We start from the raw sequence: 72,089 nt of genomic DNA, 5'->3' as shown, positions 1-72,089 counted from the left end.
AGGGAGGGCTGAGAGTATAGGGAGGGCTGAGGGTATAGGGAGGGCTGAGAGTATAGGGATGGCTGAGAGTATAGGGATGGCTGAGGGTATAGGGAGGGCTGAGGGTATAGGGATGGCTGAGGGTATAGGGAGGGCTGAGAGTATAGGGAGGGCTGAGGGTATAGGGAGGGCTGAGAGTATAAGGATGGCTGAGGGTATAGGGAGGCTGAGAGTATAGGGAGGGCTGAGAGTATAGGGAGGGCTGAGGGTATAGGGAGAGCTGAGGGTATAGGGATGGCTGAGGGTATAGGGATGGCTGAGGGTATAGGGATGGCTGAGGGTATAGGGATGGCTGAGGGTATAGGGAGGCTGAGAGTATAGGGAGGGCTGAGAGTATAGGGAGGGCTGAGGGTATAGGGAGGCTGAGAGTATAGGGATGGCTGAGGGTATAGGGAGGGGGCTGATTGAGAGGGGAGGACTGAGAGGGGGGCTTAGAAAGAGGGGAGGGGGCTTGAGACACCTCTGTCCCAGTCTCTGTCTGCAGGTGTGTTTGACGACAGACAGTACCTTCCATGCAATGATGTCAGTCTCCTGCACGATCCGTCCAATTCCAGTGGCTCCAGCAGGCTCAGCAGCCTGAGTCCTGCCCGTCCTCTGTGCCCCCAGTGAGCGGCGAGCCTGTCAGCTCCAGTCCTCACATCAGAGCATGTAGAGGAACTTGGAGCAGTCCATGCTCTGGAAGGCAGCATGGGGTACGCTGTGCCCGCTTGTCTCCTGGGGAGGCGGGGTCAGGGGACGAGGTCAAGGAGGAGGCGGTGCCACGGTGGCGCTCTTCTCCCGAATCCCGGGCTTATCTGCGCTCGAGTCGGCTGGCCCCTCGCTGTTCACTGCCATTATAGCGATGGATGCCCAGCCGCCCACGCCTCCCCAAGGGTGCTGCTGATTGCCGCGCAGCCACACACATAGTGCTTGACAGCCGGGTAGAGGATGAGGCACATTGACATGCTCCAGGCAACCTCTCCTCCCAGTAGAGTGTAGTTAAGCCAGCGGCCGTGGCTGCGCTCTAGGCGGCAGTGCGCTCTAGGCGACTGCCTAATCTGCCTAGTGGTAGCGCCGGCCCTGCTTGCCTCTAAAGTTGTGCCGGCGGATCGTAAATCCCCCGGCGGAATTCAAATTCCGTGGCTAGGGGGAGTTTACCATTTAAATCAGGCGCGTCCCCGTGCCGATTGAACTGCGCATGCGAATTCAAAATTTGACCCGGGAACGACGGCCATACTTAACATAGGATACGCCGCATATAGCAGGGGTAACTATCCGCCGTAAAAAAGCCGAACGCAAACGATGTAAAAAAAAAGCGCCGGGCGGGTGTTCGTTTCTGAATTGGCGGAACTCCTCATTTGCATATTCCTCGCGTACAAAAAACGAAACACCACCTAGCGGCCGGCCTGGAATTGCAGCCTAAGATCCGACGGTGTAAGTCACTTACACCTGTCAGATCTTATGGAGATCTATGCGTAACCTGATTCTATGAATCAGGCGCATAGATACGACGGACGGAACTCAGAGATACGACGGCGTATCAGGAGATACACCGTCGTATCTCTATCTGAATCTGGGCCATTGTTGAAGTGGATATACATGAATTGTTTCACCTGCCAAGAGATTAGTAAATGTTATTCCAGTTTTGTGATACAGATATGTATGCACTTTTCTCATCTGCAGTTAAGCAGCACAGCTTGGTCACCAGCTTGCCCCCAAGCTGTGATTGGACAATTAACCTCTTGCCGACCAGACCCCGCAGTTTTACGGCGGCAGGTCGGCTCCCCTGCTCGAGAGCACGTAATATAACGTCGGCTCTCGCGCAGGCCACTAGGGGCACGTGTGCGCCGCCGGAGGCGCGCCCCCAACTCCCATGCGCGTGCCCGGGTGGCGCGATCGCCGCCGGCACACGCGATCGCTCGTTACAGAGCGGGGACCGGGAGCTGTCACACTCCCGGTCCTGTCAGGGAGAGAAATGCTGATCTTCTGTTCATACAATGTATGAACAGAAGATCAGTCATTTCCCTAGTGAGGCCACCCCCCTACAGTTAGAACACACCCAGGGAACATACTTAACCCCTTCCCCGCCCCTTAGTGTTAACCCCTTCACTGCCAGTGGCATTTTTATAGTAATCCAATGCATGTTTATACCACTGATCGCTATAAAAATGCCAATGGCCCCAAAAATGTGTCAAAAGTGTCCGAAGTGTCCGCCATAATGTCGCAGTACCGAAAAAAAAAACGCTGATCGCCGCCATTACTAGTAAAAAAAAAAATATTAATAAAAATGCTATAAAAAAAAACCCTATTTTGTAAACGCTATAACTTTTGCGCAAACCAATCAATAAACGCTTATTGCGATATTTTTTTACGAAAAATATGTAGAAGAATACATATTGGCCTAAACTGAGGAAAAAAAATGTGTTTAATATATTTTTGGGGGATATTTATTATAGCAAAAAGTAAAATATATTCATTTTTTTTCAAAATTGTCGCTGTATTTTTGTTTATAGCGCAAAAACTAAAAACCGCAGAGGTGATCAAATACCACCAAAAGAAAGCTCTATTTGTGGGACAAAAAGTACGCCAATTTTGTTTGGGAGCCACGTCGCACGACCGCGCAATTGTCAGTTAAAGCGACGCAGTCCCGAATCGCAAAAAGTGCTCTGGTCTTTGACCAGCAATATGGTCCGGGGGTTAAGTGGTTAAAGTGATACTAAAGTCTCTGTTAAAAATCTGTAAGAATGTTTCCAACGCCTTGTTGAATCTATGCTACGAACAACGAAACCGTTCTGAGGGCGAAAAGGGGTCCAATCCGGTACTAGTAAGGTGTACCTAATAAAGTGGCTGGTGAATGTATATTTTGCACTCAGGGAGCTTACAATCTAATTCACATTCATACATATACTAGGGCCAGTTTACCTACCAACATGACTTTGGGAGGAAACCCATGCAAGCACAGGGAGAAAACTCTAGGCGGGTAGTGCTGTGGTTGGGATTTGAGCTGACAACCCCAATGCTGCTAGGTAGAAGTGCTAACCATTTAGCCACTGTGCTGCTCACTATTCAATAAGACCCCTTTCACACTGAAGCATTTTTACAACGTTTTAGCGTTAAAAATATCGCTATTAAAATGCTCATAAAACGCTCTCCATGCATCTCAATGGACCCTTTCACATTGAGTCCTGCAAGCAGCATCTTTGGAGCAGCTTTTGGGCACTGAAAAAAAAAACGCTCCAAAAACGCCCCTCTCCATTGAAATGAATTGAAAACGCTGTAAAAACGCCTTGCAGTTTCACATTGAGGCACTGCAAAAACGCCCTAAAACGTTAGGGTCTTAGCGGTGCTTTACCAGTGTTTTTCAGGCGCTGGCAGTTTGAAAGGGCTCTGAAAGCACTCTGGCTTTCACATTGGGATTTCAGATAAGGCTTCTTTCAGGTACTTCACCCCCTGGATCTCCTATTCATTCAACGCGATTCAGCTCATAACAGGAGAAAAAGAAAAACAGACATGGTGCAATAACGTTTTAACAGATGAAAAGAAAAACTTGGCAATACAGCGATTGCACTCACGATACACCCGATCAAAGTAAAGCTCAGCTGTAGAGTCAAATGCCGCTCAGTGTTTGCGATCTCCTCAGTCAGACGGATCTCCCGTCGATCACGTCATTAGGCTCCTCCACCACGCGTTGCGTCACTCGACACGTGACTTATTCATGGGTTTTTTCTTTTTCTCCTGTTATGAGCTGAATCGCCTTGAATGAATAGGAGATCCAGGGGGTGAAGTACCTATGCATTGAACACAACACAGGACTAGTTTCCTTGTCCACAGATCTTTGTGATTGTGAGGTTCTTCTGTTTCTCTGAAGGTTTCATGCTGACACAAGCGGGACTTTATTGCTTTCACCTATAAGCACTAGACTGTGTCCTCATTTATATTTATATCGTTTTTTTCATTAATGGTGTATTCACTTTATTTGCACGCTATGATGCCTTAAAACAGGGTGTGTATTGGGTATCACATTTGCACTATTGTACCTATAGGAACAAGTTAATATAAGCGCAACACCTTCATTTATTTATTGACTACAGAAGATCGACACTCCTGAATGAGTCACTTTCCTAGAGCTTAGAGGGGACCATTTCTCAGGCCCTGTACACACGGGCAAAAATCTCGTCAGGGAAAAAACATTGTTTTCCCTGACGAGATTCTTGGCAATAATCTCTTGCCGCCCGAGTGTACACACTGACCTTTTCAGAAGAACCGCGGTTCTCTTGAAAGGCAAGAACGCGGTGACGTCATCGCGTACGACGAGCATGCGCTCGTCACCGCCATCTTGCTACCATGCATGCGTCAAAGTCATTTCGAGCATGTGTGGGTTTCCACGGCGACAGGTAAGTATACACACTCTCGGGTTTCTCGTCGGGAAACAGGCCGACAAGAATCTCGACAAGAAAAAAGAGCGCAGGTTCTCTTTTTTTCATGAAGAGATTCTGGCCAGATTTCCTGACGAGAAACCTAAAAGCCTTGTACACACGAACGGTAATATCGACAAGAAGCAGTGTTCTTGCTGGTTTTTGCCGAGAAAACCGGTCGTGTGTACGAGGCCTTAGGTTAGGAGCGATGTTCCCCGACAGAAGCAGTGGGAAAGATGAGCATTTACAGGTATGCCTCGACTAAGGCCTAGATTCAGGTACGGCCGATCTACGTTGCGCGGGCGTAGCGTACCCTACGCCGCCGCAACTTAGAGAGGCAAGTGCTGTATTCACAAAGCACTTGCCTCCTAAGTTACGGCGGCGTAGCGTAAATGGGCCGGCGTAAGCGCGCGTAATTCAAAGTAGGCTGTAGGGGGCGTGTTGTATGAGGCTTGACCCCATGTAGATGCATGGCCGAACGAACGGCGCATGCGCGCGCATGCTCAGTATCACGTCGTTTTTACGCCCAAAGATACGTCGGCTCAATGCCTGTGACGTGAACGTAATTTACCCACAGCCCTATTCGCGCACGACTTACGCAAACGACGTAAAAAGATACGCTTGTTCCGACGTCCATACTTTGCATGGGATGCGCCACCTAGAGACCAGCTTTATCTTTACTCCGGCGTATCTCTAACGTAAACGGCGTAACTAATTGCGACGGGCGCACGTATGTTCGTGAATCGGCGTATCTAGTCATTTGCATATTCTATGCCGAACTCAACGGAAGCGCCACCTAGCGGCCAGCGTAAATATGCACCCTAAGATACGACAGCGTAGGAGACTTACTTCGCTCGTATCTGAGCCTAATTTAAGCGTATCTGGTTTCCAGAATACTCTTAAATTTAAGACGGCACAGATTCGGACTTACGACGTCGTATCTACTGATACACCGACGTAAGTCTCTGAGAATCTGGCCCGAAGTGTTTAATACTCGCTCCCCTGTGCAAAGGAGCGTTGAATTCCAGGAGCTGTGATGTCTGCATTCCTGGCTGACCCAGCCATTGTCTGCACAGCTTCCTCTCCCCTGCAGCAGCTGCTCACCAGCAGAGGGGAGCCGAAGCTGTGGAATCATGTGGCTGCTCCGGAGTGGATAAAAAATAGGTAAGTACACAGATCTTTTTTATACAGGTTAAGCAGGATAGGTAGGAGGAGGTGGGGATGGAACATTTTTAAGAATAGTTAGACTGATGCCGCGTACACACGACCGTATTTCGCGATGAAAAAAATGACATTGTTTTTTAATGTCATTAAAAACAATGTGTGGGCTCCAGAGCATTTTTCGCGACGTTAAAAATGGCCATTAAAAATGTAGAACATGCTCTAAATTTTCGCGTCGTTTTTAACGCCGTAAAAAATGGTCGTGTGTAGGCTTTAACAACGTAAAAAAAACGCTCATGCTCAGAAGCAAGTTATGAGATGGGAGCGCTTGTTCTGATAAAACTACCGTTCGTAATGGAGATGGTAACAGTAACAGACTGAAAAGCGCGAATCGTCTCTCACCAAAGTTTTACTAACACATAATCAGCAAAAGAACCCCCAAGAGTGGCGCCATCCGAATGGAACTTCCCCTTTATAGTGCCGTCGTACGTGTTGTACGTCACCGCGCTTTGCTAGAGCATTTTTTTTCCCGAGTGTGTGTAGGCAAGGACGGCTTAACAATAATCGGGTTGAAAAAAACGTAATTTTTTCTAGACCATTAAAACCGGTCGTGTGTACGCGGCATTAGACTTTTCTTCCACTTTAACATCTTAAATAGAAAAAAAATACAAGGCCTTCTGTGAATGACGCTTGTGCAAAGCAACCGACCCCCCGTGTTCTCTAAACAAACTGGAAGCCGCTTGGTACAGGACCCAGAAGACCACGGTAATCACTGTAATCGCAAAGAGTAATACAGTGATTCTCTGCTTCTACAGCTTGGCTTTGGGTGCCGACATCACGGGCGCCCTGGACAGGTAAGTGGCCTTATTTTCAAAGTCAGCAGCTGCAGGATTTGTAGCTGCTGACTTAAAAAAAAAAAAAAACCACGGCGGAATTCCGCTTTAAGCTTTTTTCCCTTCTGTTTTCACCTGGTGATCTGGCCAGTAACACACCTCTTGTTAGGGTTTATTACTGCTTTAACCTCCCTGGCGGTATCCCCGAGCGTGACTCTGGGTTGGTTTTCAATGCTAAGATCGGTATCCCCGAGTCACGCTCGGGGTGGACGTGCAGAGTGTGCAGCGGCGCGGCTTACCTTTCGCTGGATCCACAGGCAAGTTACTCACCTTGTCCCTGGATCCAGCGATGCCACCCCGCTGTGAGAGCGAGCGGGACCTCCTCGCTCGATTGACAGTCTCCCCGTGTGCCGCCGATCTCCGTTCCCTGCGACGTTACGACGCACAGGAGCGGAGAACGGCGCCAAATTCAAAAAAGTAAACGAACACTTTACATACAGTATACTGTAATCTTATAGATTACAGTACTGTATGTAAAAAATACACACACCCCCTTGTCCCTAGTGGTCTGCCCAGTGCCCTACATGTACTTTTATAAAATAAAAATGTTTCTTTCTGCCTAAAAACTGTAGATTGTCCAAAAGTGTCCCTTTATGTCAAAAATGGTTTTAGATCAGCTAGAAAACAGCGATAATAAATTATAATCACTTGCAGAATTGTGCGATAGCGATTTGCGGGGAAATTCGTCATAAAAAAAAAAAATAATGACAGCGACAATTCTGCAACTGAGCAAATTTCAGTGATTTTGAGTTGATTACATTATTGAATAATTTTTATTATAATTATATTATTATTTGTTATAATTATTTATAATTATTTATTATATTATAATTTATAATTTTGTTTTAAAAAAAAATCATACCCGGGATGCCTACAAGACTCTTGCTTGGTCAGATTTAAATTAGTTATTCCTAAGAATTACAGGCCTACAGTATAAAACGCCAAATTTCCTTGCAAAATAATTGTACCGCTTTTGGTACGTAATTCCAGACAGAATCATACCGCCAGGGAGGTTAAGGCCCCTTTCTCACTGGGGCGGGATGTGCGGTGGCGATATAGCGCCGCGTAATTGCAGCGGTATTCGGCCGCTAGCGGTGCGGTATTAACCCCCGCTAACGGCCGAAAAAGAGTTAATACCGCCGGCAATGCGACCCTGCAGAGGCGCATTGCCGGCGGTATTACCGCGGTGCCCATTGCTTTCCATGGGAAGGAGCGGTGAAGAAGCTGTAAACACACCGCTCCAAAGATGCTGCTGGCAGGACTTTTGGAGTGGTCCCGCTAGCTCATCGCCTCAGTGTGAAAGCCCTCGGGCTTTCACATTGAGACTGCAGGGAAGTAGGTAGATTCAGGTAGCAGAGCCTATAGTTACGGCGGCGTAGCTTAGCGTGTTTAGGCTACACAGCCGTAAGTAAGCTAGGCAAGTACATGATTCTCAATGTACTTGCCTGCTAAGTTACGACGGCGTAGCCTAAATCGACGGGCGTAAGGGCGCCTAATTCAAATGTGTTGGGGGGGGGGGGGCGTGTTTAATGTAAATGAGGCTTGACCTCACGTTTTTCACGTTCTTTTTAAACTGCGCATGCGCCGGGCGCCTACATTTCCCAGTGTGCATTGCGGCTAAGTACGCCGCACGGGCCTATTGATTTCAACGTGGACGTAAACGACGTAAATCCCGATTCGCGGATGACTTACGCAAACAACGTAAAAATTTCGAATTTCGCGACGGGAACGGCGGCCATACTTAACATTACTATTCCACTAGGGCCTAGCTCTAACTTTACGCGGCCTATCTCTTACAAAAACGGCGTAAAAGTACTGCGTTGGCCGGGCGTACGTTCGTGAATCGGCGTATCTCCTCATTTACATATTCTACGCCGACCGCAATGGAAGCGCCACCTAGCGGCCATCCAAAATATTGCAATCTAAGATAGGACGGCGCAAGCCGTCGTATCTTAGATATGTTTAAGCGTATCTCTGTTTGAGCATGCGCTTAAACATAAGTCGGCGTAGATTCTGAGTTAGGTCGACTTATCTACTGATAAGTCGGCCTAACTCTACCTGAATCTACCTAAAGGAGTTTTTCAGGCGGTATTTAGGCGCTACTTTTAGCGCTAAACCGCCTGAAAAACTCCTCAGTGTGAAAGGGGCCTTAGGCCCTGTACACACGAGAGGATCGATCCGCTGGAATTGATCCGCGGACCGGCTCCAGCGGATAGATCCCCTGGTGTGTACGATCCAGCGGATCTTTTTCCGCGGATTTTTGTCCCCTGGGATGGATTTCCAGCGGATCAAAATTTCTTGACATGCTAAGAAATCGATCCGCTGGAATCCAGTCCAACGGATTGATCCGCTGGTCTGTACAGACTCACCGGATCAATCCGTCCGAATCCATCCCCCGCATGCGTCGTAATGATTCGACGCATGCGTGGAATTCCTTATATGACAGCGTCGCGCACGTCGCCGCGTCATCATCGCGGCGACGGCGCGACACGTCACCGCGGACGGAATTCCGCGGGGATTTTGATCTCATGGTTAGTACAACCATGAGATCAAAATACGCCAGAGGATTTATCCGCGGAAACGGTCCCCCGGAACCGTTTCCGCGGATAAATCCTCTCGTGTGTACCCGGCCCTAGTCATCAGTGTATCTCTATTACGTTCCAGCATGAAAGGTAGAAATGAGTTTCAGCGCTCATCACCACACAATGCTGGGTATCTCGTGTGCACAATAACTACACTAGCAAGGACAGTTTTTAATTAAAACTGATATGAAGATCTGGTAAAACAACCTTTTATAGCAAATTAATTTGAAATATATATATTTTTTTACAGCAATATGCCTTTAAGACACAATCTTAATGAAATGCTGCTGCAATGTCTTTAATTATTCTGCAATCCATTAGGTTTGACAGGTTCTTCAATGGCAACATCCTGTTTGATTTAATGAAATTTATGAGTTCTAGAAAGAAAAATGTGCACATTGCTGCTTGCTTTTGTTTTCAAGAGCACGCTGCTCCATTAAAAAGAGATTAACGTTCGACTCTTTAATTGCTGGAGATAGGGGAGGACGTTGTTGCTCTTGTGGCGGGTACTCACCTCCGCAAAAATAATTGCCCTTCTAAATGAATGTTCCAACCCGTCAGACATTTGTGTGCTCAGAAAGGTGATTGTAAACATGATAATTGCTCCCACTTTACACATTTACCATTTTATGTAATTACATTTTCAAAACCAGAAGGAATTCAGAATCTCTTCAATGTTCTATATCCAAAAGTCAGGAAGGTTTGAACCTTGCAGAATGTACTGTTCAGGCCCGGATTTCCCACAAGGCCACTGAGGCCAGGCCTTGGGGCGGCAGGGCGCCAAGGGGCGGCAGTGGCATGGATTCTCCCGACGCCCGTAACATACAGTTAAGGGCGGTAAGTTATGGGGGAATCCGCTCGCTCGTTAACAAGTGATTGCGGCGATGTCGCCGAAATCACTTGTAAAATATGTGCTCCCGTCCGGTCTCCGCTCCCCCCCCCCCACCCCACATACCTCTCTCTGCTGGCTCTGTCTTCGAGACTCCGTCCTCCCCCCCCCCGGCCACCGATTCTGTCTCCTGTTCCTGCTGCCGATGTACACAGTGAGAGGGGAGAGCTGTGCTCTGGAAGGAGTTCTAGCACAGTGCTAGGACTCCTGTTTTGGAGGTGACAGGGTCAATAAAGAGAACCTGTCACCTCCAATTGCTATCACACAGGGAATTGTTTTCTTCTGTATGATAGCAAAAAAAGTTAAGTGAAAAATTTTTTTATAAAATAAATAAATAAATAATAATAAATAATAATTAAATTAATAAAATAAAAAAGTTATTAAAAAGTAAAGAATAAGAAAAATAATAATAAAAATTATAAGAAAATTATACAAAAATAAAAAAAAGTAAGCGACAAGCTACAAATAAATAAAAATAAAAAAGTGATAAAAAAGTAAAAAAAAAAGAAAAAAATATTTGAACTAGCCGTGCCGCCCCTGCCATTCGGTTGCCATTCTCTGTTGATTTGGGGGGGGGGGGGTAGTTCGGTTGGAGGGGAGGGGGTGCATTGCGGAACCTGGCCTTGGGGCGGCAGGGAGAGCAAATCCGGCCCTGGTACTGTTACTTCTAAAAAAAAAATTACTGATTGAACATATATGTATGTACACAGGGGTTGATTTACTAAAGGCAAATAGACTGTGCACTTTGCAAGTGCAATCTCTCTAATTTTCCCCAGAGCTTAGTGAATTTAGTGAAACTCTGCTGATTTCCATAATCCAATCGGATGCTAGCAAAAACATTTTTTTTTTCCTTGGACCTGATTGGGTGTTCTTTACAAAGCTAAGCTTCACTACATTCACTAAGCTCTGGGGAAAATGAGCGCACTGCACTTGCAAAGTGCACAGTCTAAAAGACAAATAGCCAGATTCAGGTACGGCGGCGCATCTTTCAGGCGGCGTAGCGTACCGTATTTACGCTACGCCACCGTAAGTCAGAGAGGCAAGTGCTGTATTCACAAAGCACTTGCCTCCTAAGTTACGGCGGCGTATCGTAAATGGGGCCGGTGTAAGCGTGCCTAATTCAAATGAGGATGAGGGGGCGTGTTTTATGTAAATTGTTGGTGACCCGACGTGATTGACGTTTTTTACGAACGGCGCATGCGCCATCCGTGTACATATCCCAGTGTGCATTGCTCCAAAGTACGCCGCAAGGACGTATTGGTTTCGACGTGAACGTAAATTACGTCCAGCCCCATTCACTGACGACTTACGCAAACAACGTAAACATTTCAAATTTTGACGTGTGAACGACGGCCATACTTAACATTACTATTCCACTAGAGCCTAGCACTAACTTTACGTGGCTTATCTCTTACGTAAACGGCGTAAAAGTACTGCGTCGGCCTGGCGTTCATTTGTGAATCGGCGTATCCCCTCATTTACATAATCTACGCCGACCGCAATGGAAGCGCCATCTAGCGGCCATCAGAAACATTGCAATCTAAGATAGGACGGCTCAAGCCGTCCTATCTTAGATATGTTTAAGTGTATCTCTGTTAGAGAATACACTTAAACATAGGTCGGTGCAGATTCAGAGTTAGGTTGGCTTATCTGTAGATAAGCCGGCCTAACTCTTTCTGAATCTACCTAAAATAGCTGGATTCAGAGACGTTTACGCCGGCGTAACTCTGAATCTACGCCGTCGTAAATTTAAGCGTATTCTGGAAAACAGATATGCTTAAATTAGGCTAAGATACGAGCGGCGTAAGTCTCCTACGCCGTCGTATCTTAGGGTGCATATTTATGCTGGCCGCTAGGTGGTGCTTCCGTTGAGTTCGGCGTAGAATATGCAAATGAGCTAGATACGCCGATTCAGAAACGTACGTGCGCCCGGCGCATTTTTTTACGTCGTTTACGTAAGGCTTTTTCCGGCGTAAAGTTAGTCGAACAAATAGCTGGCCTAGCCAATGTTAAGTATGGCCGTCGTTCCCGCGTCGAAATTTGAAAATGTTACGTCGTTTGCGTAAGTCGTCCGGGAATGGGGCTGGACGTAATTTACGTTCACGTCGAAACCAATACGTCCTTGCTGCGTACTTTGGAGCAATGCACACTGGGATATGTCCACGGACGGAGCATGCGCCGTTCGTTAAAAACGTCAATCACGTCGGGTCACGAGTCATTTACATAAAACACGCCCCCCTGTTACTCATTTGAATTAGGCGTGCTTAGGCCGGCCCATTTATGCTACGCCGCCGTAACTTAGGAGGCAAGTGCTTTGTGAATATAGCACTTGCCTCTCTGACTTACGGCGGCGTAGCGTATATGTGATACGCTACGCCGCCTCAAAATTAAGCCAGTGTATCTGAATCTAGCTAAAAGAGAGCAAAGTGCGCAGACTAAAGCCTCGTACACACAATTAGTCCATCCGATGAGAACAGTCTGAAGGACCGTTGTCATAGGTTAATCGATGAAGCTGACTGACGATCCGTCGCGCCCACACACCATCGGTTAAATAACTGATCGTGTCAGAACGCGGTGACATAAAACACAACGACGTGCTGAAAAAAATGAAGCATGCGTCGACTTGATCCTGAGCATGCGTGGATTTTTTAAATTTTAAATTTAAAGCAAGTTGACTTTTTTTTAACCAATGGTTAAATAACCTATGGGGCCCACACACAATCGGTTTTGACCGATGAAAACGGTCCATCAGACCGTTGTCCTCTGGTTAACCTATCGTGTGTACGAGGCTTAAGTGTAGTACGGGTATACACGTTTAGTGAAGGAAGACAATTAGCAACTTGCATAAAGTAAGATGAATTATGCTTATCATGGTTCTCAAAGGGATTCCCAGCTGGGGAAGACACAGCGTAAACTGTCACAATGGATACACGGGATATGGTCTGGATGGCACCTGCAATAGCTAATAGAGAGCAATGGGGCACCAATTTAAGTGCAGCGAGGTGGAGAGGTGGATGCAGCATATAATAATTGGCAACTCACAGTGTGTGGATGATCTCATGCATTACAGTCATTAGTGTGTAGTGGGTGTCACTCAGCCTGTCCATGCCCCCCTTATCTACCACCAGCAGCTGAGGGACACAGAGCCTGTCAGCAGCTGCGGGAGGAATTCTCTCACCCCCTCCTCTTCACTACACAGTATGCAAGCAGCGCTCGCACAGGCAGCCTGCCGGCCCTGATTCCTCCCCTGCTTCTTCATAGGCAGGAGGATGTAAGCCAATCACCTGTCAGAGCTTCAGCAGCAAAGCATCTTGGGACATGTACTCCCAAACACTGGGAGCAATCCCTGATAGCAAGACTACACACCCCAGCATGCCCACACAGAGGGGGAGGTGATGCAAGAGAAGAGGAGAGCACAAGGAGCCCGGGGGAGATGAGAAAGAGACCACAAGGCTGTTGGGTGGTGACACAAGGAGACCAAAGGTGGCGGAAGGAATCCTTCCTTTTTTCCCTGATGGTAGGACATTGAGACATGGTGGTGACCTTTTCTGTAGACAGTGACTCAGTCAGTCGCAGACCCCTGATTTGTGTGTGGGGCACCCGACACAACAGACATCGCTGGGCCTTCCTGAAGAGTCTGTTCCAGAACATCTTTTCCTTTGGGTCTTGTGTTGCCTGGATTGGGGAGCGGGCAACAGCCCATCTTGCACTTACATTTAAAGAGAGAGACACTGCATGCAGACACCTTTACCTCCCCTTTGCATCAGAGCCTTTACCAGAGCTAGCTGAAGATACCGGACATCTCCAAGGACTCCCACATATCTTCTTCTGCCACGCCAAACGTCAAACACTGATACTTATTGAATGAATGAATGAATGAAAAACTTATAAAGCGCGGCGCATGCGAACTGAATCGCTTCTGGGCGCTAGTTGTTCGTGTCTCATGACATCAAAAGAGCAGAGTTTTGATCTGTCTTCTGAAAGTCAGGTGGTTTTCCTCCAACCGAATGCTGGTTGGTAAAGCGTTCCATAGTCTAGGACCCTGAAAAGCAAACCTTCTTTCTCCTTTGGACTTGTATTTGGTTTTTGGTACCCTGACCAGATTTTGGTCGGTGGATCGCAGAACGCGATTCGAATTGTGAGGTTCTATCTTGTCGCAAAGATATTGCGGAGCCTTCCCATGGATGCACTTATGTGTCAGGCAGAGTGCTTTAAATGCAATTCTGTCTTTTACTGGCAGCCAGTGAAGGGTTCTCAACGAAGGTGAGATTGATTCCCATTTTTTTTTCCCAGTCACCAGTCTGGCAGCCGTATTCTGAACGACTTGCAGACGGGAGATTTGGTACTTTGGGAGTCCGAGGTACAGGGCGTTAGCATAGTCCAGTCTGGAATTCACGATTGTTCCCACCACGACTGCTACGTCTTCTTTAGGGATAAATGGAATAAGTCTGCGTAGTAGGCGCAACAGATGGTGCGCTCCGCTGACTACTGACCCTATTTGTGCGTCCATTGTCATGTAGGTGTCGAAGATGACCCCGAGACTTTTGACTTTGGAGCTAGGGGTGATGATTTGGCCCAGAATGGGCGGGGGTGTCCAGGTTGTTGCCAGTTGACTCTTTCGGCTGGCGTGAAACATAAGGAGTTCTGTTTTTGAACTGTTGAGTTTAAGATAACTCTTTGTCATCCAGTTTTCTATCAAAGAGAGACATTTCTCTAAACTGGGATGATGATCCTTTTTGTTGCAGATGCGAAAATACAGTTGCGTATCGTCTTCATAAGAGTGATAGAGTAGTTCTTGGCTACTGATAATATCAAAGAGAGGGCAAAGATAGATGTTGAAAAGCACCGGTGACAGGGGGGATCCTTGGGGGACTCCACATGACACCGTGCGCTTTTCCGACGTGAAAGAACCCAATTTAACTGTTTGTGATCGGTTTTCAAGAAAGGAAGAAAACCATGGTAAATCACCTTCTGCGACTTCTGCTACCTTGGCTAGTCGCATCAGTAACAGTTTGTGGTCTACCGTGTCAAAGGCTGCGCTTAGGTCCAGCAGAACCAGGAGACAAGATTCTCCTTCGTCTGCGGCCTCGAGGGCATCGTCCCATATTTTGAGTAAGGCCGTTTCTGTCCCGTGTCCGGGACGGAAGCCTGATTGTAATGGATCCAGTAGATTGTGGGTATCTAGATGCTGTTGCAGCTGTTGTACCACTACTTTCTCCATTATCTTGGAGAGAACATTTAGGCCTGTTATGGGACGGCGGTGAGTTGGGTCCTTGGGATCCAGGTTAGGTTTTTTCAAGATGGGCTGGATTGTGCCCTCTTTCAACAGGGATGGCACTGTGCCTTCCTTAAATGACTGGTTTATAAGCTGTGTGATGGGTGGTGCCAGGATGTCGGCACATTCCTTCAGCAGTTTGGTGGGGATGATATCATTGGGCGATGTGCTGTTCCGCAAAGCACCAATGATATTTTTTGTGGTATCGATGGAGATCGGTTCCAGAGTGAACTTATTAAAGAGGAACTCTATTTTTAAAGCATAAAGTTGATGTTGCATGTGGATGCATATTGCAGCACTCATTTGTGTTTGGGCCTGTGACCTTAGGATTATAGGGAAATAGATTGACTGGCTACTAGTCATTTTTATTCCCCTTCATGCCTGAGTACATAGGTCTTATTTAGACCTCTTGAGTTGGTTAAAACCATGCTCTAGATACATTTAGCCGGATTCTCGTAGTGCGACGCATCTTTTGGCCGGCGTAGCGCATCTCATATATGCTACGCCGCCGTAAAACAGAGAGGCAAGAACAGTATTCACAAAGCACTCGCTCCGTACGTTGCGCCGGCGTAATGTAAATTCGTCGGCGTAAGCCCGGCTAATTCAAAGTAGGTTGAAGGTGGGCGTGATACATGTAAATGAAGCGTGACCCCATGCAAATGAAGGGCCGAACGAACAGCGCATGCGCGCACATGCTCAGAATCACGTCGCATATACTCCCTAAGATACGACGGCTCAATGCCTACGCCGTGAACTTAACCTACGCCCAGCCCCATTCATGTACGACTTACGTAAACGACGTAAAATACGACGGCTGTTCCCTGGTCCATACCCTAACATGACTTACACCTACTTTATGTGGAATAACTTTACGCCGGACGTACGCCTTACGTAAACGGCGTAGATTACTGCGACGGGCGTAAGTACGTTAGTGAATCGGCGTATCTCGCTCATTTACATATTTGACGCGTAAATTAATGGAAGCGCCCCTTGCGGCCAGCGTAAATATGCGCCCAAGATACGACGGCGTAGGAGACTTACGTCGGTCGGATGGAGCCAAAATTCAGGCGTATCTTGTTTGCAGAATCAGGCGCAGAGATACGACGGCGCATTCGTGCACTTACGCGGCGTATCAGAAGATACGTTGGCGTAAGTGCTTTAAGAATCCGGCTATTTGTGCCTTTGTGTTATACTACAGAATATCAGAGTTTGCCATATTTAACTCCCTAGTTAAAGTTGTAGCACCCTCCTAGGTAGTAGTTAAAGTTGCAGCACCCTCCTAGGTAGGTGCTAGAGAGTGCATTGTTTTTGGGCTTACCTGCATAACAGTTGGATTGTCATGGAAATTTAGGTGCTCTCAGCCTAACAGAGAGCAGTGATCCATTGATAGGGTCTGCTCAGTGTGATCAGATACTGCTCATGTTGTCTGCCTGTTTCACACTGGTCTAATAGGAAGGGGCATATTGAACAGTGGGAGCAAAACTGACAAATGGGAGCATGGGTATAGATACAGCCCTGGCCATTGGCCAGCTGGGTGACTGTATTTATACCAAGAGAGAACATGTGCACAGGGTCGTCGGCTGGAGAGGTCCTGGAGGAAGGGGGGTCGCTACCCCTCCTCGGTACGGACGTGAGGGCCAGAGTCACAGAATAAAAAAAAAGGAAGTCGCGCTAGTTCAAAAATAAAAAATAAAAATAGGTGAAAGACCGGTGACTAATTGAACCAAATAATTAAATATATGGTGATAAGCACCATTAATGAAGAAGTGCAATTTATATATAGCCACTAATTGACACAAATGTATCTAAATTAATAAAACACATTAACAGTCCAAGTGAGCCAAAAGGTTAAAGTAGTCCACAGGTGTGTGATGAAAAGGAATCTTCCGACTAACAGTGATATCAACCACGCTGTGTTTAGACCAACAGGAGACCTCCACCACAGATAGTACTGACTCTTACCAGAATTCAGTAAAAATTAGGCATGAAATCAAATCCAGCAGCAACATACAGGGTAATCTTCAACCAGCGGTATCCATAAATTGATATTCACCAATAAAATCCAGGCTCCATAGATGCAAAAGAGACACCAAGAGAGGAATATAGTGTAATACTGCGCTGGTTTATTGTAGCATAAAAAGGCTAAATGCTTACTTACATTTCCAAAGAAAGAATAGGCATCAAGCGGACATAAAATTGGGTACAAGATAAAAAAACAACACAGCCGGCCGGACTGTGTATAGGCGTGCGTCCGGATATCCGGATCCTTACACCTGGTAAACGCGGCAACGTCAGAGCGTCTCCTCCCGACGTTTCGTCACAATGGGGACGTGTTCACGGGGTAAGGAGACGCCCCAACCTGCCGCACATATATCGGATACAGGGGCGGAGCCAACCAGGGAGCAGGTCTGATCACGATCGCTAATCCTCCATTTTGACTCCTGGAAACCCGCAGCTCCTGCTAATGCAGACCGCTGCCAAAGTAAGGGAAAAAATACACAATAATACCTCCCTCCCAAAGGCAAAAAGAAAAAGGAATTACTTTTAAAACCTTCCATTAGGACTCACAGTCTTAGAAACCGGAGGACCAAGGGAAGTGAACCAATGTAAAAAGGGAAATATATAGTCCTCATATGACTGTAGCCAACGGACAATGCTGCTAGCATATTGATCCCTGTCATACCGGACTTCTATAACCAAATCAAAATTATGGAGATACGATCACCAGAGTCCGCCCCTGGTCGTCTATATCCCCTATACACATAAAACAACATATAAAATTACTGCAGTAAGTAATCCAGCTAGATAAAATCGGCAAAATGTGTAAAAGGAACAGAATTAGCTGTCTATGTTTACACTAAATAAATACCTTAAAAGATTATAAATGACATAAAAATGTATCACATAAGTTAATGGAACATACATAATTTACAATACCACATTGACACGGATATTTAAGAGTCTCTCGTTTAAAGAAAAAAGAGGATTCATCATGCTATATCAACATTAAAGGACTAGTAAATGTATCCGTAGAAAAAACACGACTTTCATATTTAGAATAGCTCTCCATAACGGAAATATACATAGACAAATCTCAATCTCATAAATCTTGAAGACTATGAGTTATCCAAAAAACAATTCAAGTCTACCTCGATATTTAAGCCGTGAGGCGAATAACATTTGATCTTATGTATCCAGGACATCTCGGTCCTAGATATAGATCTAACCAAGTCACTCCCCCTCCAATGGGCGGTGAACTTGTCGATCCCAAGGAATATAGTGTCCTTGGGATTACATGCATGGGCAGTGAGGTAATGCTTGGATACGGAATGCTCCGTGAACCCACTCCTAATGTTCGCAATGTGCTCATTAAGTCGCACATATAGCGGGCGTTTAGTCCTTCCCACATATTGTAAACCGCACGGACATATTATTAAGTAAATAACTCCAAATGTAGAGCACGTGATGAAGGGCTTAATCAAAAACCTTCTACCATTGCAACTGGAGCTAAATTCCACTGTCCTTTTCTTAGTGCGGTTATTTAAACTACAGCTCTGACAGCGGCCACATTTATAGAAACCTGTCAGACCTGCCAAGAACATCGAGGGTATTTTTGGGGGATTCATTATGTTGCCAGCCACCTTGTCTCTTAAGGAAGGGAGACCCCTAAAGACCATCTGCGGCCTATCTGGTAGTAGACCTCCTAAAATGTTATCACTTTTGAGGATGTGCCAATGTTTAGACATTATATGCTTAATCCCCCCGTGTTGACAGGAAAAATCTGTGATAAAAGGGCATTTAAATTTATCAGACTTGTTACAAGGCTTATCCTCAAGTAAAGGGCCCCTGTCTAATTGTGTCACATGTTCCAGAGCACTGGACAAATCGTCCGACTTGTACCCCTTTGCTAAAAAGCGATGTGTTAACACATCTGCCTGTTGGACAAACGATGTCTGTTTGGTGCAGTTCCTCTTAATGCGTAAATATTGGCTCTTTGGAATGGAGTCAAGCCAGGGAGCATAATGGCAGCTATCCCTAGAAATATACGCATTTCTGTCTGTTGACTTGAAATGGGTTATTGTCTGAAAGTTCTCCCCCTCCACCGAGATCACCAAATCCAAAAAATTGACTTGCACCTGGCTAGCCTCATAGCTCAGCGAGATGCCCCGATCATTTGCATTTAGAGCAGTCATGAAATGGGTCAAGTCATCTTCAGTGCCATTCCACAGGAGGAGGATGTCGTCAATATACCTGGCCCACAATAATATTTGTGGCCTGGATGGGACACAGACGACATCCTCCTCCCATAGTGCCATGAAGAGATTGGCAAGGCTCGGAGCGTATTTAGCCCCCATCGCTACACCGCGATTTTGTTTGTAGAATTTGCCATCATGCCAGAAAAAATTATGCGTTGCCGCGAATTCCAGGAGTTCCATGATAAATGATATCTGTGTTTTCTCCAACTTACTGTCCCTATTTAAATAGTGTGAAACTGCGTGTAAACCTAGGTCGTGTGGTATTATCGTATACAATGAAGCAACATCACATGTTACTAGCCACACACCTGGAGGTGGTTTGATCCCAGATACAATATTAATCACCTCTTTGGTGTCTTTGATGAATGATGGTATCATTTTCACCAAAGGTTGAAGGAAGAAGTCTATGTATTTACCCACCCGGGACGTGACCGAATCTATCCCACTTATAATGGGACGTCCCGGGGGGCAAGTAAGACTCTTATGTACCTTCGGCAAATAATATATGATCGGCGTTCTCGGAGCTTTGGGGACCAAAAAGTCTCTTTCTTTTTCATTAAGAATCTTGCTCCGGAAGCCTCTATTCACTAATCTTGTCAGAATTTTCTTATATTTACTGCCCGGATCGAGGAGAAGTGGAACGTAAGTTTCCTCATCTCCTAGAATCCGCTGCATTTCCTGCATGTAGTCGGTTTTGTTAAGGACCACAATCCCACCACCCTTATCCGCCGGGCGAATAACCACATTTTTATTGTGGCACAGGGATTCTATCCCCTTTTGGATGTCCTGTTTGCATCGAACCTGCTTCACTTTCATATCATCAAGGTCTCTCAAGGTAAGATCTCTAAATACCTTGAGAGCAGCTGGAAGATGACCCGGAGGGTTCCAAACGGAAGCATTAGACAATCCTGAATGTATTATATTCGAGGTGGACAATGCGGATTGGTTAAAAGGATTAGAAGCACAATATCTTTGGATATTGAGCTTTCTAATGTACAGGGAGTGCAGAATTATTAGGCAAGTTGTATTTTTGAGGATTAATTTTATTATTGAACAACAACCATGTTCTCAATGAACCCAAAAAACTCATTAATATCAAAGCTGAATATTTTTGGAAGTAGTTTTTAGTTTGTTTTTAGTTTTAGCTATTTTAGGGGGATATCTGTGTGTGCAGGTGACTATTACTGTGCATAATTATTAGGCAACTTAACAAAAAAAAAATATATACCCATTTCAATTATTTATTTTTACCAGTGAAACCAATATAACATCTCAACATTCACAAATATACATTTCTGACATTCAAAAACAAAACAAAAACAAATCAGTGACCAATATAGCCACCTTTCTTTGCAAGGACACTCAAAAGCCTGCCATCCATGGATTCTGTCAGTGTTTTGATCTGTTCACCATCAACATTGCGTGCAGCAGCAACCACAGCCTCCCAGACACTGTTCAGAAAGGTGTACTGTTTTCCCTCCTTGTAAATCTCACATTTGATGATGGACCACAGGTTCTCAATGGGGTTCAGATCAGGTGAACAAGGAGGCCATGTCATTAGTTTTTCTTCTTTTATACCCTTTCTTGCCAGCCACGCTGTGGAGTACTTGGACGCGTGTGATGGAGCATTGTCCTGCATGAAAATCATGTTTTTCTTGAAGGATGCAGACTTCTTCCTGTACCACTGCTTGAAGAAGGTGTCTTCCAGAAACTGGCAGTAGGACTGGGAGTTGAGCTTGACTCCATCCTCAACCCGAAAAGGCCCCACAAGCTCATCTTTGATGATACCAGCCCAAACCAGTACTCCACCTCCACCTTGCTGGCGTCTGAGTCGGACTGGAGCTCTCTGCCCTTTACCAATCCAGCCACGGGCCCATCCATCTGGCCTATCAAGACTCACTCTCATTTCATCAGTCCATAAAACCTTAGAAAAATCAGTCTTGAGATATTTCTTGGTCCAGTCTTGACGTTTCAGCTTGTATGTCTTGTTCAGTGGTGGTCTCTTTCAGCCTTTCTTACCTTAGCCATGTCTCTGAGTATTGCACACCTTGTGCTTTTGGGCACTCCAGTGATGTTGCAGCTCTGAAATATGGCCAAACTGGTGGCAAGTGGCATCTTGGCAGCTGCATGCTTGACTTTTCTCAGTTCATGGGCAGTTATTTTGCGCCTTGGTTTTTCCACACGCTTCTTGCGACCCTGTTGACTATTTTTAATGAAACGCTTGATAGTTCGATGATCACGCTTCAGAAGCTTTGCAATTTTAAGAGTGCTGCATCCCTCTGCAAGATATCTCACTATTTTTTACTTTTCTGAGCCTGTCAAGTCCTTCTTTTGACCCATTTTGCCAAAGGAAAGGAAGTTGACTAATAATTATGCACACCTGATATAGGGTGTTGATGTCATTAGACCACACACCTTCTCATTACAGAGATGCACATCACCTAATATGCTTAATTGGTAGTAGGCTTCCGAGCCTATACAGCTTGGAGTAAGACAACATGCATAAAGAGGATGATGTGGTCAAAATACTCATTTGCCTAATAATTCTGCACTCCCTGTATTTGTGTATATCCATATATACCTTAAATTTGTTAATATTGGCGGGAGGGACATATTTAAGTCCTTTATCCAGAACTGTTATCTCTGAGGGGCTTAGGGTATGAGAGCTCAGATTAAAGATGCCTTCCCCTTTCACAGTCTCGACCTCTTTGGGCTTCCTGTTCCTCCCCCCTCTGGTTCCTCTTTTCTTTCTGCAGTTCTTTTGGTACCTTGGTTTGCCCGGGGAAAACCCCATTGTGGGCGGTTAAGGCCATTGTTCACATTAGGAACATTAGACCCTCCATATCCGAGTTCATAAGTCCCAGATTGGGTGGATCCATTCTGTCCCTGGGGAGGGCCATACGCACCTTCCCCCAAGTCCAGTGTATCTTCCAGGGGAAGAAAAGGGTTATGGGTTAGTATGTTAAACTCTGGTTGTAAACTTTCAGCATAGTGAACTACCTCCTGAATTCCTGAAGTTGGAGGAGGGCCAAAATATTGCCCTCCATAAGCTTGACTACCTCTATGGCCTCCAAATTGATGCTGGTAGCCAGTATTATACTGGGGGGCAAAAGAGGGTGGTGGTCCCTGAGTGCCTCTTCCCCTTAATGTAGGGGTACCAGATGGATAGACAGAGCCCCACTGGTAAGTGGGTGGGCAAATCGTGGGAATCGGGCGTGCTCTTTGAGTAAAAGCGCCTCTACCTCTATTAGCAGCTAATGCAGCAGAGAACTTTTTAGGTTTCTTATAGCCCTTTGGGGTGCCTCCCTTTATGGAATAATTTTGAGGTCCCTTGAGGACATGGGATGGTGGAGGAAGAGAGTACATAACCTCAGTTTGACTTGAGGTAGGTTGTGACGATACCTCCATCTGGGGATTATTCAGGGCATTGGCTTCCGCTAGCAGTTTTTTTTGCCAGTCGAAAACCACATTGCCCTGGTAGTCAACCAGATCTCTATTGAATTTTTTCTTTTTTTTAATTTTTTGTTCCCTCTCTTCTTTTTCCAGAATTTTTAGAAGGGTTTGAGACCTTTCACCATACTCTGGACTGGCCATAAAGGGAACCAATTTATCCTTTATAAGAATAATTTCTGCATCTAATCTCTTCAGTTTAGTAGCTTTACGTTCGCCTAAAAACTGCAAAAGACTAAGACCTGCTTCATTAAAATATTTGAACCACCCCACAAGGTCTGTATCACCTTTCTGGGGCTGTATCTCCCATCTGAGGCTCCTGGGAACCATCTGTTGTTTAATGTAAGTCTCCAAAAAGGCGATATCCCATTGGGTATGCAGTTCTGACACTGTGAGATTTTTGAGCCTCATAAAGAGGCCACCTAAATCCCCATCCCCCTCTTTGAAGACTTCAAATACACCATCAGTATTGACTACTCTCTTGGCACGAAAATCAAAAAAATCCATGACAAAAACTATTTAAAGTGTGAACACCAAAAAAGAAAAGAAAAATTCTAAAATAATTAGTGCTCACAGAATACCAAATATTCTAGGGTCGCTGCAACAAATGTATAAACAGCAATAGAAAAAAGAGAAGATTGTTGCGCAGACCCAGCATATAGTGCAAAAAATAAATAAATACCAGCCGCGTCTTAAGTGTGCCATACAGCACAAACAAGCATAATAAAAAAAAAGGAAGTCGCGCTAGTTCAAAAATAAAAAATAAAAATAGGTGAAAGACCGGTGACTAATTGAACCAAATAATTAAATATATGGTGATAAGCACCATTAATGAAGAAGTGCAATTTATATATAGCCACTAATTGACACAAATGTATCTAAATTAATAAAACACATTAACAGTCCAAGTGAGCCAAAAGGTTAAAGTAGTCCACAGGTGTGTGATGAAAAGGAATCTTCCGACTAACAGTGATATCAACCACGCTGTGTTTAGACCAACAGGAGACCTCCACCACAGATAGTACTGACTCTTACCAGAATTCAGTAAAAATTAGGCATGAAATCAAATCCAGCAGCAACATACAGGGTAATCTTCAACCAGCGGTATCCATAAATTGATATTCACCAATAAAATCCAGGCTCCATAGATGCAAAAGAGACACCAAGAGAGGAATATAGTGTAATACTGCGCTGGTTTATTGTAGCATAAAAAGGCTAAATGCTTACTTACATTTCCAAAGAAAGAATAGGCATCAAGCGGACATAAAATTGGGTACAAGATAAAAAAACAACACAGCCGGCCGGACTGTGTATAGGCGTGCGTCCGGATATCCGGATCCTTACACCTGGTAAACGCGGCAACGTCAGAGCGTCTCCTCCCGACGTTTCGTCACAATGGGGACGTGTTCACGGGGTAAGGAGACGCCCCAACCTGCCGCACATATATCGGATACAGGGGCGGAGCCAACCAGGGAGCAGGTCTGATCACGATCGCTAATCCTCCATTTTGACTCCTGGAAACCCGCAGCTCCTGCTAATGCAGACCGCTGCCAAAGTAAGGGAAAAAATACACAATAATACCTCCCTCCCAAAGGCAAAAAGAAAAAGGAATTACTTTTAAAACCTTCCATTAGGACTCACAGTCTTAGAAACCGGAGGACCAAGGGAAGTGAACCAATGTAAAAAGGGAAATATATAGTCCTCATATGACTGTAGCCAACGGACAATGCTGCTAGCATATTGATCCCTGTCATACCGGACTTCTATAACCAAATCAAAATTATGGAGATACGATCACCAGAGTCCGCCCCTGGTCGTCTATATCCCCTATACACATAAAACAACATATAAAATTACTGCAGTAAGTAATCCAGCTAGATAAAATCGGCAAAATGTGTAAAAGGAACAGAATTAGCTGTCTATGTTTACACTAAATAAATACCTTAAAAGATTATAAATGACATAAAAATGTATCACATAAGTTAATGGAACATACATAATTTACAATACCACATTGACACGGATATTTAAGAGTCTCTCGTTTAAAGAAAAAAGAGGATTCATCATGCTATATCAACATTAAAGGACTAGTAAATGTATCCGTAGAAAAAACACGACTTTCATATTTAGAATAGCTCTCCATAACGGAAATATACATAGACAAATCTCAATCTCATAAATCTTGAAGACTATGAGTTATCCAAAAAACAATTCAAGTCTACCTCGATATTTAAGCCGTGAGGCGAATAACATTTGATCTTATGTATCCAGGACATCTCGGTCCTAGATATAGATCTAACCAAGTCACTCCCCCTCCAATGGGCGGTGAACTTGTCGATCCCAAGGAATATAGTGTCCTTGGGATTACATGCATGGGCAGTGAGGTAATGCTTGGATACGGAATGCTCCGTGAACCCACTCCTAATGTTCGCAATGTGCTCATTAAGTCGCACATATAGCGGGCGTTTAGTCCTTCCCACATATTGTAAACCGCACGGACATATTATTAAGTAAATAACTCCAAATGTAGAGCACGTGATGAAGGGCTTAATCAAAAACCTTCTACCATTGCAACTGGAGCTAAATTCCACTGTCCTTTTCTTAGTGCGGTTATTTAAACTACAGCTCTGACAGCGGCCACATTTATAGAAACCTGTCAGACCTGCCAAGAACATCGAGGGTATTTTCGGGGGATTCATTATGTTGCCAGCCACCTTGTCTCTTAAGGAAGGGAGACCCCTAAAGACCATCTGCGGCCTATCTGGTAGTAGACCTCCTAAAATGTTATCACTTTTGAGGATAAATGCAAATGATCGGGGCATCTCGCTGAGCTATGAGGCTAGCCAGGTGCAAGTCAATTTTTTGGATTTGGTGATCTCGGTGGAGGGGGAGAACTTTCAGACAATAACCCATTTCAAGTCAACAGACAGAAATGCGTATATTTCTAGGGATAGCTGCCATTATGCTCCCTGGCTTGACTCCATTCCAAAGAGCCAATATTTATGCATTAAGAGGAACTGCACCAAACAGACATCGTTTGTCCAACAGGCAGATGTGTTAACACATCGCTTTTTAGCAAAGGGGTACAAGTTGGACGATTTGTCCAGTGCTCTGGAACATGTGACACAATTAGACAGGGGCCCTTTACTTGAGGATAAGCCTTGTAACAAGTCTGATAAATTTAAATGCCCTTTTATCACAGATTTTTCCTGTCAACACGGGGGGATTAAGCATATAATGTCTAAACATTGGCACATCCTCAAAAGTGATAACATTTTAGGAGGTCTACTACCAGATAGGCCGCAGATGGTCTTTAGGGGTCTCCCTTCCTTAAGAGACAAGGTGGCTGGCAACATAATGAATCCCCCGAAAATACCCTCGATGTTCTTGGCAGGTCTGACAGGTTTCTATAAATGTGGCCGCTGTCAGAGCTGTAGTTTAAATAACCGCACTAAGAAAAGGATAGTGGAATTTAGCTCCAGTTGCAATGGTAGAAGGTTTTTGATTAAGCCCTTCATCACGTGCTCTACATTTGGAGTTATTTACTTAATAATATGTCCGTGCGGTTTACAATATGTGGGAAGGACTAAACGCCCGCTATATGTGCGACTTAATGAGCACATTGCGAACATTAGGAGTGGGTTCACGGAGCATTCCGTATCCAAGCATTACCTCACTGCCCATGCATGTAATCCCAAGGACACTATATTCCTTGGGATCGACAAGTTCACCGCCCATTGGAGGGGGAGTGACTTGGTTAGATCTATATCTAGGACCGAGATGTCCTGGATACATAAGATCAAATGTTATTCGCCTCACGGCTTAAATATCGAGGTAGACTTGAATTGTTTTTTGGATAACTCATAGTCTTCAAGATTTATGAGATTGAGATTTGTCTATGTATATTTCCGTTATGGAGAGCTATTCTAAATATGAAAGTCGTGTTTTTTCTACGGATACATTTACTAGTCCTTTAATGTTGATATAGCATGATGAATCCTCTTTTTTCTTTAAACGAGAGACTCTTAAATATCCGTGTCAATGTGGTATTGTAAATTATGTATGTTCCATTAACTTATGTGATACATTTTTATGTCATTTATAATCTTTTAAGGTATTTATTTAGTGTAAACATAGACAGCTAATTCTGTTCCTTTTACACATTTTGCCGATTTTATCTAGCAGGATTACTTACTGCAGTAATTTTTTATGTTGTTTTATGTGTATAGGGGATATAGACGACCAGGGGCGGACTCTGGTGATCGTATCTCCATAATTTTGATTTGGTTATAAAAGTCCGGTATGACAGGGATCAATATGCTAGCAGCATTGTCCGTTGGCTACAGTCATATGAGGACTATATATTTCCCTTTTTACATTGGTTCACTTCCCTTGGTCCTCCGGTTTCTAAGACTGTGAGTCCTAATGGAAGGTTTTAAAAGTAATTCCTTTTTCTTTTTGCCTTTGGGAGGGAGGTATTATTGTGTATTTTTTCCCTTACTTTGGCAGCGGTCTGCATTAGCAGGAGCTGCGGGTTTCCAGGAGTCAAAATGGAGGATTAGCGATCGTGATCAGACCTGCTCCCTGGTTGGCTCCGCCCCTGTATCCGATATATGTGCGGCAGGTTGGGGCGTCTCCTTACCCCGTGAACACGTCCCCATTGTGACGAAACGTCGGGAGGAGACGCTCTGACGTTGCCGCGTTTACCAGGTGTAAGGATCCGGATATCCGGACGCACGCCTATACACAGTCCGGCCGGCTGTGTTGTTTTTTTATCTTGTACCCAATTTTATGTCCGCTTGATGCCTATTCTTTCTTTGGAAATGTAAGTAAGCATTTAGCCTTTTTATGCTACAATAAACCAGCGCAGTATTACACTATATTCCTCTCTTGGTGTCTCTTTTGCATCTATGGAGCCTGGATTTTATTGGTGAATATCAATTTATGGATACCGCTGGTTGAAGATTACCCTGTATGTTGCTGCTGGATTTGATTTCATGCCTAATTTTTACTGAATTCTGGTAAGAGTCAGTACTATCTGTGGTGGAGGTCTCCTGTTGGTCTAAACACAGCGTGGTTGATATCACTGTTAGTCGGAAGATTCCTTTTCATCACACACCTGTGGACTACTTTAACCTTTTGGCTCACTTGGACTGTTAATGTGTTTTATTAATTTAGATACATTTGTGTCAATTAGTGGCTATATATAAATTGCACTTCTTCATTAATGGTGCTTATCACCATATATTTAATTATTTGGTTCAATTAGTCACCGGTCTTTCACCTATTTTTATTTTTTATTTTTGAACTAGCGCGACTTCCTTTTTTTTTTATTATGCTTGTTTGTGCTGTATGGCACACTTAAGACGCGGCTGGTATTTATTTATTTTTTGCACTATATGCTGGGTCTGCGCAACAATCTTCTCTTTTTTCTATTGCTGTTTATACATTTGTTGCAGCGACCCTAGAATATTTGGTATTCTGTGAGCACTAATTATTTTAGAATTTTTCTTTTCTTTTTTGGTGTTCACACTTTAAATAGTTTTTGTCATGGATTTTTTTGATTTTCGTGCCAAGAGAGTAGTCAATACTGATGGTGTATTTGAAGTCTTCAAAGAGGGGGATGGGGATTTAGGTGGCCTCTTTATGAGGCTCAAAAATCTCACAGTGTCAGAACTGCATACCCAATGGGATATCGCCTTTTTGGAGACTTACATTAAACAACAGATGGTTCCCAGGAGCCTCAGATGGGAGATACAGCCCCAGAAAGGTGATACAGACCTTGTGGGGTGGTTCAAATATTTTAATGAAGCAGGTCTTAGTCTTTTGCAGTTTTTAGGCGAACGTAAAGCTACTAAACTGAAGAGATTAGATGCAGAAATTATTCTTATAAAGGATAAATTGGTTCCCTTTATGGCCAGTCCAGAGTATGGTGAAAGGTCTCAAACCCTTCTAAAAATTCTGGAAAAAGAAGAGAGGGAACAAAAAATTAAAAAAAAGAAAAAATTCAATAGAGATCTGGTTGACTACCAGGGCAATGTGGTTTTCGACTGGCAAAAAAAACTGCTAGCGGAAGCCAATGCCCTGAATAATCCCCAGATGGAGGTATCGTCACAACCTACCTCAAGTCAAACTGAGGTTATGTACTCTCTTCCTCCACCATCCCATGTCCTCAAGGGACCTCAAAATTATTCCGTAAAGGGAGGCACCCCAAAGGGCTATAAGAAACCTAAAAAGTTCTCTGCTGCATTAGCTGCTAATAGAGGTAGAGGCGCTTTTACTCAAAGAGCACGCCCGATTCCCACGATTTGCCCACCCACTTACCAGTGGGGCTCTGTCTATCCATCTGGTACCCCTACATTAAGGGGAAGAGGCACTCAGGGACCACCACCCTCTTTTGCCCCCCAGTATAATACTGGCTACCAGCATCAATTTGGAGGCCATAGAGGTAGTCAAGCTTATGGAGGGCAATATTTTGGCCCTCCTCCAACTTCAGGAATTCAGGAGGTAGTTCACTATGCTGAAAGTTTACAACCAGAGTTTAACATACTAACCCATAACCCTTTTCTTCCCCTGGAAGATACACTGGACTTGGGGGAAGGTGCGTATGGCCCTCCCCAGGGACAGAATGGATCCACCCAATCTGGGACTTATGAACTCGGATATGGAGGGTCTAATGTTCCTAATGTGAACAATGGCCTTAACCGCCCACAATGGGGTTTTCCCCGGGCAAACCAAGGTACCAAAAGAACTGCAGAAAGAAAAGAGGAACCAGAGGGGGGAGGAACAGGAAGCCCAAAGAGGTCGAGACTGTGAAAGGGGAAGGCATCTTTAATCTGAGCTCTCATAACCTAAGCCCCTCAGAGATAACAGTTCTGGATAAAGGACTTAAATATGTCCCTCCCGCCAATATTAACAAATTTAAGGTATATATGGATATACACAAATACATTAGAAAGCTCAATATCCAAAGATATTGTGCTTCTAATCCTTTTAACCAATCCGCATTGTCCACCTCGAATATAATACATTCAGGATTGTCTAATGCTTCCGTTTGGAACCCTCCGGGTCATCTTCCAGCTGCTCTCAAGGTATTTAGAGATCTTACCTTGAGAGACCTTGATGATATGAAAGTGAAGCAGGTTCGATGCAAACAGGACATCCAAAAGGGGATAGAATCCCTGTGCCACAATAAAAATGTGGTTATTCGCCCGGCGGATAAGGGTGGTGGGATTGTGGTCCTTAACAAAACCGACTACATGCAGGAAATGCAGCGGATTCTAGGAGATGAGGAAACTTACGTTCCACTTCTCCTCGATCCGGGCAGTAAATATAAGAAAATTCTGACAAGATTAGTGAATAGAGGCTTCCGGAGCAAGATTCTTAATGAAAAAGAAAGAGACTTTTTGGTCCCCAAAGCTCCGAGAACGCCGATCATATATTATTTGCCGAAGGTACATAAGAGTCTTACTTGCCCCCCGGGACGTCCCATTATAAGTGGGATAGATTCGGTCACGTCCCGGGTGGGTAAATACATAGACTTCTTCCTTCAACCTTTGGTGAAAATGATACCATCATTCATCAAAGACACCAAAGAGGTGATTAATATTGTATCTGGGATCAAACCACCTCCAGGTGTGTGGCTAGTAACATGTGATGTTGCTTCATTGTATACGATAATACCACACGACCTAGGTTTACACGCAGTTTCACACTATTTAAATAGGGACAGTAAGTTGGAGAAAACACAGATATCATTTATCATGGAACTCCTGGAATTCGCGGCAACGCATAATTTTTTCTGGCATGATGGCAAATTCTACAAACAAAATCGCGGTGTAGCGATGGGGGCTAAATACGCTCCGAGCCTTGCCAATCTCTTCATGGCACTATGGGAGGAGGATGTCGTCTGTGTCCCATCCAGGCCACAAATATTATTGTGGGCCAGGTATATTGACGACATCCTCCTCCTGTGGAATGGCACTGAAGATGACTTGACCCATTTCATGACTGCTCTAAATGCAAATGATCGGGGCATCTCGCTGAGCTATGAGGCTAGCCAGGTGCAAGTCAATTTTTTGGATTTGGTGATCTCGGTGGAGGGGGAGAACTTTCAGACAATAACCCATTTCAAGTCAACAGACAGAAATGCGTATATTTCTAGGGATAGCTGCCATTATGCTCCCTGGCTTGACTCCATTCCAAAGAGCCAATATGTACGCATTAAGAGGAACTGCACCAAACAGACATCGTTTGTCCAACAGGCAGATGTGTTAACACATCGCTTTTTAGCAAAGGGGTACAAGTCGGACGATTTGTCCAGTGCTCTGGAACATGTGACACAATTAGACAGGGGCCCTTTACTTGAGGATAAGCCTTGTAACAAGTCTGATAAATTTAAATGCCCTTTTATCACAGATTTTTCCTGTCAACACGGGGGGATTAAGCATATAATGTCTAAACATTGGCACATCCTCAAAAGTGATAACATTTTAGGAGGTCTACTACCAGATAGGCCGCAGATGGTCTTTAGGGGTCTCCCTTCCTTAAGAGACAAGGTGGCTGGCAACATAATGAATCCCCCGAAAATACCCTCGATGTTCTTGGCAGGTCTGACAGGTTTCTATAAATGTGGCCGCTGTCAGAGCTGTAGTTTAAATAACCGCACTAAGAAAAGGACAGTGGAATTTAGCTCCAGTTGCAATGGTAGAAGGTTTTTGATTAAGCCCTTCATCACGTGCTCTACATTTGGAGTTATTTACTTAATAATATGTCCGTGCGGTTTACAATATGTGGGAAGGACTAAACGCCCGCTATATGTGCGACTTAATGAGCACATTGCGAACATTAGGAGTGGGTTCACGGAGCATTCCGTATCCAAGCATTACCTCACTGCCCATGCATGTAATCCCAAGGACACTATATTCCTTGGGATCGACAAGTTCACCGCCCATTGGAGGGGGAGTGACTTGGTTAGATCTATATCTAGGACCGAGATGTCCTGGATACATAAGATCAAATGTTATTCGCCTCACGGCTTAAATATCGAGGTAGACTTGAATTGTTTTTTGGATAACTCATAGTCTTCAAGATTTATGAGATTGAGATTTGTCTATGTATATTTCCGTTATGGAGAGCTATTCTAAATATGAAAGTCGTGTTTTTTCTACGGATACATTTACTAGTCCTTTAATGTTGATATAGCATGATGAATCCTCTTTTTTCTTTAAACGAGAGACTCTTAAATATCCGTGTCAATGTGGTATTGTAAATTATGTATGTTCCATTAACTTATGTGATACATTTTTATGTCATTTATAATCTTTTAAGGTATTTATTTAGTGTAAACATAGACAGCTAATTCTGTTCCTTTTACACATTTTGCCGATTTTATCTAGCTGGATTACTTACTGCAGTAATTTTATATGTTGTTTTATGTGTATAGGGGATATAGACGACCAGGGGCGGACTCTGGTGATCGTATCTCCATAATTTTGATTTGGTTATAGAAGTCCGGTATGACAGGGATCAATATGCTAGCAGCATTGTCCGTTGGCTACAGTCATATGAGGACTATATATTTCCCTTTTTACATTGGTTCACTTCCCTTGGTCCTCCGGTTTCTAAGACTGTGAGTCCTAATGGAAGGTTTTAAAAGTAATTCCTTTTTCTTTTTGCCTTTGGGAGGGAGGTATTATTGTGTATTTTTTCCCTTACTTTGGCAGCGGTCTGCATTAGCAGGAGCTGCGGGTTTCCAGGAGTCAAAATGGAGGATTAGCGATCGTGATCAGACCTGCTCCCTGGTTGGCTCCGCCCCTGTATCCGATATATGTGCGGCAGGTTGGGGCGTCTCCTTACCCCGTGAACACGTCCCCATTGTGACGAAACGTAGGGAGGAGACGCTCTGACGTTGCCGCGTTTACCAGGTGTAAGGATCCGGATATCCGGACGCACGCCTATACACAGTCCGGCCGGCTGTGTTGTTTTTTTATCTTGTACCCAATTTTATGTCCGCTTGATGCCTATTCTTTCTTTGGAAATGTAAGTAAGCATTTAGCCTTTTTATGCTACAATAAACCAGCGCAGTATTACACTATATTCCTCTCTTGGTGTCTCTTTTGCATCTATGGAGCCTGGATTTTATTGGTGAATATCAATTTATGGATACCGCTGGTTGAAGATTACCCTGTATGTTGCTGCTGGATTTGATTTCATGCCTAATTTTTACTGAATTCTGGTAAGAGTCAGTACTATCTGTGGTGGAGGTCTCCTGTTGGTCTAAACACAGCGTGGTTGATATCACTGTTAGTCGGAAGATTCCTTTTCATCACACACCTGTGGACTACTTTAACCTTTTGGCTCACTTGGACTGTTAATGTGTTTTATTAATTTAGATACATTTGTGTCAATTAGTGGCTATATATAAATTGCACTTCTTCATTAATGGTGCTTATCACCATATATTTAATTATTTGGTTCAATTAGTCACCGGTCTTTCACCTATTTTTATTTTTTATTTTTGAACTAGCGCGACTTCCTTTTTTTTTATTATGCTTGTTTGTGCTGTATGGCTGGTATTTATTTATTTTTTGCACTATATGCTGGGTCTGCGCAACAATCTTCTCTTTTTTCCAGAGTCACAGAAGCTGCAACCCAGATGTTCTGCAGAACCAACTGGGAGGGAGACACACCTAGAAGGATCTGTTCCTTGCTACTGTGAGTACAGACCAAAGACTAGGGGTCTGTTCTGCGAGGGCCATCCCTGCAAGCTAGTAAAGTCAGTGGACAGGTGCCAGGTAAAGGGGATACTGGTTAGTGTCCCGAAGATTTTGAGTTCATTGAGTCTGCTGCCAGAGCAAGCAAAGGATGTATTCTTCCATACAAATGCTGTATGGTTCAGCAGAGGGTCTGCTATTCAGTTCAACCAAGTGAGAGCTGTCCTCATCTGTGCATAGTTAAAGTTGGAGTATCCCACTAATGCCTTCTCCTACCCAAGTTCTGCCAATAAATACAAAAAAATCCCCTAGACTGGTCATTGGATAACGAGCGGAGGAGTGTGCACCCGGTGGTGTGAAAACTCCCAAGCATTTGACTGCAGGATAATCAAAGGGATGCCCAGGGAAATCTGTACTCAGAGACCCCTACGGGGGTAGTGCTACAAATGTATTACTGTTGTTTGATGCGAAAGTCTTTCAGTAAAATACTTTTGGTTCACTACAGTTTGGTGCCCTTCTGCCATTGTGTCTACACAATAATATTTGATCACTAGGTGTGCCAGAGAGGCCGAGACTATTCTTGGGGTTGAGTGGCAGAGTACAGAACCAAATATACTCAAGCGGCTCCTTCAGGAGTGGCACTACAGGTGCATCTGCGGCTGGGAGGAGGAGGCACCCAGGATCCCAAGATGGAGCTGCTGCTGCAAGGAGTGGAGTGTAGTAGCCTGGGTGACCAGGTAGTCTCAAGACAGGAAGCAGAAAGCAGCACATGTGTATTGATGGAGCACATGCAAGGACAGGAAACAATGAAACAGGAAGTGATGTCAGGGGGGGGCAACACGTTTCAAAGCCGATGCCTCCTTTTCAAACTGCTTCCTGTCCTGAGGCTGCCTAGTCACTGCGGCTACCACACTACACTTCCCCTCCAAGACTGCAATGATTAAATGCTCATTATGTCTAGAGCACTGCAAGGACATATTTTTTTAGGTGCCTGGTTGACATCACATGTTATTTTCGCCCTCTTTTTTTTCTCCAGCGGTGGGAAGATATTAAATGCTGCAGCACTAAGTAATGACCATTCTATGTAGCATTCCAAAGTAAGCTTATGAATGTATGCGGAGCTATGACAAACTGGGCACACAAAAAGCTAGTTGAATGATGCTGGGCATCCATCAACCTGAAAGAAGAATGGCATTGCATTGCTGGATCGGTGAGTCTGCAGTGGACATCATCTGAGATCAGGTGAGTATAGAAGTCAGAGCCGCTTATTTGACAAAATGGAGAATCCGCTTGTATATTTTGTCCAAGGTATAATTGGGCCTTAATAGCTTAGTCTACAAAGACTCTTTGGTAGATGTTGGAGTGGAGTGGATGGAGTTAAACCACTAAAAGGTCAATGTCTCTATGGTAGACTCCTGGTGAATTCTATGCTTGCCAACTCCATTTACTTATGGGTTTCACTTTCCACATTGACATGGTCACAAATAAAAGAAAAGAAGCACACATCCAAAGGAACACCCAAAGCTCCAAGGTAGGTGAGAACAAAATCAAGAACTCTGCCTAAGGCCGGGTACTCACGACCAAACATGTACGATGAAAGCGGTCCGTCGGACCGTTTTCACCGTACATGCCTGCCAGAGGGCTTCTGTACGATGGTTGTACACACCATCGTACAGAAGTCCGCGCGCAAACAATACGCGGGGCGTGTCCGCGTCGTCGCCGCGACGATGACGCGGCGATGACGCGGAGATGTGGGCGGGCCTGCCATTTAAAGGCTTCCACGCATGCGTCGAAGTCATTCGACGCATGCGAGGGACGGCGGGCGCCTGGACATGTACGGTAGGTCTGTACTGACGACCGTACATGTCCGAGCGGGCAGGATTCCAGCGGACGGTTTTAAAACACGTCCACGAATATTTGCCCGCTGGGAAAAGGCCCGGCGGGCAAATGTTTGCTGGAATTCGGCCCGCTCGCGCCTACACACGACCAAACATGTATGCTGAAACTGGTCCGCGGACCAGTTTCAGCATACATGTTTGGTCGTGTGTACGGGGCCTAAGAGGTCTCATTGCTGGAATCACCAAAAAACATAAAAAGCTAGAGGTGCCATAGCTCATTAAAAGCCACCTGTAACTGTAATGACTTACAGGTGGACTAACCCTTTAAACCAGAAAAATGTTATGGAAACGTGACTTTAAGGGCTCTTTCACACGGGCGGCCCCTTCAGGTCCGCCTGCCAGTTTTTTAGGCGGACCTGAACGGGCGCTCCGTGCTCCTCTATGGAGCCGCGGATGTCAGCGGTGACATGCCCGCTGACATCCGACCCGCTCCGATCCGCCAAAGTGTAACGGAGGAAAAACCTACTTTTCCATCCGTCTGGCGGATCGGATCGGGTGAACACGGACAGACTGTCTGTGTTCATCCAATCCCCCCATAGGTGTGCGGGGACCTCCCTGTCATATGCCGGCTCAGCGGGGATCAACTGAGCAAGCGGAGGTTCACGGGGTGGATCATTACTGATCCGCCCCATGTGAAAGGGGCCTAAAGTGGTTGTAAACCCACTTTTGAAAAAAAACAAAACTAACACCTGCAAGACAAAGGCATAGCATACTAGCTCATTATGTAATACTCACCTGGAATCAAAGCCCCTGCTGAGGTGCCCGACACAGCACTGGCCGGCGACATGTCGTCCCGGCTCCGACGCTGTGATTGAACACTTACATGCCATTGCTTCAGTGCTCATGTGCTGATTACATCAAATTACATGCAAATACAGGGGATATCTCCTAAACCAATGGTCATCAACCCTGTACTCAGGCCCTACTAACTCGGGCCCTACTAACAAGCCAGGTTTTATGTATTACCTTGGGGACTGGGGAGATGCAGACTAGAACACTGCAATCACTGAGCAGCAAATGATTAAGGATGAGCTCCGGCGGGTTCGCATAGAACACGCGCGGAGCCCGCCAGGAAGTCGGCACCCGCGCTGCACTAATCACAGCCAGGCAGACATTTCCCGATGCTCGGCTGCAGAGATCGGGAAATGTCTGCCTGGCTGTGATTAGCGCAGCGCAGGTGCCGACTTCCTGGCGGGCTCCACACGTGTTCTATGCGAACACGCCGGAGCTCATCCTTACAAATGATATCACCTGTGATGTATTTCAGTTATCTTGCAACCATGGCCTGTTTGTGAGCCCAGAGGACAGGGTTAATGACCACTGTCCTAAACTGTTCAGGTTTAGGAGATATCCTGGGTAGCTAAAAATCACTTTACCCGCTGAAAATCCATTTAACATCCCAGTGTTCTTTCTTCCCTGCATTTTCTAATCATCAGCAATTTGTATGCAAATAAGTAAAATATTTCTCCCTTCTGTTTGTATGATGTCTAATATTATAGAATTAATAGGATCCATACCATCAACAGAATTAAAAAAGGCAGTCGCTTTAGAAAAACTGCTAAATAGTTGCGCTGATTATGCTTGCCACAAAAGAAAACTGTGTCCTAAAAATGGATTCAATAGGACAAGATTGAAAATGCTAATTAGCTTTTGCTTCTGATTAGAAAACTAGTTCCAATATAGATGATAATGACATAATTGCTGAATACGTTATTTAATCATGGTTTAATCACAATTAGGAATATATTATAGATGACTGGGACAAGAAAATCAGACAAGTGTTTTAGACTTAAGGGTGATATATTTATTTATAGATAAGTTAACTGATTCATAGCTATGGGCCAACTTACCATATGCACTGCATTGGAAACAGCTTAACTGTAATGTCCTTTTGGCGCCTCACCCTTCTGCATTAATCCATCCACACTTATGCTGCGTACAGACGATCGGACATTCCGACATCAAAACCGTGGATTTTTTTCCCGACGGATGTTGGCTCAAACTTGTCTTGCATACACACGGTCACACAAATGTTGTCGGAAATTCCGATCGCCAAGAACACGGTGACGTACAACACTATGACGAGCCGAGAAAAATTAAGTTCAATGATTCAGAGCATGCGTCGAATTGATTCCGAGCATGCGTAGGATTTTTGTGCGTTGAGTTGCCTACACACGATCGGAATTTCCGACAAGAACTTTTGTGGTCGGAAAAATTGAGAACCAGCTCTAACATTTGTTGTCAGGAATTCCGACAGCAAATGTCCGATGGAGCCTACACACACAGTCAAAAATTTCCTGACAACAAGCTCATATCGAACATTTGTTGTCGGAATGTCCGATCGTGTGTATGCGAAATTAGTTACCATCCATGTCTAAATGTTTTATATGCAACCAAAAAAAAAAGTTGCTGTTTCCTAACGTCTCTATTAACATTTGGTGGTTGTCATGAATGGTCTATGAGTACAAAGAACTCCTGTAGATGGAAAACATAACTGCTGGGATCAACCTATCCTATTTGCGGCTTCAGGACCAGGCAAGGTGAGAGGAAAGAAATAGAAATGTCAAAGGAAGCAGAGATTTAGGTAGGTATCATTAAGTGGATCAGAATGTTATATAATTATAAGTGTGGCCATAGGGGAGTTTTAAAGGAAAGTAGAGAACACAAAAAGGAGGAAGAGGAACAAAAGGAGGAGAAAAGATGAGGAAGGGGAGAAAAGCAGAAAGGAAAGGAACAGGAGAGGAAATGAAAGGAAGAATAAAGAAGTAAGAGAAGCGGGAGTCAGGGGCGGACTGACCATTCAGGGACTTAGGGCACTGCCCGAGGGCCCCATGTCACTAGCGGGCCCCATCAGGATTGCCAGCCTCAGTAACACCAGGGACAGTATGTAAAAATCTGTGTTTTTTTTTAAATCCCAAGAAAATAGCTTCCCTGCCTCTCCAGTACCCTTTCAGTGTGTGTATGTATACTGTGTGTGTATATTGTGTGTGTGTATTGTGTGTATGCTGTGTATGTATACTGTATGTGTGTGTGTTTGTGTATACTGTTTTGCCCCATAATCTCCTGTTGCCTGGGGGCCCCGTAATCTCCTATTGCCTGGGGGCCCCGAAATCTCCTATTGCCTGGGGGCCCCATAATCTCCTATTGCCCGGGGGCCCCATAATCTCCTATTGCCCCAGTATTTAGGCTACAAATAGTATAATTAGCAATATGATTTAAGGTAGATATTAAGGCAAAACGCATATTTCTTATTTTATTTCCAATATAGTAAGTAAGTAGCTCAGGGACAGGACTCAGAAGGGCAATACATTAGAATGGGTGATACACACAAGAAATTGAATAGCAGGCACTTGGATGGTCTCGGCCGGCTCCAGGCCCAAGCTGTGCATGCGCAGTTCCGAGCCGAGCGTCACAGCCATATTTTTTACTGGCAACCTTTTCCTCTTACTGGCATTTACTGGCAGGAGAAAAGTGACCATTTTTTACTAGCTGCCAGTAGAAATACTGACAATGGTCCCAAAAAAGTATCCAATGTGTCCGCCATAAAGTCGCAGTCACAATAAAAATCGCTGATCGCCACCATTACTAGTAAAACAAAACAATACAGGGAGTGCAGAATTATTAGGCAAATGAGTATTTTGACCACATCATCCTCTTTATGCATGTTGTCTTACTCCAAGCTGTATAGGCTCGAAAGCCTACTACCAATTAAGCATATTAGGTGATGTGCATCTCTGTAATGAGAAGGGGTGTGGTCTATTGACATCAACACCCTATATCAGGTGTGCATAACTATTAGGCAACTTCCTTTCCTTTGGCAAAATGGGTCAAAAGAAGGACTTGACAGGCTCAGAAAAGTCAAAAATAGTGAGATATCTTGCAGAGGGATGCAGCACTCTTAAAATTGCAAAGCTTCTGAAGCGTGATCATCGAACAATCAAGCTTTTCATTCAAAATAGTCAACAGGGTCGCACGAAGCGTGTGGAAAAACCAAGGCGCAAAATAACTGCCCATGAACTGAGAAAAGTCAAGCGTGCAGCTGCCAAGATGCCACTTGCCACCAGTTTGGCCATATTTCAGAGCTGCAACATCACTGGGGTGCCCAAAAGCACAAGGTGTGCAATATTTAGAGACATGGCCAAGGTAAGAAAGGCTGAAAGACGACCACCACTGAACAAGACACACAAGCTGAAACATCAAGACTGGGCCAAGAAATATCTCAAGACTGATTTTTCTAAGGTTTTATGGACTGATGAAATGAGAGTGAGTCTTGATGGGCCAGATGGATGGGCCCGTGGCTGGATTGGTAAAGGGCAGAGAGCTCCAGTCCGACTCAGACGCCAGCAAGGTGGAGGTGGAGTACTGGTTTGGGCTGGTATCATCAAAGATGAGCTTGTGGGGCCTTTTCGGGTTGAGGATGGAGTCAAGCTCAACTCCCAGTCCTACTGCCAGTTTCTGGAAGACACCTTCTTCAAGCAGTGGTACAGGAAGAAGTCTGCATCCTTCAAGAAAAACATGATTTTCATGCAGGACAATGCTCCATCACACGCGTCCAAGTACTCCACAGCGTGGCTGGCAAGAAAGGGTATAAAAGAAGAAAAACTAATGACATGGCCTCCTTGTTCACCTGATCTGAACCCCATTGAGAACCTGTGGTCCATCATCAAATGTGAGATTTACAAGGAGGGAAAACAGTACACCTCTCTGAACAGTGTCTGGGAGGCTGTGGTTGCTGCTGCACGCAATGTTGATGGTGAACAGATCAAAACACTGACAGAATCCATGGATGGCAGGCTTTTGAGTGTCCTTGCAAAGAAAGGTGGCTATATTGGTCACTGATTTGTTTTTGTTTTGTTTTTGGATGTCAGAAATGTATATTTGTGAATGTTGAGATGTTATGTTGGTTTCACTGGTAAAAATAAATAATTGAAATGGGTATATTTTTGTTTTTTGTTAAGTTGCCTAATAATTATGCACAGTAATAGTCACCTGCACACACAGATATCCCCCTAAAATAGCTAAAACTAAAAACAAACTAAAAACGACTTCCAAAAATATTCAGCTTTGATATTAATGAGTTTTTTGGGTTCATTGAGAACATGGTTGTTGTTCAATAATAAAATTAATCCTCAAAAATACAACTTGCCTAATAATTCTGCACTCCCTGTAATAAAAATGGCATAAAACTATCCCCTACTTTGTAGATGCTATAACTTTTGCGCAAACGAATCAATGTATGCTTATTGCGATTTTTTTAACAAAAATATGTAGAAGAATATATATTGGCCTAAACTGAGAAAAAATTTGCTTTTAAAAAAAAAAATGTGGGATATTTATTATAGCAAAATATTGCTTTTTTTAAAAAATTGTCGCTCTATTTTTGTTTATAGCGCAAAAAATTAAAACTGCAGAAGTGATCAAATACCACCAAAAGAAAGCTCTATTTGTGGGAAAAAAAGGACGCCAATTATGTTTGGGAGCCACGCGCAATTGTCAGTTAAAGCAACGCAGTGCCTATTCTGCCGAATCGCAAAAAGTGCTCTGGTCAACCATGTGAGTTGCTAAATGTTGTACATTCATTAAATCGGAGGTTCACCCGAATTTTTTTTTTAACATTACATTGTGCTCACTTCCAACATTGATAGTAGGCAGATTTTTATTTTTTTTGCTGTACATACCGTCGTATAGCTATTTCCCCCCCTGGCTTCTGGGTAGTGGCTCCCGCGAGAGTGGGCGTTCCTATGCAGAGGCTAAGTGATTGACGTGATGACAAAAACTTCCCCCCGGCGCATAAAGCGCGTCACCAGTTTCCGACTCGCAGTTTGACTTCTTTCGAAAAATCGTGACGCACCTTATGCACTAGGGGGAAGTTTTTGTCACCACGTCAATCACTTAGCCTCTGCATAGGAACGCCTACTCCCGCGTGAGCCACTTCCCGGAAACAGGGGGGGGGGGGGAATAGCTATACGACGGTATGTACAGCAAAAAAAAAAAATCAGCATACTGTCAATGTTGGAAGTGAGCACAATGTAATGTTAGAAAAATGTTTTTAGGGTGAACCTCTGCTTTAAAGTGGTTGTAAACCCTCTCTGACCACTTGCACCTACAGGTAAGCCTAGATTAAGGCTTACCTGTAGGTGCAAGAAATATCTCCTTAACCTACGCGGTTATGGAGATATGCGCGCCGTAGACAATGGCACAAGCGCACTGAGTGTGCCGGTTTTATCAATGGGATAATGCCAGAAACTCGCGCATGCGCAGGGATCGTGATGTCATCGCCGCTCCGGCCAGTCACAGCGCCAGATCGGCGATACACGGAACGGACTCGTATGCAACATGGCAGCGGAGGGGAACGAGGAGCAGTTTGGGGGCTTCGATCTCAGGTAAGTCATTCACAATGAGCTAGTATATTATGCGAACTAGCTCATTATGCCTTTCTCTTGCATGTTTTTTTTTTTTCAGAGAAAAAAAAAAAGAGGATGTACTTCCTCTTTAAATGTAACCATATTGCTGCACTTAGAGGTGCCTCTCCTCTCTTTTATACTCAGCTGTGATATGACGCTACTTGTATATTAACCACTTGATCACTGGGCACGTAAACCTCCTTAATAACCAGATCAATTTTCAGCTTTCGGTGCTCTCACAATTTGAATGACAATTACTCATACAACATTGTACCCAAATGACATTTTCGTCCTTTTTTTCACACAAATAGAGCTTTCTTTTGGTGGTATTTAATCGACTGAAAATTCTGTAAAAAAAATATGAATTTTTCTTTGTTTCTGTCATAAAATTTAGCAAATTTAGTATTTTTTCTTCATTCTTTTGCATTAATATGAAAGATGAAGTTACGCCGAGTAAATAGATACCCAACATGTCACCCTTCAAAATTGCACACGCTCGTGGAATGGCGCCAAACTTCGCTACTTAAAAATCCCCATAGGCGACGTTGCAGGGTATTGTGGGGTATTGCAGAGTAGTGTGGGGTATTGCAGGGTATTGTGGGGTATTGCAGAGTATTGTGGGGTATTGCAGAGTATTGCACAGTGTGGGGTATTGCAGAGTATTGAACAGTATGGGGCAGGGATGGCTGAGAAGGGATGGATGGCTGGCTGGATCTGTGACTGCATGTGTCACAGATCCAGCCACAGCAGCTGCTGCTGCATCTGCTCTTTCCCCCCCTCTCCTCTCTCACACTGTACCGTTCGGTACAGAGAGGGGAGGGAGGAACCGGCGTCATCACATGACGCCGGTTTGTTTACAAATGATCGTTCCGTCATTGGACGGAGCGATCACGGACATTCCCATGTGCGCGCCCCAGAGGGCGCGCGGGAGCGCGATTCTGGGAGGATGTCCATGGACATCCTCCCAGAGTTAAGCAACCGCCTTGTAGACGTATTTCGTCTATAGGGCGGTTGTTAACTGGTTAAGACATTGCTTGTATCAAGTCGAAATGTTTTAAAAATTGTTGCTTGTCTTGCAAAACCCCCCTTAAACCAAGTTACTCTCAAACCAAGGTTTTACAGTAATGAGGAACAGGAGAAGGGATAAAAGAGAAGAAACAGAGTGAAAGAGCAGAGAATTGGAACAAAAGAATAGAGAATAGGAGAGGAAAGGGAAGAGGAATGGAGAAGTGTAAGGTCCTGTACACACGACCGAGTTTCTCGGCAGAATTCAGCCAGAAACTCGATCGGAGCCGTATTCTGCCGAGAAACCCGGTGGTGTGTACACTTTTGGTCGAGGAAGCCGACGAGAATCTCGTCGGGCCAAATAGAGAACATGTTCTCTATATCCTCATTAGTCAATGAGGAAACTTGGCTCGCCGAGATCCTCGGCGGCTTCACAAGGAACTCGACGAGCAAAACGATGTGTTTTGCCCGTCGAGTTCCTCGGACGTGTGTACGGGGCCTAAAGTAAATAATAGGAGAGGAAGCGGATAGGAAGAAGAGAGCCAAGAGAGAAAAGAATAGGGAGAAATGGCAGAGGGGATAAAGAGGAAAGTAAAAGGATAAGAAGAGAGGAGAGAACGGGAGATGAGTGGAAGTTTAGAGAGAAGAGAGGAGAAGAAAAAGAGGGTAGAAGCGTTTAGAGTAAGAAGAGGGTAAATAAACTGAGAGAAGAGTTTCTACAACGTAAAATCTGAGCATTGTTCATTTACAGTACAGGAGAAAACTCAGCAATGTATGTTATCATTACATAGTGAGGTATCTGTAAGATATCTAAATAGAATTGTATTCATCCTTTTGTTGGATTGAAGATCTCAGTAAGTACTTTAAAGGGTAGTTTTAAAATCACAGAGTTCCCGATTCTCCGGTGTGCTCCAAGGTTATCATAAAACAGAAAGCTGAAGCTTTGACCTGTGCAAACAGAGAAGAACAAATACAAACAACTTTTCAATTCTCGGATTTATCGTCTTTGTGAATTTCCCCCATGGCCTTTGATCTTCAGCCTCTGCTAACGCAAGCTGAACCTTTCGGCAACATCCACATCTTTTATAGGAAATGCAGACATAACATTTCTATGTAAATATGTACTTTGGCTAGATAAATGACTGCTCTGTCATTTATTAAAAGGTTGCAGGACCAAGACAGATAGGTCTAGGACATGAAAGCATGGACTTCAGGCATTTTAAAACACAAAAATAAACACAGTGAAACCTTGCATTGCGAGTAACGTGGTTAACGAGCGTTTCGCAAAACGAGCATTTTTTTTTTAAATCTGACTCGGTTTGCAAGTGTTGTCTAGCAAAACGAGTAGGATTCAAGCCACAGCAGTGTGCAGTGCTGCATTTGGCCAGAGGTGGGGGGCGCCGGAGCTGATCGGAGCCGTTCCCGAGCCTTTCCGAGGTTTTATAAGTTCAGCCGAGCTGTCCCTGAGCCTTTCTGAGTATTTCCGGTGTTCCTCGGTACCCCCCACCTCTGGCCACATGTGGTATTGCATGCTATAGAAATCAATGCGGAACAAATTATTTTAATTTCCATTGACTTCTATGGGAAAACTCGCTTTGATATGCGAGTGCCTTAGATTATGAGAATTCTCCTGGAACGCATTATGCTCGTAATCCAAGGTTCCACTTTATGTTTGATTCTGTATCTGAAATTCTATAAATCTAGTGTTAGATTAGTAGACTGTGCATTAAAAAAATCGTTGGCTGCTTCTCTCTCGAGTCTGCTGTGCTGCACTGCGTTAGTCTTGTTCTCTAAGGGGTTCTTTGTGCTCTGTTTCCCCCGTGGAGAGCTTGAAAATTTTAAAATAAGGGCAGAGTTAGAAGGCCACAGCACAGTTAAAATTACTCTTTTGTCTAAGCAAACTGTCTTTTAAAAAGTTGTAGCTGCAAAAACAAAAAAGAACACTTACCGTATTTATCTGCGTATACCGCGCGCCGGCGTATAACGCGCACCCCAAACTTAGAAGGGAAGTTTAAGGAAAAAAAAACTTAAATTTTTCCATCTGCTGTCTTGCACAGCGTCCATCGGCGGCCTTGTCCGGCTTCTGTCTGCGGCCCATCCAGCCTTGTGGGTGTCCATCTGCGGCTTTAGAGGTGTCCATCTGCTGTCTTGCCAGATTTCCTGTGTCCTGCGGGCGGAGCCGAGCGTGGCCGAGCCTAGCCGAGTGCGCAGTACACTACACATGTACATGTACATGTTGGCTTCTCTCGGCTTCTCTCGCGTTCCTGCGGGCGGAGCCGAGCCTAGCCGAGTGCGCAGTACACTCGGCTTGGCTCGGTCTATGTCGGCTTCTCTCGCGGTCCTGCGGGTGAAGCCGAACCTAGCCGAGTGCGCAGTACACTCGGTCTATGTCGGCTTCTCTCGGCTTCTCTCGTGGTCCTGCGGGCGGAGCCGAGTGTGGCCGAGCCTAGCCGAGTGCGCAGTACACTCGGCTCGGTCATTGTCGGCGGCGCTCAGAGACAGCGGGGATCGGCGTATAAGGCGCATCCACGATTTTCCCCTGATTTTAAGGGGAAAAAAGTGCGCGTTATACGCCGATAAATACGGTACCTCTCCTGCTGCATGCACCACCACCGAGCCCTGCTCTATGCATAAAAGTTTGCGACCGTCTAATCCCCTGCTTACCTTCCTTAGGAACCCTGCCTTCTATCCTGCTTGGAAATACCCAAAATCCTTTTCGGCATGGTTCTCCACTAACTTAATTCGCCTACACAACCTAGTATCTAAAACTAACATCCACTCCTTTCCTGTTCTATGTGAATCCTTTGGGCTCCCTAGGTCTGAAATTTTCAGATACCTACAAATTAAAAACTTCTATGAACCACTACTCAATACAGGCTCATCACTCACTCAACTGTCTCAATTTGAGCGGATTTGCATCAGCAACCCACATGTCAGAGGACTAATTTCAACTCTTTACCTACAAATAAATGCAAATCCCAATGATACATTACCCTTGTACACAACTAAATGGGCACAACATATGAATATAGTATTTGACGCTAAAGACTGGTCAAACATCTGGTTAGCCACTAAAAACTCCTCTCCTAACTGTTTTGCTGTAGAAACAAATTATAAGGTTTTGACACGCTGGTACTTAGTACCAGCAGAATAGCAAAATTTGCACCCGCATACCCACCAAATTGTTTGAGAGGCTGTGACACACCAGGTACTCAATTCCACATATGGTGGCAATGTCCGGTTGTCAAGGAATTCTGGACGAATATTTTTCGAATGGCATCTAAAGCTTTGAATATTACTATTCCTCCAGACCCGGCTATAGCACTTCTAAACCTAAAACCTGCCGCGCTTACACATACTCAATTTCAACTGTTAAAACACCATAGCACTGCAGCCAAACAAACCATTGCTAAGGCGTGGAAAACCAAAATCTTAGCGGAAGCCAAACACAGAATGAATAGAGCACTTATTCACGCAAAGATGTCAGCCATTGAAGATAATAAAATTAATAATTACCATAAGATTTGGCAGCCATGGGTAAAACACTACCTCCCCGCTGACTTTGACCAGTCTTTATTGTCTCCAAATTAGGATACATAAAACGGTATTCAAGATGTATATACTTGTTTGTTGTGAGCCAGACCACCACCCCGGGTGTTTATTATTTTTAATTATTATTACTTTTCTTTTCCTTATTACTATTATTTACTCCTATTCCCTTTTTTTTGTTCTTTCTCTTGAACTACAGTTTGTGCATATCAACTACTGTAAGTTATTAACCGTAATGAATATTGTACTAGTACATGATACGGCATAATTTGAATGTACCCCATGAATATTGGACTTGTACTTCTACAGTATATATTTCCCTCTCTTTTTCCTTTCTGTTTTCCCTATGAAATTCTAATAAATACATTTGACAAGAAAAGTTTGCGAGCGTCAATCTCCTGGTTCCTGCTGCAATTACTGGTTCTTACTACCAATGGACAACCTGACAGGTGTTATAACCCATCACCACTCTATTAACCCCCCTGGCGGTATTCCCGAGTCTGGCTCGGGGTGGTATTTCATTACCAAAAGCGGTAGTGCCGAGCCAGACTCGGGATCGCCTCGCAGCAGCCACAGGCATGGTTTACTTACCTTGTCCCTGGATCCTGCGATGCCGCCAGCGATGTGTGATCCAGCGGTGTCCTCGCTCGATTCACAGTGTCCCTGTGTGCCGCCGAGCTCTGTTCCCTGCGACGTTACGATGCACGGGGGCGGAGAACGGCGCCAAATTCAAAAATGTAAATAGACACATTACATACAGTATACTGTAATCTTAAAGGGTCACTAAAGGAAATATTTTTTTTAGCTAAATAGCTTCCTTTACCTTACTGCAGTCCTGGTTTCATGTCCTCATTGTTTGTTTTTGCTTTGATGTTGCTGTAATTCCTCTCTGTTCTGGACACTTCCTGGTTGTCTGTTTCCTGATCACCACAGTACTGGGAGATTTCTCACTGTGGTGACTAATCAAGGAGGTGTGATTACTGTGTGTCAGCACCAATCCAGTTTCGTTTTACAATCCATCTCTGCCCTGTATTGGCTCTCTGGCTCTGTACATCAGAGAACCAGGAAACAACAGCAAAAACTAAACTAAACTGCAGGCACATTATATGATTGGTTTTTATCAATTTTTAATCATTTTTAAAAGGAATCAGTTAACTATTATGTCTCTATACCCTGTAAACAGTAATTTCAGCAATTTTTTTTTCCTTTAGTGACCCTTTAATGGTACCGCTTTCAGCACCTAAAATCTGAAATAATCATAGCGCCAGGGAGGTTAAAAAAAAGTTTGGAACGGCAGCCCAGGAGCCAGGTCGAAACTTCTGCCCACAATGGCAACCTGGCGCCTGGGGTTTGTCAAACCCTACCCTAGAGGACCTTTAGGTTTTGGGTCCCTCTAATTGGCATTTTCACGAGAAACTCCTCCTCCCAACCAGAATCTCCACTTTCATCAGAAATATCAGATTACAAAGACTTTTAACACTTGTTTGTTTTTTGTTTTGTTTTTTACAATTTTTATAATTTTTAGATTGAACGTAACTTTCATATTTTAATATTTTTCCTAGGTAACCCTAAGTAAATTAGAACAATCTACTACCTTAATTTAACAACCAAAACCAAGTTTAGAATATTTTGTAAAAATTGCTCAATCCTCAACTTATTATTAATCCTTGCAACCAAATCTGTAGAACACCAAACACCACGTTGTTTACCATTATCTGAATTTTACACAATCTTACACATCTTTACACAATCTTAATCAATAATTTTCTCTTAAAACTTTGTTCTGCTCCCATGTTTGTGCTTTGAATGACATATAATAACACATTTTCAGTTGTTTAGGCTAAAATATTCATAAACATTTACAGGCAATATTAAACTTAATTTCCTCAATAAAGAACTTCTTCACACTCTGACATTAATTAACTAATTACCCTATGGAATACATCACAGTGATTATGGGACTCAAAACCTGTAGTTACTTGGTCTCTTGCTTTAAACTCATCCGGGAGCCCCCTTGGGACCCCTCTGGCATCTATATCAGAGCCTATATCCCCAGTTCATCAACTATATTCCAACCCACAAATTCCCAGTGGCCACAATCATCACCTATATCACACATATATATATATATATGGTTCCTGAACATATTACCCTGCCAGTCTAATGGAGGGAACGAGATTAAAGTACAGTAATCAAATATATGAAAACATATATATAGTTTGATTCTGATGCGGGTGTCACAGTCCATTATATCTCATCTCCAGAGAATGTTTTCAAAGGAACTTCTTAATCATCACTCAATCACCAGGGAGTATACAGTGAATATCGGTACCTACATCAGAATCTGAAATGCGAGAAAATACTCGTACACGGATATTAGTTAATTATTTTTCAAGAGCGGTCACATATTTTCTCAAAGTATCAGACTGTAATTGCAACTGTCATGGGTAGACAACCTAAACAACCTAATTTCAAAAGGGGATAATGAATGCTTCCCCCTTGGGGAGTACCGTACACTATGCTGAGGGTGGTAAGTTATGTAAAACGTTAATGTGGTACCCAGGACCTCTCGATATTTCTTTTGTAACTGTAGCAGTGAACGCAGGGCCTTGATCACTTTCTATCACCTCAGTTATCCCATGAAGCCATCAACATACAAGGTAAGTTAAGGCATTGGGGTCGGGGCACACAGGACAGAGGGTAGGTGAGCGGATTCCACCTTCATGAGCTCAGAACAATCATGTTCATCCAGGGTAGGAGCAGGTAGGTCTGCATCATTCTCTTCCTTCCGTGTTTGTCCACCAGCACAGACTTTAATATAGCCTGTTCTGAAGAATATCTAAGTCCTCAAGTTGTACATAGTTCTTGTTTTTGGAACATCTCACCCAATTTCCTCAAACCTATCCAAATTCTCCAAAAATAAAAACAACACCCCTAGACTGGTCATTAAAGAAACGTGTGAATGAGCCTGTGTACCTGACTGTGGGGCAAAGCTTGTGGGGAAGACCTAGACCACGTGTGCCCCGACCAGTGGCCCGTGGAGCCCTCTGATGTGGCCCACGACCTCCTGCTCTAGGATGGAATAAAATACTGTTATTAAAGGTAAGTTTTATTACTAAAATCACAGGGGCAGATCCACAGAGTGGATCTACTGATACCCCGGCGTACTTTCAGATTTCCCGCGTCGTATCTTTAGTTTGAATCCTCAAACCAAGATACGACGGCATCTGGGTTAGATCCGACAGGCGTACGGCTTCGTACGCCTTCGGATCGTAGATGCAATACTTCGGCGTCCGCTGGGTGGAGTTCTCATCGTTTTCCCGCGTCGGGTATGTAAATTAGCTATTTACGACAATCCACGAACGTACGCGCGGCCGTCGCATTCTCTTACGTCGTCTGTAGTCGGCTTTTTCCGGCGTATAGTTAAAGCTGGTATTTTGCGGCGTATAGTTAGACTTGCCATGTTAAGTATGGCCGTCTTTCCCGCGTTTAACTTGGATTTTTTTTTTGCGTAAGTCGTCCGTGAATCGGGATGGACGTAATTCACGTCTAAGTTAAAAAAAAAGACATCCTTGCGACGTCATTTAGCGCAATGCACGGTGGGAAATTTAGGGACGGCGCATGCGCAGTTCATTCGGCGCGGGGACGCGCTTCATTTAAACGAATCATCGCCGATTTGAATTCCGCCGCCAGAGATAGACTACGCCGCCGTAACTTACGGCGCAAAATCTTCATGTGTTCGACCTAAAGCCAGGTAAGGTACGGCGGCGTAGCGTATCTCTGATACGCTGCGCGGGTGCAGATCTCTGTGGATCTGCCCCACAGTGTATATACGGGCATATCTGTTCTGCAATGGTTACTGGGCCGCTTTCAAACTCATCCACAGGTACAGAGAAGTGCACCTGCGGGTTACATGCACTGAGCCACAGACTTCTATTACCTGCGAGTTTGGTGTGCTGAGAATAGATTTGTCTCTATAGAGCTGAGTGGGCTGCCATCCACCCACTCCACTCATTGTGGATCGCAACCGGTTACCAAGTCGCTTAAGTGGCCCTTGCTCTTGAAAAGGTTGGGCATCCCTGACCTAGACAGTACTCCTGCGCCTCTTACGGGAGTCGCACTACACTGGCCAATTTACCAGGTGAAAAACAAAAACGGAAACTGAGGCAGCCACCCCATCTAATTATTAGTAAGCTGCAATATATTATATTTTTAATTTTGGGTTTAAAGAAGTTGTAAAGGCATAAGTTTTTTTTATCTTAATGCATCCTATGCATTAAGATAAAAGATAAAAAACATTCTGTGTGTAGCAGCCCCTCCAGCATCCCCCTAATTACCTACCTGAGCCCCTTCTCTACCCAGGGATATCCTGACCCCCTCAGCCATCCAGGACACTCATCCTAATTGGCTGAGACAGAGCAGTGGCGCCATTGGCACCCGCGGCTGTCAATCAAAGTCAGGCAGGCAATTAGGGGAGAGAGGGGGTGGGGTCAGGTTGGGGCTCCGTGTCTGAATAGATACATGGAGCTCTGACTCGGCTTGGGTGCCCCCTGTAGCAAACTGCTGGTTGAGGGGCATTCAAAGGAGGGAGGGGCTAGGAGCAGTGAAGAGGGACCCGAGAAGAGGAGGTAAGTATAACATGTTTGTTATTTTATTTTTTTAAAAGGAGACTTTACAGTCACTTTAATATGCATGTATGTCAGTAGTGTTTTAGGATAATGATTTAAGGTGGGTGGCAATTAAAAGAGCAGTGTAAAAAAAGTAAATAGCAATAATCCTTTATATAACATTAGTAAGAGATAGTACAGTGTAGGCGTGCATTGTATGCAAGAGTAGCAATGCAGTTATATATCAAATAATAATAGATTGTTTCAAATTATCTCTATTTCTAAGTATAACATGTACATTATTGTTCTCATATTCCAAACCTGCTATTATGTTGACAGAGATATCATGGTTTATAGTCATAAACAGAAAGGAAGAGAAATTCTTTATATTCACAGGATCAAACCTATGGCTTGATCCTATGGATAGGAAGCACTAAAAGCGTGGGGAATTGTTCATATCTGGGCACTTTGTGGTGTGGTAGGAATTAAAGGCTGCTAACATTTAGTAGATAGGGGTATCATTTAGAACCCCTACCCATTCTCCAAAAAAGTTTAAAGGGAATAGACAGTACAAGAGTTTTTAGTTTTTTTATTAATTCTTTATTTTCTTAAGTTTCTCAACATTGTTTCAAATAATCATACATACCGTGTTTCCCCGAAAATAAGACCTACCCCGAAAGTAAGACCTAGTGCTATTTTCTAGGAGGGCTGCAATATAAGCCCTACCCCGAAAATAAGCCCTAGTTTGAGGTGTTTGTGTACTCTTATAATCCTCTCTGGTACAGCAGTGTGCAGTGTGCTGTGTATGCGTCTCTTTGATCTAGCCCACACACGATCATTTTAAATTACATTTTTTTTAAAACAACGTTTTTTTAATGCCGTAAAATGATCGTGTGTAGGCGGCATAACACCCAATTACATCCCTGGTTCTTGTCTTATAGATGGATCCTACAAATGACAAACTCTTGCATATGTTAATAATCTCTATAATACACTATATTACCAAAAGTATTGGGACGCCTACCTTTACACGCACAAGAACTTTAATGGCATCCCAGTCTTAGTCAGTAGGGTTTAATACTAAGTTGGCCCACCCTTTTCAGCTATAACAGTTTTCCTCGACAAAATCCATCAAGAAACTTGGTGGCAGAGCTTTTTTGCCGAGGAAAACGGTCGTGTGTATGTTTTTCGTCGAGAAAACTGTCGTGGATCTCGACGAGAGTCTCAATTTCCTCGTCGTGTTTCTCGTCGCGCTGGTTTACGACGAGAAACACGTTCGTATATATGCTTAGAAACCCGCGCATTTTCAGAATAAAGTATGAGACGGGAGTGCACCTTCGGTAAAAGTAGCGTTGGTAATGGAGATAGCACATTCGTCACACTGCAAAAATTATTGCATCGTTTAAATGCTGCGCATTTAAATTATCTTTAGCATGGTCCAAAAATTAACAATAATGCTCTTCTTTTGCTGCTGATATTCACACTGAGTTCTGACTAACTTTTTGTAACATTTTTCATGCTGATCTCATGAATATGTTTAAATAATTTATATAGCCAGAATTTTTTTTTTTTCCAAATACAGATCTTAATTTTTTATTATTATTTAATTTCTAGTCATCTCCACGATTTTTTTTTTTATTTTGTTGTGTCAAGTTACCACCATTGTAACATTATTCTTTGGTCTTATCTGATCTGTTCCTTTATAATTAGACCCTTTGTAGTTTTTTTAAAGTTAATCTACCTACTCACAAGCTTAATTTTTGGGTTGATTAAAAACACATAGGCAAGTATGAACTATAAAACAAAATGACCATTTATTCTGGTAAAGAATATAAATAAAATAAATACAAGGCAACACTGAAGAACAGCAAGTCCTATGAAGAACGAACTGAAAACCAGAAACGAGCGGACAGGAACGTACTGTAATGCCGCGTACACACGATCAGTCAAACCGATGAGAACGGTCTGATGGACCGTTTTCATCAGACCAAACCGATCGTGTGTAGGCCCCATCGGTTATTTATTCATCGGTTAAAAAAATGCAATCTTGTTTTAAATTAAAAAATCCACACATGCTCAGAATCAAGTCGACGCATGCTTGGAAGCATTGAACTTCGTTTTTTTCAGAACGTCGTTGTGTTTTACGTCACCGCGTTCTAACACAATCGTTTTTTTAACTGATGGTGTGTAGGCGCGACGGACCATCAGTCAGCTTCACCGGTTAACCGATGGAAAAATCCATCAGACCGTTTTCATCCGATGGACCGATCGTGTGTACGCGGCATAAAACAAATACAACCTGACCACACGCCCTGAAAGACAAGATACGAACCCACAAGCACAAATTGAACCGCAGAAAACGATCTGAAAGCACGAAGACTGAAAAGCGCGAATCGTCACTCACCAAACTTTTACTAACACGCGGCAACACGAGATTAGAAAAAGCAGCCCCAACGGTAGCGCCAATGGAATAGAACTTCCCCTTTATAGGGCCGTCGTACGTGTTGTACGTCACTGCGTTTGAGAACGACGAGATTTTGTCTTGACAGTGTGTACGCAAAGAAAGCTTGTCAAGATTCTCAACAAGCCTGACAAGGAACTCGTCGAGGAAAACGATGTTTCATTTACGACGAGATTCTCGGTCGTGTGTACGAGGCCTCAGGCACTGATGTTGGACCAGAAGGCCTGGCTCGCAGGCTAAGATTGGGATGCCATTAAAACTCATGTGCGTGTAAAGGCAGGCGTCCCAATACTTTTGGCAATATAGTGTAACTCTGTTTAGGGGACTTGTAGAGGAGGTGAGTATTGCAGCTTGAGCTCCTTTTTACTTATTTTTTTTTTTTTTGGCAAAGTTGGAGTTGGGCTTTAATACAGACCAGGACCTCTCTTGGGGTCTTGTAATGGCAGGCGTCCAGGCCCGGATTTCCCACAAGGCTAACGAGGCCAGGCCTCGGGCGGCAGGGTGCCAAGGAGCGGCAGCGGCATGGAGTCCCCCGACACCCGGAACATACAGTTAATGGCGGTAAGTTGCTTTCTAGCAGGACTAAATGTAGTGTGGGGGAATCCGCTCGCTCGTTAACAAGTGATTGCGGCAAGATCGCCAAAATCACTTGTGAAATGTGTGATGCCGTTCGTCCCCCCCCACACACACACACACACACATACCTCTCTCTGCTGGCTCTGTCTTCGGGGACTCCGTCCTCCCCCCAGCCGCCGAGTCTGTCTCCTGTCCCTGCCGCCACCGATGTACACAGTGAGCTGTGCTCCTCCCATCTCAGCTGTGACAGGAGTTCTAGCACAGTGCCAGGACTCCTGTTTTGGAGGTGACGTGGTCAATAAAGAGAACATGTCACCTCCAATTGCTATCACACAGGGAAGTGTTTTCTCCTGTGTGATAGCAATAAAGTTAAGTGAAAAAAATTGATTAAAAAAAATGTAAATAAAAAAATACTAAGAAATAATAATTAAATTAATAAAATAAAAAAGTAATTAAAAAGTAAAGAATAAGAAAAATAATATTAAAAATAATAAGAAAATTAAACAATAATAAGAGAGTAAATGACAAGCTACAAATAAAAATAAATAAAAAAAGTGATTAAAAAGTTAAAAAAAAGAAACAAAAAAGATTTGAACTAACCGTGCCGCCCCTGCCATCCGGTTGCCATTCTCTGTTGATTTGGAGGGGGGGGGGGGTAGTTTAGTTGACGGGGGGGGTGCATTGCGGAACCTGGCCTTGGGGCGGCAGGGAGAGCAAATCCGGCCCTGCAGGTGTCCCAATACTTTTGGTAATATAGTGTATGTCCATATGGGACAATGAGTGCAATCTAGAGAAGTAACATTGCAGACCTCTTAATTACCAAATACTGCTGCTGCCCTAAGGTGTCAAGGACTGCCAACAATTGGACCTAGAGGAATTGATGCAACTCCACATGCCCCACAAGGGAAAGGAGTTTCTTGTATCCCTAAAGGGATTTTATTGGAATAGTAAAAATATTGATTGTACCATAACATCATTTATTTTGTGAAGAGATACAGTTCTTCTTAGTACCAGCAATAAATAAATGCCCTTGTGTGACTCTCCCCATTCCTGGCCTATATGGGTACTCAGGACTCAGGATTTCCTAAATACAGAACATTGGGTAAGGATCAGAATAATATAACCATTGCCTCTTAATTAGACATCAGCCTTACTCTGACATGTTTCTTAAATACATCTAATTCCCTTATGTTCATTCTCAAACTAGAAGTACAGAGCATCCGGCACTCTGTCAAAATATATCTGCACACGGGGGAGAGGAATAAAACAAAACAGTCTGCAGCAGAAGAGATGTAAATCATGTACAATTCCTTAAATCATAGTTTACAGCCTCAGGTGCAATGAGATGTGTGTTAGACCTTCATAAAGGCAGAAATCTAAAGTTAGTCTGAAATCAGCTGAAGCTGAAATAGTATACGGACAGCACGCTGGCTGCATTGTTAGTATTGTGGCCTTTCGCCATTACAGTCCACTATCTGCATAGAGGACCCTGGTGGTGTGGGGTCATGGGTAGAGTTGGGCTTAACACCCCCCGGTTCTGTTCGCACCAGAACTCCCGAACATGTAAAAAGTTCAGACCCAAACCGCAAGCCCTATTAAAGTCTATGGTAGGGTGACCAGACATCCCCGGTTTCCAGGGACAGTCCCCGGATTGAGGACACTGTCCCCGGACCAAATCTGTCCCTGGATTGGATTTGAGCCAGGGCTGGGGCAATTTCAAAGACAATCAGAGCAGAATAAAAAAAAATCTGAATTACACTCTTCCCTCCGCCGCTCCCACTAGCTTAGGGGGGCTTAGGGGGGTGTATTTTTTCCATTATCTGTGCCCCTTTCTGATGATCATGTGCTGGTCGGAGCGGAAGGACTATTTCTCCAGTTTCGGTTGCATGCTCATCCAGCTCCGTTTGCATGTTCTTCTGTCTTGGCTCAAGTCCCAGGCCAAGCCGCTGGCCTGCTTATCTCCTTTCTTCCCTTGCAGAGTGATCTTCCTCCACTCCCCACCCAGTAGTAGCTGGGGCCCGGAGAGTAAGACTTGACAGGCTGTGAGGCGGGCGGCGGCGGAGATGGCAGAGAGTTGCTGATTTCCGCCATTACTAGTTAAAAAAATATGTCCCCGGATTTCATTTAAAAAATCTGGTCACCTTAGTCTATGGGACCCGAACTTGAAAAATCAAACGTCCCTATTTTGCAGGCATATATGCAAGGTATTGGTCATAAAAAGGGGATTGGGGCCCAGGGACTGCCCTGGGGGATATGTAATAATGCAACAAATATTTTTTTTAAAAGATCATTTTTACCAGAGCAATGATTTTATTGATGCTTGAAGGGAAACAATAAAAATGAAAACTTTAAATATAGTGCCTGGGGCCCCTTAGTCTGCCTGTAAAGTGGCACATCTGTGCGATGTATAGAACCTGCTGCAGCAAAACTGACATTTATAAAGAGAAAAAAAAAGACATTTAAATTGTGGGCAACTGCTGGCAATAGAAAAATGTAAAAAAAAATTGGTGTGGGGGTCCCCCCCCCTAATCCATACACACCCAAAGCACCTTGTTCCTATGTTGATGGGGACAAGGTCCTCTTCCCAACAACCCTGGGCTTTGGTTGTGGGAGTGTGCGGGCAGGGGGCTTATCCAAATCTGGAAGCTCCCTTCCCGCCCCCCCTCCCCCCATTGTGAATGAGTATGTACCCCTACCCATTCACCAAAAAAGTGTCAAAAAGAAATAAAAACACACACACAGTTTTTGACAATTTCTTTATTAAAAATAAAAAAAAACTGTGTCCCCCGATGTAGATGCATCATCAATCATGATGACCGCTGCCACTGCAAGACCCAAAAAAAGAAAAAGCTCTGCCCAGGACAAATGCTAACTCCTAAATGCAGGCTCCACCATTTGACAGTTCTTATATACGTAAAGGGCTGGGGCCACCTGGCGACGCTACCTGGTGGCACCACCCCATGTGACATCACCGACAAGGTGCACTGCCCCAAAGCACCCCCCAATGTTGAGGGCATGTGGCCTGGTATGGTTCAGGGCAGTGTTGCCAACCGTCCGTATTTTTACTGACAGTTCGTAAAAACGGGCACCTTTTCCCCCCGTTCGTAAATGTCCGTGGTTGTGGGAATGTGTCAGTAAAAATAGCCGAGATCGGTTCAGCTTGGAACTGCGCATGGAGATTGGAGGCAGGGGGTGTTAGTGGCAGGGGGTGATTGGAGGCAGGGGGTGTTGGTGGCACCGCAGAGGGGGATGGTGGCACCACAGAGGGTGGGGGATGGTGACAGGTGTTGTTGGTGGCACAGCAGAGGGGGATGAAGGCAGGGGGCCTGGTGGAGATTGGAGGCAGGGGGAGATTGGAGGCAAAGGGAGATTGGAGGCAGAGGGAGATTGGAGGCAGGGGAGATTGGAGGCAGAGGGAGATTGTGGCACCGCAGATGGGGGTGAAGGCAGGGGGTGTTGGTGGCAGAGGGGGATGGAGGCAGGGGTGACTAAATAATTTGCCCTTATTATATCGAAAATAACAAAAAAAAAATGTTTTACCTTAATATCTACCTTAAATCACATTTGCCTAGCATATTTGGTTGTAGCCCAAATACGGAAATTTGCACTTAAAAATGTAGTTTAGTAACTTTTGTGAAATAGCAGTAAAAACGTGGCTGCGCCAGTAAATTTCGGGTGTCGTGCCAGTAAATTTCAATCTGGTAGGTTGGCAACACTGGTTCAGGGGGGGGCACTCGCTCGTCATCCCCCCTTTCCTGGCCTGCCAGGCTGCATGTTCGGATAAGAGTCTGGTATAGATTCCGGGTGGGACCCCACGCCGTTTTTTAATTTTGGAATAGGACTCCCCTTAAAATCTCAGAGGGCCTGGTAAGCAGGGCCGATCCGCCCTATAGGCTTACTATGCAAGCCGCTTAGGGCCACGCAAAGCTGCGGAGGGCCCCCCAAATTACTAGAGGCCCCATCTGGTGAGAAGTCATTTTCAGCCCCTCACCCTGCTTCTCAACTTGCTGGCTGCATGGGAGAAGAGGTAAGAAGTCAGCACCCCCCGCTTCTCACTTTAATGTAAGATGTCATTTCCGACAGCAGAACACCCCTGACATGTCATTTTCGGCAGCCCCCCCGCTTCTCAACTTTAATGTGACATGTTATTTTGTTTAGGGCCCCAGGGAGGTCAGGATCGGCACTGCCGGTAAGGATTGGTGGGGGAGACCCCCACGCCTTTTTTTTTACATTTTCCTACTGCCGGCAATGCTTTTTTTTTTTTTCATTCAGCTGTCAGTGGAGAAGCATCTGTTGTTAAGGACACTTAACAACCAGCTGCTCCTTAACAACCAGCTATTCGTTGTGTCAGTGCCTGACCTCACAAATGCGCTTCTGGGCAGAACGGTCAAACATTCCCATAGACACACTCCTAAACCTTGTGGGCAGTCTTCCCAGAAGAGTTGAAGCTTTTATAGCCGCAAAAGGCGGGCCAACTCAATATTGAACCCTACGAACTAAGACTGGGATGTTATTAAAGTTTATGGCCCGGATTCAGATAGGAGTTACGACGGCGTATCTCCGGATACGCCGTCGTAACTCTGAGTGTGCAGGGTCGTATCTATGCGACTGATTCTTAGAATCAGTTACGCATAGATTTCCCTAAGATCCGACCGGCGTAAGTCTCTTACACCGTCGTATCTCAGGCTGCATATTTATGCTGGCCGCTAAGTGGCACTTCTGTAGATTTACGCGAGGAATATGCAAATTAGGTAGATACGCCAATTCAGAAACGTACGTCAGCCCGGAGCATTTTATTACGTTGTTTACGTAAGGCTTTTTCCGGCCTAAAGTTACCCCTCATAAAGCAGGGGTAAGTCATGTTAAGTATGGACGTCGGAAAGGACCGAACAGCGTCGTATTTTACGTCGTTTGCGTAAGTCGTTTGCGAATAGGGCTGTACGTAAGTTACGTTCACTTCGAAATCATTTACAGTTTGCGGCGTAATATGGAGCATGCGCACTTGGAAATGTTCACGGACGGCGCATGCGCCGTTAGAAAACAGCGTCAATTACGTGGGGTCAGGAGAGTTTTACATAAAACACGCCCACTACTAGCCACATTTGAATTAGGCGGGCTTACGCCGACACATTTACACTACGCCGCCGTAACTTAGGGCGCAAGTTCTTTCTGAATACAGAACTTGCGCCCTAAGTTACGGCGGCGTAGTGTATCTGAGATACGCTACGCCCGCCGAAAGATACGTAAATGTATCTGAATCCGGGCCTGTGTGTGTGTAAAGGCAGGTGTCACAATACTTTTGACAATATAGTGTAACTCTGTTTGGGGGACTTGTAGAAGAGGTGAGTATTGCAGACTAAACTCCTTTTTTATTTTTTGCTAACGTTGGAGTTGGGCTTTAATCCAGGCCAGGACCTCTCTAAACATTAAGGCAAGCATAGCTATCCAAAAACAGCTGAACTGCAACAACTTCAATATTTCTTAACCGACAGCTTCCCTCTAAACATTTCTACACCAGAGCAGCAGATGCGGTCATCATCATTCATAATAGACGCTGCAGCAAACAAGGATAAGACAAGATCGAGCAGTGGAACTCCGGAACATGTTCCTGAATACATTACATGCTAGAGTCTCACCTGAGGCTACAAACATGGAAACGCCATCCGCCACTCTTATAATGAGGAGAAATAACTCTTCATTTTGCCATCTGGAAATTTTAATTTTGGACATTTTAATATTCATTTCAATTAAATGCAAGATTTTTTTTTTCCTCAACACTTGTGAATGAATACCTCTGATATTGTAGGAGATACTTTATCAGGAGGAAGAAATGTCAGGGACAGTGTGTCTTTGTACTGCTATTTAAATGTAACCTAGGATATAAAACCAATGGTCTGTTCATTTATTGTGCTAATTTTCCAATACTGCTCATCACTTGCATAAGAAACAATGAACGCCGCTCATTTTTCTCAGAAGGTGAGAAATGAAACGTCCAATTAGCGAATCTTAAAAGACACCAAATTGATAGGAGAGAACAAAATCTGTAACTGCTGCAATTGTAGAGTCTTTTCAATGTTCCTTTTTAGTTAAGCATAAAAAGATGAGGTTGATATAAATAAAAAATCTTGCCAGTTTGTAGGCAGGCATGGGCGTCCGCTGAAATTTTTTCAGGGGGGGCGCTTCGCTAGCGGCCAAATAGCGTAGCCAAAACGATGGTAAAGCGCAGCTTTTTAGCGGCGCTTTACCAAAAACGCGGCAGTGTGAAATAGCTCTTGAGATAATTCAGCTTCACTCCATGCCCATATAAATATAGCCTAGAGAATGTACAGACCCCCCCTTCAGAACAGATGGACCCCCCCTTCAGCACAGACCCCATCATTCAGCACAGATGAACCCCTCCTTCAGCACAGACCCCCCCCATTCCGCACAGACCCCTTTTTCAGCACAGACCCTTCTTTCAGCTTAGACCCCTCTTTCAGCACAGATGGACCCCCCTTCAGCACAAACCCCCCCCTTGAGCACAGACGGACCCCCCTCCCCCATCTCATTCAGTACCTCAGATCAGCCATCAGCGCAGCACAGGCACAACAGGTGGGGGAGGCGGCTTCACTCTGCTCGCTGTGCCTGTGTGACATCCGGCCCTTCTCGATTTTTCCAGGGGGGGTCAATTGGCAGGTGCAGGCTATTTTCTCCACAGCAGATAGCGGTTGGCCGCAGCGTCACTGTTGCTGGAGAGCAAGTCAGGAGGAATAAGGTTTTTCTATGGTTTCTTGTGTCACTGGGGAAACTATCCTATTGGATGCTGCCACCTCATGAGACCCAAGCAGTCATCTTGTGACAAGTAGAGCCTATATAAGGCCCTGGTTCCTGGGTTTTGGCGTGCTTTGGTGAGTGGACAGATTAGGGACAGGTACCCCATCTGTGAGAGACAGTAACGGCACTAGGGAACATTTCCTGTTGAAGAAGGTAAGCATAGGGCCTCATCTCTTTAGACCAACTACCAGTTGGGACCAGCAGCCAGGCCGCATTCTGTTACATCTCGAAAGACGCTGTAATTCCGTCTGGAATCGTCTCCTGTCGTGCCTAGATGGTTGGCTGTCCCACCAGGCTTGTCGTGAACTGTTCCTTCCATACAAGTTCCATTGCACCTGCCTGCGTGAATTATTGTCTCTGCGCCCCGCCTACAAGTATGGTAATGTTTTATCATTTGCCAGTGTAGCACTCTCTTAGTTATGTTGCAAATGTAGTTATTTTTTGGCTCCTCTGTAATCAGTGGAGCAGTTGATGATTGCTTTTGGCTGCTTTGAATCTCACAGACTGTAGGTTTGATTGTTCTCCCCTGTCTTCTAGAGGCTTCCTGGACCACAGAGGGTTGAGCAAGGAAAATCTCAGCCTGAATGTATATGGTGCTCCAGACAATCCCTGGGAAGGTGTGCCCAGAAGGTGGATGGAGAGGCATATAAATAGTCTGGGATTTCCTCTTCACATCCCTTTGGAGAGCATCCACCCATCTGGGTGGTGTTGGCTACCCCCATCTGCAGCAGCTATCCTGATTCCAGCCATCATTCATTGAGGTCCCAGCTGGGCAGAGCCAAGGGGCCAATATCTCTGTTATCTCTTACACCCTGAAATTTCACCTGAGTATCCTGTTCACATAGCCTCACTAGAGGGCACCTGGAGGGTGAATGGGCACAACTGCTCCAGTGGCCTCATGAGTACTACTTTACTGCAAGGTCCTGGTGACTGTGTACGATTGGGATTGCTGGGAAACATACCATAGTTTCAGGAGAAGAACTTACATTTTAAATAAATAACTTTGCCCATTAATTCAGCCTTATCAGTGCCCATCTGAAGCCTCACCATTGCAGCCTGGTCAGTACCCATCTACAGCCTCACCATATATACTCTGTATAATATATACTACACTAACTGAACTATATACTCTGAACTGTATACTACTACACTGACTGACTGCACACTAAACTACACTACCTGCCTTTTCTCCACACTACACACTCCACTCTACAGCAGCCTTATACAGTGTGGGTCTTGGACTTAGCCCCTGAGCCATGATTGGCCAAAGGCACCCTGCCTTTGGCCAATCATACTTCTCACAGTACATTGCTCTGTGATTGGCCAAAGCATGCAGGTCAGGTGCATGCTTTGGCCAATCAGCAGCCGTCAATGCACTGCGACGTTCCACTCGAACATTGGGATCATCCCTACTTTCCAGAATGTATCCAGGTTGCGATCTTGCCACCTACCCGAAGATCACCCCACCGGCGGCATATCCGGATGTTTATTACCATGGGGACATCCAAACACTGTGCAAACCATTTCAGGGCTGATACGCTGGTGACAGCTTACAACACTGGAGCTAGGCAAGACCAGTACCCACAGAAGAAAGAAAGAGCTCCTGACGCTGCAAGAGAAGGACATGCAGCGCTGGCCAGTAGTGCACAGTCATCTCGCAGCACTCTGGAGCTAGAGACCATCAGATCTGTCACCGGCGTATCGACACTGGAAGTGGTTTCCACAGTGTTTGGATGTCCCCATTGTAATAAACATCCAGATATGTCGCTGGTGGGGTCATCTCCCGACTTCCGACCACTTTTGTCATGCCACGATAATTTTCTACACTGACAGGACAGTCCTGGGCTCCTCCCCTGCTCTTCCAGTGGATGCCGCCGGAGTACACGCCCATTACATCACTGTAAGTGACGTTTGCAGGCCGCAGACTGGACAGTGGCGCACTGAGTATGGATTCCTTCCTGGAATCAGACTGGCGTACATTCCAGCACCCTGTTGCAGGGCTTGCACAGCCCTCTACATGGTTAAAATATCCCGCACTTATGTGGCCCTATACGCATCTCACAGCCTATTATATTAAAGCAGGGTCTTTACATGTGTAGCCAAGTCCCAGGCCTCTCCAGGTCTAATGGTGACCTCCAAAGTTAGGGAAAGCTGACATCCTTCTGTGCAGAGTGGGTTACGAGGCATGGTGGGTGCAATGTAAGCAGGGGCGGACTGACCAATAGGGCACTGCCCAAGGGCCCCATGCCACTAGGGGGCCCCATCAGATTTGCCAGCCTCAGTAAAACCAGGGACAGTATGTAAAAATCTGTGTTTTTAAAAAAATCCCCAAATTATAGTTGCCCCGCCTCTACAGTACATTTTCAGTGTGTGTATGTGTATTCTGTGTGTATGTATACTGTATGTGTATATTGTGTGTCTGTGTGTATACTGTGTATGTATACTGTATGTGTGTGTGTATACTGTGTGGCCCCATAATCTATTGCCTGGGGGCCCTACAATCTCCTATTGCCCAGGGGCCCCATAATCTCCTATTGCCCAGGGGCCCCATGAGTTGTCCGCCCCTGAATGTAAAGTAGATTAATGGGCGCCAGACACTTCTTGAATGCAAAGAGATTTATTTTCTCTTAAACAGAACTGTGGGAGAGAGAGTTAGGGCCAGGACACCCTTTAGCAGTTGCAATGTAATTAGCAGACTCCTATACTTCTATAGTTAGACAGCCAGGAAAAGGCTTCCAGCTAGATGCCACACCTGTATGTGTAGACACGCTGTCTCCTATGGCAACAATCTTAAACAGTTTCCAACAAAGGTTGCAATGAATTCTTTTACTTGCTCCACAATCTCCCTTTTAGTTCTTCACTCAACTGAGCTTTCAGTCTATTATCTAGACCCGCTGATCCACTGTCACTGAATCTCCTGAGCTCTTCTAATCTTCTCACTGAGTATCTTCCTCAAGTGTCACCCTGCGTCCCTGCTGGGTCCCTAGCTTGGCACTCACAGATACTCCTCAAGCGTCACCCCATTGGTCTGCTTGGTCCCTGGCTTGGCACACAAGACTGCTCTGCAAGCGTCACCTCCGCTGGCTGGGTCCCTGGCTTGACACCTGCTGAAGTTTCCCAATTCTTCACCGTCCCCAGTTGGTGAGTATACTGCTCTGGTACTTGCTTCAGCAACTCACGGTGGTCCCTGGTAACAAGGTGGATGGTCCCTTAGTGGCGACAGCTTCCCCTCTATCTCTAACCACGACAGGTTCTCTGGCCAGCTGAACCGTCACTTTTGGTTGGACTGTAAGCCGTAGTACCAACCCTGCACTGCCCTCTTGCTTCTGGATAGGCGCTCAAACAACCTAGCAGCCAGATGTCCCCGGGATAGGCCTCAGACTCTGGCCTAGCAGCCCGGGGCAGTACAACTTGGCAAGTAAATTACTAGCAACCCTGCCTAAACATCAGGGTGCTACACATGTACACGGCATGGTTCATCCATTCAATGATTGGCTCCATTGAGACATCCTCTATCACTGTGGATTGACAGTAAGTACCTATATAACAACATATGACTGTTGGTGTGCTTTTTAAGACGTCTAATAAGACATATACTTGTGATATTTTAATTGGTGTATCACTGTGGAAGTGTATTCTGTGGTTTTCATCTGTCTTTCCATATGTAGGAGCAGGTGTTTTTTGGATGTATACACATCACGATATACACATGTACGTGGGTGGGGACAGTTGGGTTATTGCAGGCAATTTATAATGACCTATACCCCTGATGGGGAATTACTCATCTACTCATGTATGTATTTTACACTTGATGGTTGCTACATTGGCCCTTCCATTGGAGGGAGGGGCTTAGATTACATGATCTATTCCACCTGATTACAGCCTTCTTAAAAAACATATACCTTCAGTTCAAACTTAGCTCTGAGGAAGAGGGGTCACCCTTGAAACGCGTCAGCTTACCTTGGACTATTCTCATCCCACTCAAGTCTACTGGCCAGCAGACCCTGTTGGACGAAGCTACTGATTTGCTTTGCAAATTGTTTGCTTGATTTTATCACTCGTTTGTAAGTATAATATTTTATTTAATAAAAATAATCTTTTGTTGCAAAGGTATTGCGCAAGGCTGGTGCGCCCTCTGTCCTTTTTTTTCTAATTTCCCTTGGGTTCTCCCTGACCTGTTGATTGTGGCAGCACAGCCCATGCAGTGGTGTGGTTTGTAAAGAATCTTCCACCCACTTCTCGAATTTACCCACAGCAAACTCTCAAGCGCAGGAGCATTTGTTTTCTCTTAGCAAATACCCTTTACAGGCAGGGACCGTGGGGCCCCTTGTTTGTACAGCAAAGTCCTGGTGCTCAGCTGTCCTTCTGTGGCTACTGATCCCAGCAGGATCACCGCTTCAGGCGCTGCCAACCCGCCTGGCTGCAGCTGCCCCTTTGTCCAGCCCTCTTGGCTAAGCTTCCACAGTCCTCCCAGACTGACTCTGCATCCATCTCCGACTGCACTCCCCTGTCCTCTCAGGTATGCCACTCAGTCCTTTCTGACTTTAACACTCACCAGCCCACCTGGCTGTCTTCCTCCCTCAAGATTTGCCCGGCAGTATTCTCCTCCTGCTGTCCTCTCCTTTCTTCCGTGCCTCTGGCCTGGACACCTCTGTGTGTGTCGTGAAGAGGGTCCCTTCTGCATCCAAGCCCAGGCTTGAGGCCCCCTCCGTAAAGGGGATTACCCTCAAGGGACACTGACAGGCAAAAACTACATCTCCAGTTCCACCCGAACTCCACTGCCCCAGCTGGAGATGGCCCTGAGGATTTGAGGGGGCCTGCCCCCTGTCAACCCATCCATTAGGGATTGGTCAGGGCCCTCATGAATACTCCAGGCAGCTCCTCCACTCCCATTCTTCTGGACGTTTCCAGCAAGTTCCAGAAGTAGGGGGAGGTCTCAGAAGTGCTGCTTGTTAGTCATCCAGCCCTCCCTGAATCACTCACCCTGACCCAGAAAAAAAAACACAGACTTGGCTGCCAGCCAAGTCTGAACAATTTTCCTACACTAACAAAAGCCTATTCTAGCACTCTAGAGGGTGCTACAGGTAAAAAGTTTAGAACTACCGTATATACTCGAGTGTAAGCCGACCCGAATATAAGCCGAGGCACCTAATTTTACCACAAAAAAATGGGAAAACGTATTGACTCGAGTATAAGCCTAGGGTGTCCATCTGCATGTCTCACTGTGCCTCACTTTGCCTCACTGTGCCCATGCCTCACTGTGTCCATGCCTCACTGTGTCCATGACTAGACTGACGTTTTAACATGGGGGTCTATGGAAGGGGTGCCCGGCTTTGAAAAATCGGTGCTCCCCAGCCGTAGGTCCACCAGACAACAAACTTTGTACACTTGTAGAGGAGAAATTGGGCTATGACCGTCCGGTACCGGGTCCCCAAAGTCACCGGAGAAATGACAGTTTAACATGGGAGTCTATGGAAGGGGTGCCCAGCTTTGAAAAATCGGTGCTCCCTGGCCGTAGGTCCCCCAGACAACAAACTTTGCACACTTGTAGAGGAAGAGTGGGGCTATATGTGTGCTGGTACCGGGTCCCCAAAGTCCGGGAGATCAGGCGCAAAAAGGTGACTCGAATATAAGCCGAGGGGGGCATTTTCAGCACAATGAAACATGTGCTGAAAAACTTGGCTTAAACTCGAGTATATACGGTACTTTAAATGCCTTAAGCCTTAAGCTGGATACACACTATACCACTTTTGTTGTTCGATTTCCTTTAGATTTACCTTCAACTGTGTAGTGCAGGGGCTTGCCTGATTGCATACAAATTGAAAGTGTCTAGGTTTGACCTCATATTATATGGATTTGGTAAATATAAAGGGAAAAATGTAAAGAAAATTGTAAAGGGGTAGATTCAGAGAGAAGATACGATGGTGTATCTCCTGATACGCCGTCGTATCTTTGAGTCCGGCTGGTCGTATCTATGCGCCTGATTCATAGAATCAGATACGCCTAGATTTGACTAAGATCCGACCGACGTAAGTCTCTTACGCCGTCGGATCTTAACTGCATATTTACGCTGGCCTCTAGGGGCGTGTACGCTGATTTACGCCTAGAATATGTAAATCAGCTAGATACGCGAATTCACGAACGTACGTCCGGCCGATGCAGTACATTTACAACGTTTCCGTAAGCCTTTTCCCAGAGTATAGTTACCCCTGCTATATGAGGCATATCCTTTGTTAAGTATGGCGGTCGTTCCCTCGTCGAATTTAAAAAAGTTACGTCGTTTGCGTAAGTCGTCCGTGAATGGGGCTGGACGTCATTTACGTTCACGTCGAATCCAATGACGTCCTTGCGGAGCAATGCACACTGGGAAATTCCACGGACGGCGCATGACGTGAAAAACGTCAATCACGTCAGGTCAAGCCTGATTTAAATAACACACGCCCACCTCTTCAGAATTTGAATTAGGCGGGCTTACGCCGGGCTATTTACGCTACGCCGCCGCAACTTTCTTTTAAGAATACGGCACTTGCCTGTAAAAGTTGCGGCGGCGTAACGTAAATAGGATACGTTACGCCTGCACAAAGAAGCCCCAATCTACCTGAATCTACCCCGAAGTGTGTATCCAGCTTAGGTTTCAAACCTCATTGGACCATAGAACATGAAAATAACTGTCACTTTTTTGAAAATAAACTAAAACTGATGCAGCTGTGCATAGTAACCAATCAGCTTCCAGTTTTTTTTTGTTAAAGTTTAATTAAACAAGCTGAAGTTTGAAGCTAATTGGTTACTATGCAACAGCTGCACCATATTCTGTATGCACCGGCTTTACTAAATCCCCCCCCCCCCCATGCATCCTAATCCTGCCATGTTAGCTGTGCAATACAGATATGACAAGTGCTTAGTTGAGTTCTTTCTTTTAAATGTACTTTGGAGTTGTCTTTTTCATTCTGTCTATGGCAACTATGTAATGTGTTTTTTTTTTTAAGTTTTATTAAAAAAGAAATGTAATTCCCATGGACCCTTCTTGGGCTGGAGACTGAACATTCACCCTGATCTTGCATGCAATTCATCAAGAATGGTGTAATGATTTCCACACTAACCAATCCCCATTGGAATTACCCCTCGCTTGCAAACCCTGCTTTGTGATTCACACCTGTCATTCTCCGAATTACTCACAGCTATTGCTTAGCTTAAAAGAAAATAACGTTGTTGTTGTGGGTTCTGAAGTTTAATCTGTTTCTTTTTTTTGCCTGTTCTGGTTTTTACTTTCCCCCAAAAGTGCAACTTCCGCTTATTTGTCTCCTCCAGTGCCACATTTGGCACCTTTTGGGGGCAGGGGGGGTGGATACCTGTCTTTGACAGGTATCCTGGGCCAGATTCTCCTAGTTTTCCCGCGGCCATAGCGTAAGCCATTTACACTACGCCGCCCCAACTTACTGGAGCAAGTGCCGTATTCCTCAAGCACTTGCTCCGTAGTTTGCGGAGGCGTAGTGTAAAAGGCCCGTATTTCAAAGGGGGTGGCTTACATTTAAATTAAGCGTGCCCCCGTTCCGATCGAACTGCGCATGCGCCGGGCTAAAAATAGCCCAGTGCGCATGCTCCAGTTCTCGGCGGAAAACGTCAATGACGCCGACGTGTGAGTCATTGACGTACAGTCGTATTCAAGAACGACTTAGGAAAACGACGTACCCGACGGGAAAAGACGACGCGGACCCGACGCCATACTTAACATGGCATACGTGGGACTGGCGTAAGGTTACCCCTCATATAGCAGGGGTAACCTTACGCAAACGACGTAAGCGACGGTTACGTGACGCGATTTCGTTCGTGAATCGGCGTATCAGGCTCATTTGCATAAACAAATGAGACCTGAACGTAAACGTCACCTAGCGGCCGGCGGCGAATTACATTTAAGATCCGACAGTGTAAGTGACTTACACCTGTCGGATCTACAGCGTATCTATGCGAAAATGATTCTAGGAATCACTCGCATAGATACGCGGGTCAAAAAAGAGAGATACGACGGAGGTTCCTGAGATACTCCATCGTAACTCTTCTGAGAATATGGCCCACTGTCCCCACTTCCGGGAGTCAAGAGCCCTCAGCCCTGATGCAAGCAGTGGGCTAATTCTTGGGAAGAGTTTTGCAAAATTAAAGGAACACTAAAGGTTCATGTTTTATTAGATCAATTGATTGCTGTAAGCTAGAGCATTTAAATATCACTTACCTCGTTTTTCCTTTTGACCTCCAAAATACAGTAATCCAGGTTTGAAAATGCCATTTCCTGTCTCTCCTCTTCTTGCTTTCCACCAGCATCTGAGCCGTTTTGCATGGTGGAAAGCAGAATGTGCTCACCCCCTCCCTATGACTACAGCCCTGTGTGAAGATGCTCTCTTATCCCTCACAGGCATGGAGGCTAAGCCTAATGGGAACTGTAGTTCCCATTAGGCCGTGATGTAGCAAGAATGAATGCGCACCGCAAACCAGGAAGTCAGTGAGAATAACAATTCAGGAGTGACGGAGGTGAATAAAACAGATCGATTTCAACAGGTATCAAACTAGTTATAATGCAAAACATTACTTTTTACTTTATCAGCTACTGTCAGACTTTAATTTAAGAGGAAAATATGTTTGTCTTTACAACCCCTTTAACTTGACACGTCCTGTGCCCCAGGATGACTTCAGTTTAGTGATCAAACGTGTAGGGCGGAACAACGTGTTGACTTCACCGCGCTGTTTCACGTCCCGCTTGTACGGGCGGGTTTGTACTACTTGCCGGACAGCTTTTTTATGATATCTTTTTACTTGTGCATTCTCTGCTTGTCAGCACAGATTTTAATATAATAAAATACCACCCGATTTTACAGATGGCGATTTTCTTCTATTTTTTTTTCAACTGGTAAAATACTCACACTGAGGTCATTCTCGAGGTGCTGGGAAGATCAAAGGCCCTGGTTGGGTATTAGCCACAAGCTCACAAGCTTGGTGGATTCACGTTGTCTTATAAGAAGTAGACATGTGCATTTGTTTTCGTTCTAATGTATTTTCGTCCGAATTTCGAATATTTTCTTTACCGTTTTAACAAACCAAAACGAACGTGCAGAATCCGAAATCCGAAAGATCCGACATAAAAAAAAATGCTTTATTTTCATTTTCGTGCGACAACAGTACGATATGGATAGGAGATTCGACATGAAGCTGACAATAGCAATCTGTGCCTGTGGTCGAATGTGCCTAACCTTAACTCTATCAGTCCAAGATTATCCTACATAGAGAGAAAAGATTCGACATTATAGAGACAGTGTTGGGGTAGACCATTCGACATAAACGACGAAGATTCGATGAAGCAGCGAAAAACATACAAAAGTCGAATCTGTCATTGAAGGCTTATGGTGTCTGTCGAAAGTTCTAAAAAGATTCGACAAGCAGCTAAACAGTACGACGCCGCAATCGTACATTTCTGGTCAAATGCTCGCCCCATAGGCTATAGAAGAATACGACTGTTGATGAACTAGTAATAATAATTTATAAATATAATTATTACTAGTTTTATACAACATTAGAATTCTTCTATAGCTTGTAGGCGGAACATTCGTCCGGAAATGTATGATTGTGGCGTCGTATTTCGGGAGTAACTAAATAAAAAAAAATTTCGAAAGAAAACTAAATTCCAAAACAAAATATTTCAGTATGTACATGTCTAATAAGAAGTCACTGAAGATTGTATCACATGGAGTTTTCAACAAATATTACATTTTTTTGGAAGTCTCAAGGACTGTGAATTCATTCATCTATCATTAATGCTCACTTATTATTTGTTTTGTTTGTTGTCATCCTTTCTGTTTCAAAATGTGAAAACTGGACTGATTCAATTGCATATTAGTATTATTTGTTTTATCATATGTATTTCACTTTGAGTTGCAGCTTGTGTGGAGTGTTTAAAACAGTGCAGGTTTTTCTTTAACAAGCTTTATATTTTTGTTAATTTTTTTTTTATATTTTCACACCATTTTTTTATTATTAACTTTTTTAGGAACCTTTTTGGGGGGGCTTTGGTGAAATATCAGCGGTCTAAACAGATCTCTGATGTTTCAAATTTGAGATAAAGAAAAAAAATTGCGGATACTTAAAGCAGATCTCCCACGCCAAAAACGTTTTTTTCTTAATGGCTATTTAAAAGTTAAATGATACTAATTTGCGCAACTCACGTGTCCTGTCTCCCCCGGCCGCTCTGCTGCTAAACAGTCTCAAATAAAAACTTATATTCATCCGTCCAGTTTCTTCTCCATTTTAACTGTGGGCATAAGCCCACAGCCCGGCACTGTCCCAGCATCCACCGCTCGATCTCGCGCATGTGCACGAGCAATCTGTATCTGTGTAATGGAGATTGTTCAAAACGCCCGCCCTCCTTCCTTTGTTTACATCCGCGTCACTTCATGCTACACGAATTTGCGCAATGTTTGCTTTCACAGGGCTAAATATGATAATTAGGGAGCTACAAGACAAGCTCCCAGAAGACACAGCGCGGGACAGGAAACCAAAGAAAACCCGATGGAAACCCGAGGGGCTGCAGACCGGAAGCCATACCAGTTCAGATGGTACAGTAAAACTTTTTTATCTAAAACTATCCGATTTAGCATTGATTTGTACCATTATTAATATTGACATTAAAGCGGGGGTTCACCCTATCGACGGGAAAAAAAAAAAAAAATGTTATTTTACCTTAAAATCAGGCATTGTAGCGCGAGCTACAGTATGCCTGTCCCGAATTTTTTACCCCCGTACTCACCTTGTAGTCGTCCATCGAAGATACCGGGGAATGGGCGTGCCTCTGGAGACGGAGGATGATTGACGGCCGGCTCTGGCGCGTCACGCTTCTCCGGAAATAGCCGAAATAGGCTTGGTCTTCACGACGCGTGCGCATAGCCTGTGCGCAGGCGCCGTGAAGAGCCGAGACCTACTCCGGCTGTCTTCGGGGAGAGTGACGTGCCAGGGCCGGCCGTCAATCATCCTCCCTCTCCATAGGCACGCCCATTCCCCGCGGGAGCCGGAATCTACGATGGACGACTACAAGGTGAGTACGGGGTTAAAAAAATCGGGACAGGCATACTGTAGCTCGCGC

Source organism: Rana temporaria, chromosome 5 (genome assembly GCF_905171775.1).
Source record: "Rana temporaria chromosome 5, aRanTem1.1, whole genome shotgun sequence".
NCBI lineage: Eukaryota > Metazoa > Chordata > Amphibia > Anura > Ranidae > Rana > Rana temporaria.
The sequence above is the reverse complement of the archived record's forward strand: the minus strand, read 5'-3'. Positions refer to the sequence as shown.